The sequence below is a fragment of the Mustela erminea genome, chromosome X (assembly GCF_009829155.1).
Source record: "Mustela erminea isolate mMusErm1 chromosome X, mMusErm1.Pri, whole genome shotgun sequence".
Classification (NCBI taxonomy): domain Eukaryota; kingdom Metazoa; phylum Chordata; class Mammalia; order Carnivora; family Mustelidae; genus Mustela; species Mustela erminea.
In genome coordinates this window covers 112,941,876-113,013,964 of record NC_045635.1, presented here as the reverse complement: position 1 = coordinate 113,013,964, position 72,089 = coordinate 112,941,876, and the positions used below count along the sequence as shown (strand labels likewise).

At 42.4% G+C, this 72,089-nt stretch overlaps 1 protein-coding gene across 1 annotated transcript; it reads right to left on the bottom strand.

The window, feature by feature from the left end:
- Positions 1–43,153: 43,153 nt before the first annotated feature.
- CCDC160 (coiled-coil domain containing 160) lies at positions 43,154–51,748 on the bottom strand. The gene is made up of 3 exons (XM_032331316.1): positions 51,498–51,748; positions 50,346–50,403; positions 43,154–44,569 (listed from the first exon to the last, which is right to left on the bottom strand). The coding sequence occupies exon 3, from the start codon at positions 44,543–44,545 to the stop codon at positions 43,574–43,576; it is 972 nt and encodes a 323-aa protein (XP_032187207.1). The 5' UTR covers positions 44,546–44,569; positions 50,346–50,403; positions 51,498–51,748; the 3' UTR covers positions 43,154–43,573.
- Positions 51,749–72,089: the final 20,341 nt, after the last annotated feature.

Genomic DNA, 72,089 nt, shown 5'->3' with positions numbered 1-72,089 from the left:
CACATTTTAATATGTTGTATTTCATTTTCATTTAGTTGGATGTAGTTTTGATGTACCTTGAGATTTCCTCTTTGAATCATTAGGTTATTTAGATGCATGCTGTCTAATTGCCAAGATGTTTGGTGATTTTACTGTAGGTTCTGTTATTGATTTCTAGTATGGTTCCATTATGGTCAGAACAATTTCTGGATGATTTAAATTCATTTAATGTTTTGAGGTTTGTTTTATGACCCAGGATATGATCTATTTTGGTCAAAGTGTCACATGCTCTTGTGAAGAATTATACTCTGCTGTAGTTGGGTGGAATGTTAGAACCAGTTGGCTATGGTTGTTAATGGTTAACCAGTTTCCTATGGCTGCTGTGACAAATTACAACAGACTTAGTGGCTTAAAACAACTCAAATTTATTATCTTATGGTTCTGTAGCCCAGAAGTCAGAAATAGGTCTTACTGGGCTAAAAACAATGTGTCACCAGGGCTACCTTTTTTTTTTTTTTTACCAAGGCTCTAGGGGAGAATCCATTACCTTGCCCATTGCTGCATCTAGAAGGTGCTCACATGCCTTAGCTCATGGCCCTCCTCTTCCATCTTTGAAGCCAGCAGTGGGTTGGAAGTTTTTCATCTCACAGCACTCTTCTGACTCCCTCTTTCACAGTTAAGGACCATCGTAATTACATTTAACTTGTTTAGACAACCTAGAATCACCTCCCTATTTTAAGGTCAACTGATGAACAAACTTAATTCCATTGGTTACTTTAATTCCCATGTAATGGAACATATTCCCAAGGTTCTGAGGATTGAAACATAAACAACTTGGTGGGGGGGAATTATTATTCCACCTACCATTTTGTCATGTAATATAACATATTCAGAGATTCTGGGAATGAAAACATGAATATTTTTAGGAGGTTATTTTTTTAAAGATTTACTTATTTATTTGAGAGAGAGAGTTCTCATGAACAGGGGAGGGCCAGAGGGAGAGAGAATCAGACTCCACACTGAGTGTGGAGCCTGATGAGGGGCTCAATCCCATGACTCTGAGATCACAATCCAAATCAAAACCAGGAGTCAGATGTTCAACTGACTGTGCCACCCAGGCGACCACCACAGTGGTGTTTTTCAGCTCTCCTATATCCTTGTTGATTTTCTATCTGTAAGTTCTCCCAATCGCTAAAACAGGGTTGTTAAAGTCCTCGACTGTATTGTGGACTTGTCTGTTTCTCTTTTTAGTTCTATCAGTTTGTTCATGGTTTCACAGTTTTTGAAGTTCTGTGCTTTGGTGTACACATTTAGCATCACTGTGTCTTCTTGGTAGATTGAACCTTTTCTCATTATGAAATGTCCTTCTTTAACCTTGATAATATTTTCTTTGAAATCTACTTCATCTGATGCTAATAAAGCCAGTCCTGCTTTCTCTTTTCTTTTTTTCTTTTATCTGTTCTTCTCTTCTCTTCTCTTTTCTTTTTTGGAATGAGCATGCACATGCATGTGAGCAGGGGTGGGGACAGAGAGAGGTGGGGAGAGGGAGAGAATCTTAAGCAGGCTCCATGACCAGTGCAGAACCTGACACAGGGCTCTATCTCACGACCCTGAGATCATGACCTGAGCCGAAATCAAGAGTTGGACATTTAGGGGCGCCTGGGTGGCTCAGTGGGTTAAGCTGCTGCCTTCAGCTCTGGTCATGATCTCAGGGTCCTGGGATCGAGTCCTGCATTGGGCTCTCTGCTCAGCAGGGAGCCTGCTTTCCTCTCTCTCTCTCTCTCTGCCTGCCTCTCTGCCTACTTGTGATCTCTGTCAAATAAATAAATAAAATCTTTTAAAAAAATAGTTGGACATTTAACTGATTCAGCCAACTAGGTGGCCCAGTGCTTTGTTTTGATTAATGTTTGCATGCTATATCTTTTCTATCCTTTTACTTTTAATCTCTGTGCTTAATTCTATTTTTGTATCTACTTATATTTGAAGTGAGTTTTTGTAGGAAGCATATAGGTGAACCACGTTCCTTTACCCATTCTGCCAATCTCCATTTTTCAACAGATATACTTACATTTGCCTTTAACAAAATATTGGTATATTAGAGCTTAAGTTTCCCATTTTGTTGTTTATTTTCCTTTTATTCATTCTCTCTTTTTATGGAGGTAAGACTCATATAACTTAAAACCAACAGCTTTAAATTGTGCAATTCCATGGTGTTTCATACATTCACAATGTTATGCAATCCTCACCTTTAGTTCCAAAATATTTCCTCATCACAAAAAGAAACCCATATCCAATAAGCAGTCATTCCCATTCCCTCCTCCCCCTAGACTCTGGCAAGCACTGATTTACTTCCTGTTCCTGTGGATTTGCCTATTCTGGGTATTTCATATGAATGGAATCACACAACATGTGACCTTTTATGTCTGGCTTCTTTCAACAGGCATAATGTTTTCAGGTGTCACCCACACTGCAGGATTCCTTTTTATGACTTAATAATATTCTGCTACTTATTCGTTCATGATTCTATGGATTGGAGATATTTCCATCTTCTAGCAGTTGTGAACAGAGCTGCTATGAACATTTGTGTATAAGTGTGTGTTTGAACACCTGTGGTATCGTGATTTATAAGAAATAGATGTGTTTGATTACTCAGGTGACCAAAATAAATTTCTCATATTTATTTGGTCTTTGTCCACCAATCCGGGCTCATAACTTCCAAAACCTTTGGAATCGCCAGAGCAATGGGAGCCTCTTTTGTTATATTTGGTCTCTTGTTCTCAGTTCCTGAAATTGGTTCAGAGCCGTCAATGTGAAATGGATGTCTTGTTATTCATTATAAGCCCCTTTCTACCACAACTGGGTTTATGTTAATGAGGTGACTTTTAGAAAGCACCCAAGGATGGGGGCTTATTGCCGGGGAACCAACCTTGAATAGAGGTTTGAAACTTTCAGTCCCTCCCCCTGATTTCCAGGAAGAGGTTGAGTCAGTCACCAATGGCCCATGATTTAATACACCATATCTATGTAATAAAGCCTCTAGAAAAACCCAAAAGTTTGGAATTCCAAGAGCTTTCAGGCTGGGGAACCAGAAGTCTTCCATGTGCCACCATGCCTGGTCCTAAACTCCACAAGGATGGAAACTCCTTTGGGACCTTACCCTAAGTATGGCTTCATCTGCCTGTTGATTCATAGCCTTTGTAAGAAACCAGTAATCCAGTGAGTAAATGGGTTTCCTGAGTTCTGTGAGCTGCTCTAGAAAATGAACTGAACCCAACGTGGGAGTTCTGGCAGCTCTGATTTATAGGTCGTTGGTCAGAAGCACAGGCAACAACCTGGACGGGTGACTAGAATCGGACGTGGGGAACTAATTGCTGATTCCTACAGCTGAGCCCCGAACCCACAGAATTTGACGCTGTCTCTGGGTAGATCGTGTCAGAATTGAATTCCATGGTAGGATGGCGAGATGGTGTCTGAGCACAACTTGTAGTGTGTGGGGTAAAAAGTATAAGTAGAAAGCCAGGGGTATCAAGATAGGTTATTGATTGGGGATCTTTCTTTTCTTTAAACATAAGCATGGACCACTACAAATTTATGTCTGAGCACATGTTTCACAGCATCCCATAGATTTTGTCATGTTGCGCTTTCACGTTCATTTTTTCAACTTATCCTTCATTGAGATATAATTGACATATGACACAATACTACTTTGTGTCCCACATTTTATTTTAAATATAAATACATATTTATATTACATAATATAACTATATAATATATGTATATAATATGTGATAAATATATAATATATTTATATATTTTACATGTAATGTATATATTATATATATAAATAGTAAATAAAATGTGTGTTGTACTACATGTGTACAACATAATGATTTGATATTTGTATATATTTCAAAATGATCACCACAATAAGTCTAGTTTCCATCCACCACCCTGCACAGGTACAATTTCTGTCCTTGTGATGAGAATGGCCAAGGTTTACTGTCTTAGCAACTGGCAAATATGAAATACAGTATTGTAACCTATGGTCACTACACTGCACATGACATCCCCATGTCTATTCACTTAGAGCTGGAAGTTTGTGCCTTTTGATCCCCTTCACATTTTTACCTGTCTCCTCCACCCCCACCTCCAGCAGTTGCCAGTTTGTTCTCTGTATTGATGGGTTCAGGGTTTTATTTTTCTAGATTCTACATGTAAGTGAGATCATATGATATTTGTCTTTCCCTGTTGGATTTATTTGACTTAGCATAATGCCCCAAGGTCCATACATGTTGCAAATGCAAGATTTTGTCCATTTTTTTATGGCTGAGTAATATTCCTGTGTGTGTGTGTGTGTGTGTGTGTGTGTGTGTACCATATCTTTAGCCACTCATCCAAAATTGATACTTGGGCGGCTTCCATGTCTCAGCTATTGTAAAGAATGCTGGATTAAACCTGAGGGTACATATATCTTTTTGACTTAGTGTTTTTGTTTCCTTCAGATAATTACCCAGAAGTGGAATTACTGGATCATATGGTAGTTGTCTTATAATTTTTTTAAATATTCATATATTTTAGAGGGAAGGGGAGGCAGGCTTCCCATGAAGCAGGCTTCTGGAACGTTGGTCACGTTTTCTATGTTGATCTGGGCAGTGATACATGGGTACGTTCACCTTGTGAAAATGCACTGAGAGATGCCTGTAAGATCTGTGCCCTTTATGTAGCGTGGAGGTTTTACTTCAAAAGAAAACTCATCGAAAATTGCCTTTGAAAATTCTAATACAGATAAGTGCAATCTAAGGCAGAGTAGGGAGAGAAAGAAAACCAAGTTTTGTTATCTTCGGTGATTTGGATTCGTTTTTTAAAAAGTAGATTTTACCAGAAAAATAACACAGATATTTTTTAAGCTGAACATATGTCCCTGTCTTTATTGTAGAAGTTGAGATTTGACTGTAGTCACAGGAAGGATAATAATAGTAAATAAAATGTTTATTCTGAGGATCAAATTACATCTCTTTCCCCCTAGCTATTTCAGCCTCCATGTAGACTGATTTAATACATGGGCATATACACATATACATCTATATATAGATATATAGATCAAGATCCCCTCTTTCTGACTACAGCACCAAAAGCACCAAAAGCCCATAATTTTTTAACACAAATGAGACAATGTGCTATGGAGAAACGTGGGCTCTGGAGACAGACCTGGTTGTGGCACTTCATGTCCTTCAATGCTAAAATAGGACTAATAATACCTACCTCATAGGGCTGTATGTCATGTGCCTAGCCCCCAGTGCCCGTTCAATAAATGGTAGTCATTATTGTTATTCTTAAAATGTATTTATTTAGAGAGAGTGTGTGAGAGAGAGTGTGAGCTGGGGGGCGGGGCAGAGGGAGAGAGAGAAGCTCAAGCAGACTCCCTGCTGAGCGTGGAGCCCAAAGTGGGGCTCGATCTCACGACTCCAGGATCATGACCTAAGCTGAAAACAGGAATCAGATGCTTAATCGATTGAGCCACCCTGGTGCCCCTGTAGCCGTGATTATTTTTATTACTACTGTTAAGTATAGGGGCTTCACCATCCTTACAGATGGGTGGAAGAAAGAGGTTGTGGGTGTGCCTACCATCATCTAAACCCCTCCCTTCTTGAACAATTCCTGTGTTGATAGTTGTATGTGAGCCAGCATGGACATTCTCTGACCCCAACGCTTAGAACTCACTTTCAGCAGAAACAAGACACACCCCATAAGAGGCTTGATGGGAAGTGGACCTGGAAGTGGACTAGAGCTGAGGAATAAAGTTAAGTTATATCCAAGCCTGGTAGCAGTGGGACCTGGGACCTAATTGTAATGTGGAGTAGACAGTAAAAAGCCATGCAGGGCTCCAAGCTCAGGTGGGAAATGTAGACAGAGAAATGCAGGAAGTCTGCACCAAGAAAGGAATTTGAATCTGCCACTGAGGCCATTTGGTTAGTCCAGGAATTCCCCGGGGAATTGCCAGGAGTGGGCACTGTTGTTTAAATGTCAGTTGTATTCAGGTTGGACCTTTCCAGGTTCAGACCTTTCAGTACTCTCCCAAAGAAGGGAAGAGACACAGACAAGTTGTCTAGCAAACAGTACAAACCCAAACGGTCAGGACAGGGAGTCCAGTGGGCCAAGCACTGCCATCCACAAGCAAGCAATCAAACCACCTCCAAGCTCAACCCACATGCTTCCCTTATTTATTGAGGGCTACAGTGGTCGACTGTTCAACTGCTGATTATTTCCCGCCCCATGATGATGCTGTTACAGTATCAGTTCTGACCCCATGATGACGCTGTTACAGTACCAGTTTATCAGGAGATACACTCTGTATTCCCTCTGTGCATCCACAAGGGGCAACAGAGAGCAGCAGGTGTTAGTCTCATTGAGGGTTCTTTAAGGAGCTACATATACTCCTCTCCACTGTGAAGACTATATTCAGCAACTGGGGTCAAGGGGAGGTCAATCACTTGGAGGAGGAAGTAAAGAGATTGAGCACAGGAAGACTCACCTTCTCTTATAGCCTAAGCCTCACTCTTGCCTGGCTTTTTTTTCTGGAGTCCATGCTCTTGGTGGGGAACAAAGACGATCCATGTTCATAAAAACTCCCATCATGCCCCTGTCCAACTGTTTCCTGGCATCTGACCTCTCATTTAGATGATGGTGGACTTAATTTCTTAGTGGCCGGATCACAATGTAAAGCATTTATGATTCTGTACCCCGCCCCAGGAAAAATAAACAAGAAAAACACATCATTCATTCATTCATTCATTCATTCAGTACACAGTTGTTCACAATCTACCACTCCAGAATCCTTTCAGATGACAAGATGACAGTGTGGGATAATTGTTACTGAACTGGCAGGAAGCCCAGCAGCATTAACAACAAAATGAAGGAAGAACTTTTCACTGGCAAACTAGCTGGCAAAATCATTAGACACAAACCTAAGTATTTATATTCTCCCATTTCAGTATAAAAACAAATGCCATAATCATAACTCTATGGGATTTCAGTTACAAACCAGGGCATGTCATTTAATTGACACAGCATTAATCCTCTTTCATAGGCTAGCAACATGTAGAACTGAGGTTCAGTTTCTCATCAAAGACACAATCGGCTCACTGGAATGTCTAAAGCCCAGCTGGAGAGGAAAAAATTCTAGAACAACCTGTGCATCTAACTTTTGGATAAAACATGAAACAGAAAATATCATTGTACTTTTAGCAGAAATTGTTGGGGAAAGCAAAATGTACTACACACATTTCTGGAGAAATTACTCGAGTAACTATTAAAGGAGTGTTATTAAAACTTGTCCTGCAGGGTCCTGGAACACAGCCATTCCCAATTAGATGTTGGCTTTATCAAGAGTCCACCCCTTCCCTTCACAGGGAAAGTAATTGGCACCTCAGGAGAATCTGTGACAACATTGGCAGTTTCATTTACTGGGTAATGGTACTTTTTTTTTTCCTCTTCTTATTCTTCCCTAGTTTCCCCTAAGATATAATTCACATGCCTTTTTATAGTGTACAATTCACTGCTTTTTAGTATTTTCACAAAGTCGCACAACCATGATCTACTTCCTGTCTCTATGAATTTGCCCATCCTGGACGTTTCAAATACATGAAATTATCAATGGGTAGCCTTTTGTGTCTGGCTTCTTTTTTGAATTGAGGTGTTGTTAACATGTAATGTCTTATTATTTTCAGGTATGCAACATATCAATTCGATAATTCTATACATCACTCAGCAGTCACCACAGTGGGCGTAGTCCCAATCTGTCACCAATGTGTCTGGCTTCTTTGACTTAAGCATGTTTTCTGAGGTCATTTATGTTGTGGGACACATAAGTACTTCACTCCCTTTATGGCAGATTAATACTCCATTGTATGGCTAGACCATATTTTGTTGATCAGTTTATTGACGAACACTCGGATTGTTTGCACATTTTGGCTGTATATGTGATGTTGCAATGAACATTCACATACAAGTTTCTGTGGGAATGCATATTTTCCTTTCTTTTTAAAAAAATTTTATTTATTTATTTGACAGATGGAGATCACAAGTAGGCTGAGAAGCAGGCAGAGAGAGAGGAGGAAGCAGGCTCCCTGCCGAGCAGAGAGCCCAATTTGAGGCTTGATCCCAGGACCCTGGGATCATGACCTGAGCTGAAGGCAGAGGTTTTAACCCACTGAACCACCCAGGAACACCCATATTTTCATTTCTTTTAGGTGTATCTCTAGACATGGAATCACTGGCTCATGTGGTGAATCTATGTTTAACTTTTTGAGGAACTGCCAAACTGTTTTCCAAATCAGCTGTACCATTTTGCATAGCCACCAGCAATGTATAAGGGTTCCAATCTCTCCATATCCTCACCAACATTTGTTGTTGGCCATCTTTTTTATGATAGCCACCTTGGTGGATGCAATGTGGTATCTCATTGTGGTTTGATTTACATTTCCCTAATGACTAATGACACTGAGTATATTTACATGCACTTTTTTGGCCATTCATACATTTTTGGATAAATGTGTATCCAGGTCTGTTGCCCATTTTTAATTAGGTTGTCTTTTTGTTGCTAAGCTGGAAGACTTTTTTATGTACTCTGGATACTACAACCTTAGCAGTTTCATGATTTGCAAAATTTTTCTCTTGTTATGTGAATTATGTTTTTCAATTTCTCTTTGTAAGTAATCTCTACACCCAACAGTGGGGCTCGAATTTACACCCCGAGATCAAGAGTTACAGGCTCCACATACTGAGCCAGCTAGGCGCCCCTTCAATTTCCTAATAGGGTTCTTTGGTGCACAGAAGTTTTCAATTTTGATGAGGTTCCATTTATCTACTTTTTCTTTTGTCCCATGTGCTTTTGGTGTCATATCTTAGAACCCATTGCAAATTCAAGGTCATGAAGACTTCTCCTATGTTTTCTCCTAAACGTTTTATAGTTATAACTCTTACATTCAGCTCTTTGATCCATTTTGAGTTAAATTTTTTATGAGTTAAATTTTTTATATGGTGTGAAGTAGGGGTGCAACTTAATTTTTGGTTTTTTTTGCTTGTGAATATCCAGTTTTCCAAGCCTCATTTGTTGAAAAAAGTATTCTCCATTGAATGGTCTTCATACCCTTCTCAAAAACCAATTGACCATAGATCAATTATTTTCCATGATCTATACATTTATCCTTGTGCTAGTATAACATTGTTTTGATTAATATAACTTTGTAGTAAGTTCTGAAGCTGAGAACTGTAAGGCCTCTAACTTTGTTCTTTTTCAAGATTTTTTGGTTACTCCTGGTCCCTTGCACTTCCATACTAATTTTAGGATGAACTTGTCCATTTCTGTAGAGAAGGCAGCTGGAATTTTGAAAAGGAGTCCATATTTTCTATTAGTCAATTTGGGGAGTACTTTCATCTTAATACTATTAAGTTTGCCAGTCCTGGGAATATAGGATGTCTTTCCACTTATTTAGGTCTTTAATTTCATTCAACAATATCTTGTAGTTTTCAGTATACATACTCATTGGTCAAATTTATTCCTCAGTATTTTAATAGTGTTTTAATCTTTTTGATGCTGTCATAAATTGAATTATTTTCTTGGTTTCACTTTTGTATTTTTCTTTGTTGGTTTAAAGAAACATCACTGATTTTTGTTGTAGATCTCATTTCCTCCAGCCTTGCTACACTGGTTTATTGCCTCTAATAGGTTATTTTGTGAATTCCTTAGAATTTTCTAAATACAAACACCAGTCACATGCAACTAGAGATAGTTTTACTTCTTCCTTTCCAATCTGGGTGCTTTTTCTTTCTTTTTCTGGCTTAATTCTCCATGATCAAAACTCCAGTACAATGTTGAATAGAAACAGCAATAGAAGACGTCCATGTTTGGTTTCTGATCTTAGGGGGAAAGCTCTCAGTCTTTTACCATTAATTATGATGCCAGCAGTGGATTTTTCAAAGATGTCCTTTATCAGATTGAAGACATCCTATTTTATTTCTACAGCTGGGTATTTTGGGTTTTTTTTTTTTAATCATGAAAGAGTGTTGGGTTTTGTCAACTTTTTCTGCATCTATGAAATTATTATATTGTTGTCTTTTATTCTATTAATATGCTATATTACACTCATTGATTTTTGTATATTGAACAAATCTTGTATTTCTGAGATAAATCCTATTTGGTCATGGAGTATATGCCTTTTTATATGTTGTAGGATTTGGCTTAATAGTATTTTGTTGAGATTTTTGTGTCTATATTTATAATGGACATTGGTGTGTAGTCTTATTTTCTTGTGATGTCTTTGTCTGGTTTTATGATCAGTGTATTACTTGCCTCTTAGAATGAGTTGGGAAGTGTTCTGTCCTTTATTATTTTTTGGAAGAGTTTAAATGATTGCTGATAGTTTTTTAAACTTTGCTAGTTAAGCCACCTGGTCCTGGACATTTCTTTGTTGGAATTTTTTTTTTCTTGATGAATGGCTCAATCTCTACTTGCAGATCTATTTCCATTTCCTATTTGTTATTCACTTATTTTCATTATTTTGTCTTTCTAGGAATTTGTCCATTTCATCAGCGTGAGCTAATTTGTTCACATACGATTGTTCATAGCATTCTCTTATAACCCTATGTATTTCTGTCAAGTCAATGGTAATATCCTGTTTCACTCTTTTTTTTAAAGATTTCTTCTTTTTTTTTTCAGTAATTTCTACATCCACTCTGGGGCTTGAACACATTACTCCAAGATCAAGAATCACATGTTCTTCCGACTAGGCCAGCCTGGCACCCCCACCTTCATTCTTGATTTTAGTAATTTGAGTCCTCTTTCTTTATTTCTCAAGGTTTCAACAGTATCTTTATTTCTCAAGATATTCAATCATATCTTGTAGTTTTCAGGGTACATACTCTTGGTCAAATTTATTCCTAAGTATTTTAATAGTGTTTTAATCTTTTTGATGCTGTCATAAATTGAATTATTTTCTTAGTTTCACTTTTGTATTGTTCTTTGTTGGTTTCTCAATTTTGTTGATCTTTTCAAAGAGCTAACTTTTAGTTTTTGTTGATTTGGTTTATCATTTTTCTATTACCTATTTCTTTAGTTTCCCCTAATCCTTATTTTCTACTTCCTTCTTGGAAGGGTTTGTCTCGTTTGGGTTTAATTTGCTAGTCTTTTTTCTAGTTTCTTAAAATGGAAGACTGTGTTATTGATTTAGAGATATTTCTTCTTTTTTAATATTAGTATTTATAAGTATAAAGTCTACTAAGCATTCCTAGACATGCATCCCATACATTTTATATGCTGTATTTTAGTTGTTATTTATCTTAAAGGATTTTTTAATTTCCATTGTGATTTTTTATTTGAATCATTGATAATCTAGTAGTGCATTGTTTAATTTCTGTATATTTATAAATTTCCTTCTGTTATTGATTTCTGTTTCCATTCCATTTTGAGTAGAAAACATACTTTGTATGATATAAATTCTTTCTTTTTTCTTTTTTTTAAGATTTTATTTAGGGACACCTGGGTGGCTCAGTCAGTTAAGCATCTGCCTTCAGCTCAGGTCATGATCCCAGTGTCCTGGGATCAAGTTCCCCATTGGGCTCTCTGCTCAGCCTCCCTGCCTCTCTCTCTCTCCACTGCTCATGCTCTCTCTCCTGCTATCTCTTTCTTGGTCAAATAAGTAAATAAAATATTTTTTAAATAAAACATAAGATTTTATTTATTTATTTGAGAGAGAGAGAGAGAGTACAGGTGCAAGTTGGGGGAGGAGCAGAGGGAAAGAATCTCAAGCAGACTCGCCCCGAGCATGGACCTTGGTGTGATGTGGGGATCAATCTCATAACACTGAGCTCATGACCTGAGCCGAAATCAAGAGCCTGACATTGAACTGACTGAGCCACCCATGATATAAATCACCACCATGATATAAAGTCACCCCTGATATAAATCCTTTCAAACTTACAGAGACTTGTTTTATGGTTTAACACATGATCTGTTCTGGACAATGTTCCACGCGCACTTGAGAAGAATGAGTCTCCCGTCGTTGTTGGGTGGGGTGTTCTGTTATGTCTGTTTGGTTTGTATCATTGTTCAAGGCCTCTTTCCTTGCTGACATTTTGTTTACTTTTTCTATCCATTATTAAAGTAGGGTATTGAAGTCTCCAACCATTATTGTTGAATCATTCATTTCTCCCTTTCATTCTGTCAGTTTTGCTTAAGGTATTTTAAGGCTCTGTGTTAGATGACTATATGCTTATGACTGTGATATCTTCTTTAAGATAGACTCTTTTAACATTATAAAATATCCTTTTTCTATAGTAATAATTTTTGACTTAAACTCTATTTTGTCTGATATTAATATAGGCACTCCAGGTCTGTACTGGTTACTACTGCAATGCATATCATTTCAGTTTTGACCTATTTGTGTCTTTGAAACTAAGAGTGGCTCTTGCAGACAGCATCAAGTTGTAACATTTTTTTCTTACCTAGTCTGTGAATCTCTGTCTTTGACATGTTTAATACATTTAGATTTAGTGTAGTTACTGATAAAGTAGGATTTACATCTGCAAATTTTCTTCATATGCTTGGTTTTCATCTTTTATGCCTATTTTTATTCCTCTGTCCTTCCATTACTACCTTCTTTTGAGTTAAGGAGATATTTTCTAGTGTATTATTTTAATTGTCTTGTCATTTCCCTTTCCAAAGGCTTTTTATTTTTAAGTCATCTCTACACCCAGCATGGGGCTTGAACATACAACCCTGAGATTGAGAGTCACATGCTCCCTCTACTGAGCCAGCCAGGAGTCTCTTCTGTCATTTCTTTTTTTTTTTTAAGATTTTATTTATTTATTTATTTGACACAGAGAGAGAGAGAGAGATCACAAGTAGGCAGAGAGGGAGCCAGAGATAGGGAGAAGCAGGATCCCTGCTGAGCAGAGAACCCGATGCGGGGCTTGATCCCAGGACCCTGAGATCATGACCTGAGCCAAAAGCAGAGGCTTTAGCCCACTGAGCCACCCAGGCACCCCTGTCATTTCTTATATTAAATATATTTTGGAATGATTTTTTCATTGGTTGCCCCTGGGATTACAATTAGCATCTTAATTTATAACAATCTAGTTTGGATTAACAATAGCTTAATTTCAGAACTATAGAAAAATTATTCTTAAGTAACTTGTTCCTACCCCCAACTTTGTGCTATTATTGCCATGTAAATTACATCATTATACATTAGAAACACATGAGCAGGATTTCATAATTACTATTTGATGCAGTTGTTTTTAAATCAGATAGGATGAGAGAAGAGTTACAAACAAAAATACATTTTACTATCTTTTAAAAATGTATCTATCTAGTTACCTTTACAGATGTTCTTTATTTCTATTTCTTTATTCAGTGCTTAAAAGGAATGAGCTATTGAGCCATGAAAAGACACGGAGGAAACTTTAATGCATATAATTTGGTGAAAGAAAGGGGGCAGTCTGAAAAGGCTATATGCTGTATGATTCCAACTATAGGACTTTTTGGAAAAGTCAAAACTATGTTAATGGTAAATGATCAGTGCTTACTAGAGTTTGGGGCAATGAGGGGCAAGGAGAAGACGGATAAGTAAGTGGAGCACAGTGGAGTTTTAGGGCAGGGAAAATAATCTGTATGATACCGTAAAAGTGGATACATATCCTTATATATTTGTCTAAACCCATAGGATGTACAACACCAAGAGTGAATGAACCCTGATGTCCACTATGAATTTTAGATGATTACGATGTGTCAGTGCAGGTTCATCAATTGTGACAAATGTACCACTCTTGTGGGGGACATTAATAATGAGAGAGGATACACATATGTGGGGGTCAGTAGGGGGCACACATGGGAAACTGTACTTATTGTTCAATATTGCTGTGAACTAATACTGCTCTAAAATATAAATTCTATTTTTTAAGATTTATTTATTTTAGAGAGCAAGGGAGCAAGGGGGGAGGGGCAGAAGGAGAGAGAGAATCCTGAAGCAGATTCCCCGCTGAGCACAGAGCCTGATGCGGGGCTACATCCCATGACCTAAACCAAAATCAAGAGTCAGCAACCTCACCAACTGAGACACCCAATCACCCCTAAATTCTATTTTAAAAAAAAGATATCAGGATAATATAAGGGGCATTCAGGGAATATGCTAAGGAACATATTTATGCCTTACATTAAAAATACAATTAATTCTGTTTTTAATGTATTAACCTTTGGGTTTTTTTTTTTTAAGGATTTTATTTTTCAGAGCATGAAGGACATTAGGAGAAGGAAGAGGAAAACGAAGGGGGTGGGGAATCGGAGGGGGAGACAAACCATGAGAGACTGTGGACTCTGAGAAACTGGGAGTTTGGGGGGGATGGGTGAGCCCCGTGATGAGTATTAAGGAGGGCACATATTGCATGGAGCAGTGGGTGTTATACGCAAACAGTGAATCATGGAACACTACATCAAAAACTAATGATGCACTGGATGGTGACTAACATAACATAATTTTAAAAAAAGATTCTATTTTTCAGCAACGTCTACACCCAATGTGGGGCTCAAACCCAAAACCCCAAAATCAAAAGTCACACAGTCCACCAACTGAGTCAGCCAGCAGCCCCTTAACTTTTGTGTCCTTACCCTAAAGGCCTTGAAACGATAAAGACGTAAAAGTTCCTAAACCATAAAGACTGTAAAACTATAAAAATCTTGATAAACTACATTTTATCTTTTATGTTACATGTGAGCTCTAGTGTAAACACCATAAACTTCCAGTATAAACTTTACCAAGCAAAAAAAAAAAAAAAAAAAAAAGGAATGGATAAGGTCTCAAACAGACAAATCAAGAAATAATAATATGTATATAATATTATCTGGAAATATCACAGTAAATATGGTCAAGATTAGTTTAAATATTTTGAAAGTTGTTCTCTGGAAAAAGAAAGCAGTCCTCATAATCACATATTTCATTTAAAAACTCAACAAACAAAAGAAGATTTTTCTTAAATGAAGTTAATAAACCTTTATGTATATTCACTGTCACCCTGCACTTTTCACTTTCATGGCTCAGGTCATGATTCTAGGGTCCTGGGATCAAGCCCCACGGCCTGCTTCTCCTTCTCACTCTGCCTGCTGCTCCCCCTGCTCGTGCTCTCTCTCTCTCTCTGTGACAAATGAATAAATAAAATCCTTAAAAATGTATACTTTTAATGTGCACATAAATGTTTTCTTTTAATTTTTTAATTTTTAAATCATGTCTATACCCAACATGGGGCTCAAACTCACAACCCTAAGATCCAGAGTCCCATGATCCACCAACTAAGTTAGCCAGGTGATCCTCAAAAAATATATTTTTAAAATATTTTGTATTTAAGTAATCTCTACACCCTAATGTGGGGCTCGAACTCACAACCCTGAGATCAAAGGTTGGATGCTCTACCAACTGAGCCAGTCAGACGTACCCTTCAAAAAATACCTTTGAGTCTTTTGCTAAAAGCGTATTTACTTGCTTTTACCTATTCTTTGCGAAGTGTATGCAACTTTTCAAATATATATTACCAACTTTGTTTTTAAGATTTTATTTATTTATTTGACAGAGAGACACACAGTGAAAGAGGAAAGACCAGCAGGGGGACTGGGAGGGAGAAGCAGGACTCCTGGTGAGCAGGGAGCCCAACGCTGGGCTCGATCCCAGGACCCTGGGACCATGAACTGAACCAAAAGTAGATGCTTAACAACTGAGCCACACAGGCGCCCCATTATCAGCTTTTTGAAAGGTGTTTATTTGCAAGTGCAAGGACCTGCCTTTCCTACTGATCCTAAAACTACTCCTAAAAAGGTTTATGGAAGAGAGCTTAGCCTGTGCTCTGGTATAAGAGATACATGGTTAACTTCTGGGTGGGAGTTCCTTCCTCCCCTTACCTCTTCCTGAAAGAAGTTGTTATTAGTAAATGGTCAAGTTCATATCCTCCAAATTTTCAGGTTTATGGTCTTATTTTTAAGGCATTCTGTATCTATTAAAAGACTAAAAACAATCCAAGTGTCCCACAGTAAGAGCCTAGTTAAATAAATTTTGGTGCATCTACCTAATGGAGTATTATGTAGCTGTGAAAAATAAGGAAGCTCTTCATGTACTAATATGAAAAGATATTTTGTTCCATGTTAAGAAGTCATGTACAGAGAAGTATTTGGAGTGTGAAATTTCTTGTAACAAAGGAGGGGAGAATATATATTTGCACAGACACTGGAAGAACACACGAGAAATAGATACAAATGGGGTAGAAGGGGAGAGGGAGTGAGACAGTGTATAGCTTTTTTTGGACTTGTAATATTTGGACCATGTGGATGCATTATCCTATCAAATCAAATAGGAAAAAGGACAAGAAATTGGTTGCTTTTGGAGGAATAGAAATAGAGGAGGGGCACCTGGCTGGTTCAGTCAGTAGAGCATGCAACTCTCAATCTCTGGGTTGTGAGTTCAAGCCCCACCCTTGGTATAGAGATTACATTTTTAAAATCCTTAAAAAAGGAAATAGAGGAGATGTATCAGGACACCTTTGTTTTATAAGCATTTTTGGTATGGGTTGAGTTTTTTAAATAATGTGTGTGCTATTTAGCATTAAAGTGGGTAAACAACAGAAGAATTAGAGCGATGGTTAAAAATGGTTATTCTATGTAGCATGTCTGAAAATGCAATTCATTAAAAGCCTGTAGTATTTCATATATATACATAATTTTTTTAAAAGATTTTATTTATTTATTTGACAGAGAGAGATCACAAGTAGGCAGAGAGGCAGGCAGAGAGAGAGAGAGGAGGAAGCAGGTTTCCTGCTGAGCAGAGAGCCCGATGCGGGACTTGATCCCAGGACCCTGAGATCATGACCTGAGCCGAAGGCAGCAGCTTAACCCACTGAGCCACCCAGGCGCCCTATACATAATTTTTAAAAAGATTTTGTTTATTTATCTGACAGAGAGAGAGTGAGAACAAGAGAAGGAATACAAGTAGGAGGAGTGAGAGAGGGAGAAGCAGGCTTCCGGCCAAGCAGGGAGCCCCATGCTGCGATCCATCCCAGGACCTTAGGATCATGACCTGAGCCACAGGCAGACGCTTAGCCAACTGAGCCACCCAGGCACCCCATATTTCATATATATATATTTAAATATTTATTTATTTTAGAGAGAGGACAGGGAGGGTGAATAGGAGCAGAGGGAGAATGAGTCCTTAAGCAGACTCTACACTGAATGCAGAGCCTGCCATGGGGCTCAACATAGGGTTTGATTCCACAACCCTGAGATAAGGACCTTACCCAAAACCAAGAGTCGGACACTTAATTAATTGAGGTAGCCCTTTACTATTACATATTTTTACCCTTATGCTTATGCTATTTTGATGAAAATAAAATAGAACACCCGTTGCCAACTCCGGCACAAAGAAAGCAGAAAATGGAAGCTATATTGTTAAAGAGAAAGTTTCTACCAGACACAAAGATAGATTAGGTTTACTTTGTAAGTTTTCCTACTCAAAGCTGTTTCTTTTGTTGTGAGTTAAGATCATGTGTTTTTGGGATGCCTGGATGGTTCAGGCGTTAAGCTTCTGCCTTCGGCTCAGGTCATGATCCCAGGGTCCTGGGATCAAGCCCCGCACTGGGGGTCTCTGCTCAGCGTGAAGCCTGCTTCTCTCTCTCCCACTGCCCCGCTTGTGTTCCCTCTCTCACTTGTCTCTCTCTGTCAAATAAATAAATAAAATCTTTTTTAAAAAAATGATCATGTATTCTCCTAGAACCATCAAGACTCAACCACTGCAACAGGAAAGCAACATCTGGTTGTGATACAGATACAATGAATCTTAAAGAAATATATGTATCAGAAACTGTTTCCTGGGTCACCTGGGTGGCTCAGTCAGTGAAGTGTCTGCCTTTGGCTCAGGTCATGATCTCAGGGTCCTGGGACTGAGCCCCACACTGGGCTCCCTGTTCAGCAAGGAGTTTGCTTCTCACTCTCCCTCTTGCCCCTGCCTCACCCCTGCCATTATCCCTCCGTGCTTGTGTTCTATCTCAAATAAATAAATAAAATCTTAAAAAAAAAAAAAAGAAGGGGCGCCTGGGGGACTCAGTTAAGTGTCTGCCTTCGGCTCAGGTCATGATCCCAAGGTCCTAGGATGGAGCCCGACATCAGGCTCCTTGCTCAGCGGGGAGGCTGCTTCTCCCCTGCCTACTGCTCCCCTTACTTGTGCTTGATATCTCTCTCTCTCTCTCTCTCTGTCAAATAAATAAATAAAATATTTTTTAAAAATTAAAAAAAAGAAAGAAACCATTCCATTTCACTTCATGTAGATTAGCATTATTTTTTGTAACTGCTCTATGTAGATGTAGTAAGTGGGTAGCATGGAGATACTATAATTAGGTTGTTTCCCTTTTGAGGGTCATTTTTGTTGTTTCCAGTATTTTGTTGTCATAAACAATGCTGCTGTAAACATCCATATGCATCATAAATCATTGAGCCTATGTGCAAGAATAGATTCCTAGAAATGGAATTCGTAGGCCAAAGGGCATATGCTATTTCCTACGTTTTCCACAATGAATATGTATTATTTTTAAAATCAGAGAAAATATAAACTTTAAAAAATTAACTGTAGGGTGAAGGTCTTGTTTTTCTCGTATCTTGTGTTATGTATGAAAGAAAGTTTTAATCTTGGGATGCAGTTGGTTGAGCGCCTGACTCTTGGTTTTGGCTCAGATCATGATCTTGGGGTCGTGGGATTGAGCCCTGCATTGGGCTCCATGCTCAACAGGGGGTCTGCTTAAGCTTCTCTCACTCTCCTTGTGCCCCTCCTCTCTCTCTCTCTCTCTGCCTCAAATAAATAAATAAATCTTTAAAAAGAACATTTTAATCTTTCAGATTCCATGAAAGTCAAAGGAAGAGGGCCTTGCCTAAAATAGATCATGGTGACTTGTCATGACTCGTTCATTGTAGAGTATAAAGAGTCACTGCTGCCTCAGACACACAGATATATGTCTGGGAGAATGATGCCTTAGTAGGAAGCATTTCACTTAGGTTTTTTTTTTTTAAGATTTTATTTATTTATTTGAAAGAGAGAGAGCACATGAGCAGGGGGAAGGGGCAGAGGGAGAAGAAGAAGCAGGAGCCCCACTGAACAGGGAACCCCACATGGGACTCAATCCCAGGACCCTGGGATCATGACCTGAGCCAGAGGCAGACATTTAACCAACTAAACCACCAAGGCACCCCTTTACTTCATTTTAGTATAATTTTAAGGCATTCTCCAAACCAATAGCTCTAAGATGAAATAAAATAAAACATGAGTAACAGTCTGCTATATTTACAAAACTTTGCTTTTATTTTTTATCATTGAGTGGGATTTGGTAAAAAGTCTATTTTACTGGCTTGGTTCTAATTATTGAAAAAGCCAGAGGCCTCCTGTGTGAATCCTAAGGACCACTCCCCTTGCTTGTGCTCTCTCTCTCTCCCCCTACCTCTGTCAAATAAATAAATAAAATCATAAAAAAATTTTCTATCATGCTAACCTATCCCAGAATTGTTCTTTTATACATTTCCTTCCATGTTCCTGTGCCCTTTTCTCAAGAGTGGTATCACTGTGGAAGAACAAGGGAGTATAGAATTGTGGTGAGTAGGTGGGTTGGCGCTCAAGTTGGGGTAAAGGTAGGAAGAGAATGGAAGAGGCCAGTTGTTGACTAATTCAGCCAGTTCCTTTTTTTTTTTTTTCATTATGACTTATTTTTGTTTTGTTTTTAAGTAGTTTCCATGCCCATTGTAGAGCCTAGTGTGGGGCTTGAACTCATGACCCTGAGATCAAGACCTGAACTGAGATCAAGAGTCAGATGCTTCGCTGACTGAGTCACCCAGATGCCCCTAATAATTAATCTCACACCCAGCTTAGGGCCCTAACTCACAACCCCTGAGATTGAGAGTCCCGCTGTCCACCAACTGAGCCAGCCAGGTGTCCCCTCAGCCAGTTTCTTTTATATTCCGATTTAGAACACCATCTTTGAGCCAGGAACGCGAGCACATCTGTGTGAGGCAGACTCGAGAAAGTGGGTGACTCACACGGCAGCACAGGAAGTTAGAGACTGGTGATCCACGCTACGGCAGAAAGAAAGTCTAAATAAAAATGTTAAAGTTCAGCTGATTCCTTTGACCATCTTTCTAAAATGACAGCAGAAATAAAACTAATAAGATACAAGTAGTGTGCTTGATTTTTCAAATTGATTAGGGTAAGAATGTTTACCTAATTGAATACAAAGAGGACAGTGTATAAATTAAATAGTAATGGCCAGTTCCTAATTATACAGCATTTACATGTATTTCTCTGTTTAATCATTATTTTCAGCTGCCTAATTCTACTTTAATCATTAAATTGGTTTTTATTTCCTGAGCAGATACCAGATGATCGTGGGATATATGAATAGCAGGGATACAAGGGTGAGATCAAGCTGGATAGTGAGTAACCCATGAAGGAAAAAATTTACATGCTGATAATTAAGAATTGATTTTCTATTAAATGCATCCAGAGTTCCTTGACAGGTAGAACACAGAGTTGCCATGTGACCCAGCAATTCTGCTCCCAGAGAAATGACCAAATGGGAACTCATCCTCCCAGGAACTCGTACGTGAGTGTTCATAGCAACATTATTCTTAATAGCCTGCAAAAAGTGGAAATTACCCAAATGTCCGTCAACAGGTGATTGGATGAACACAAAGCAGTGCATCTATATAATGGAAATTTTATTCAGCCATAAAAAGGAATGAAGGACTGGTCCATGCTGCAACATGGATGAACCCCAAAAATGATCGGTGAAAGAAAAGAGACATAAAAGACCACATCCTGTATGTTTCTATTTTCTACAATCTCTAGAATGGGCAAATCCACACAGACAGAAAGCAGATTGGTGGTTTCTAGGGGTTGGGAGGAGGGGAAATGGGGAACCACAGCTTGATGGGTACAAGCTTTCCTTTTGGGGTGATGACAATGTTCTAAAATGAGATAGCAGTGTCAGTTGCTCAAGCTCATGAATATAATAAAAACCATAGAACTGGGGCACCTGGGTGGCTCAGTGGGTTAAGCCTCTGCCTTCGGCTCAGGTCATGATCCCAGGATCCTGGGATCAAGCCCCACATCGGGCTCTCTGCTCAGTGAGGAGCCTGCTTCCCCCTCTTTCTCTGCCTGCCTCTCTGCCTACTTGTGATCTCTCTTTCTGTCAAATAAATAAATAAAATCTTTATAAAAGAAAAAAACCATTGAACTGTACACTTTAAATGGGTGATTTTTGTATGAATTATATCTCAATAAAACTATTACCAAAAAAAAAAAAAAACAATTAGAACAGATCAGGGAAGAGTCACAGGTCATCCATTGTATCTGTGGGAGACCCAACAGCTAGGACCTTCCAGATACCCACTAGGGAACACTAACCAAGAGGCTGGGGAAATGGGGTGGTCCTACATGGAAGAAGAGCCAAATAGGAGGTAGGTAGGAAGCAAGACCTTACTTGGGATGCCCACAGGATAAAGAAGGAGCTTGTCAATAGTGAGTTCTGATACAGGAGATCAATAGATGCCAACTGCTGGGGGAGGCAGACTGGCTGGCTCAGTCAGTAGAGCAGGTGACTGTTGATATCAAAGTCATGAGCTCAAGCCCCACGTTGGGCCTAGAGCTTACTAAAATATAATAAATGCCAACTACAAAATTATGCAAAAGGAGGAAAAAAGATACATGAACATTTGATTCTATGTTAAAACCTGTATATTTGCTCACCAATCTATTGACTTAAGGCTGAGCCTTTTTTTTTCCCCCAAGTGTGAATATGCTTATGGGTTTTTCTCCTTGTCCATTCTTGTTTAAACAGCACATTTAAGCTTTGTCTGAGTTCCACTTTCTGTTTATTTTAAATGAGTAAAGGACTTAAAGACATGGGCAAAGAAACCCGAGAGCAGAATATTCCTAGATTTTCATATTTTTTCCCAATCTTTACAGATGTCTCAACCACAACTAAATTAACAATGATGTTTGAGCAACTTGAATCTTTTAATAATTTCTATAAGCATTACACTTAGCTTTTATAAAACACATTTTCCCAGAGCCATATCTCTTCGATTTATGTAACATTAAGTTATGTAATATAATTACTGTAACTGGTGTCACCAGGATTGGCTATTGCTATGGTCACATGTTGACCTCCTAACTTCCAAGGTTATTGTATTTGGAGGTGGGTCTTTGAAAGGTGATTAGGTCATAAAGACAGAGCCCTCATGAATAGGGTTAGTGCCATATAAAAGGGGCCCCAGAGAGCCTCCTTGCCTTTTCACCATGTGAGGACACAGTGAGAAGTTGCCAGTCTGTAATTTAGAGGAGGGCCTTCACCAGAATGCAACCATGCTGGCGTGTTCATGTTGGACTTCCAGCCTCCAGAAATGTGAGAAATAAACTTCCTGGTTAAGTCACTCAGTCTGTGGTATTTTGTTAATGGCAGGGACAAGACTCAACTGACTTGTGGAAGGCATAAGACAGGGACAAACTCAGTGGACTTATGGGAGGCATAACACCCAGGTGCGGGAGATGGCTCTATGTGGGGCTGGTCCCAGAGAAGTATTCCCTTACCCCTGTGCGGTCACCTTGGGCATTGGTGAGCCCATCCACAGAAAGACTGGAAAGCATCTGTTAGTTCAGCTGACGCGATTAGTGGAGTGTGACCAAGAGCCCCGTTGTACCTAGTTCATCCTTGGCCTCATCCAGTCTTAGGAGAGCCCAGCTCCTGAGGGACTGGACATAGCAGTGAAGGCTGCATTGAACCTTGATCCTATCTACCATCCTCAAACATTTTGGGTGTGATACGTTGGCTTTTAGATGCTCCAAATGATCCCGTCTCTTGGCATTCACACCTTGTGTCATTGTCTCTCCTCAAGTGTGGGAGAGACCTGTGACTTGCTTCCAACCAGTAGCATGTGGCAGGGGTTATGGGATGTCACATCCATGACTATATTACATAAGATTCTGCTTCTGTCTTGCTAGCAGAGTCTCTATCGCCTTTAAAGCTTGTGTGCTTTGATGAAGCAGGCGGCCATGTTAGGGAGGTCTTTGTGTGAAAGAGATGAGGCAAGCTTCTGGCCAACAGCCAGCAAGGAATGGAGGTGCTCAGTCAAGTCCAACTCAGACTGCCAGGAACTGAATCCTGACAGCAGCTGTGAGATCCTGGAAGTGGGTCCTTCCTCAGTTGGGTCTCAGGTGACACCCCAACAGTGAGCCACACTTTGACTACAGCCTTATGAGAAATCCTGAAGCAGAGGACCCAGCTAAGCCATGTGAAATTAAGTAATGTGTGCATTGTTCTTAAGCAGCTTTTAAAAAAATGTAGGACTTGGGGCGCTGGCTGGATGGGTCAGTGGAGGGTGAGACTCTTGATCTTGGGGTTGTGAGTTTGAGCCCCACATTGGAGGTAGAGAGTAATGAAGAAATAAAATTGTTTAAAACAAAAATGTAGGACTACCTACCAATCCTGCCTGGTTGAGACTGTATGATTTTCTATTTTCCTCAAGAAGACTAACGTTATGTACGCCAGTAAGCAACACGTGGCATGTTCTTTCAAAACAGTGTCTATAAACTGAAGTACTTATAGATAAAATGATAGGTTGCTTTAAAATCATCCAGTAAGAGCTAGATAAGGAAGAAGGGAGGGAATATTCATGAAACAAGTTGGGCCCTGTGCCGGCAATTATCGAAGCTGAGGGATTTGTACATGGGCTGGTCCTTATATTGTTCTGTCCACTTATGTATTTTTGAGATGCTCCATAATAAAAGCAAAACAATTTCTATAATGTCACAGTGTTCTGCAAAGTTAAGAGCAGTTAAAATAAACAGTCAGTGTTTTAGAAGCCATTGAATTCTGCACAGAAATGCTGCATAAAGTGGTGGAAATACTGCAATTCAAAGGAGGCGGGGTGCGGATATTTTTGTACTTGATTGGAGATAAAAGAGTTTTTTCAAATGCTGTTTATACATGAAAATTATGACATTGTTAGCTATTCAGTTTTGGAGAGGGAAAGGTCCGAGATGGCAGCCTTTTTTTTTTTTTAAAGATTTTATTTTATTTTTTTAAAAGATTTTATTTATTTGACACAGACAAAGAGATCACAAGCAGGCAGAGAGCCAGGCAGAGAGAGGGGGAAGAAGGCTCCCTGCCAAGCAGAGAGCCCAATGCGGGGCTTGATCCCAGGACCCTGAGATCATGACCTGAGCCGAAGGCAGAGGCTTTAACCCACTGAGCCACCGAGGCGTCCCTAAGATTTTATTTTTAAGGCATCGCTGAACACCCAGCATGGGGCTTGAACCCACGACCCCAAGACCAAGAGTCACATGCTCCACAGACTGAGCCAGCCCGGTGTGTTCCCAAGACTGCAGTTTTTCAAATGTGTTTTGGTTATGTAAGCTCTAGCCATCAGTGACCATATCCATTGGCAATGACTCTGCATAAAAATTTAAGTAGAAAAAACCATATATACGGTATCTCTTCATCAAAAGAGAGAGACGCCTAAAAAAGGCTGAAAATCATACTATAAAAAAGAAAAACAGCTTCTATACCAAGTTCTAGCAAACTTGGGGAAAGCTTAGAGTGGAAAGAAGTAGTTCTGTTTCCACAGAGCCGGCACAGTTAATAAGAGTGGGGCCAAAGAGGCCTCCCATTCAGCGAAACAAACACAAAAACACAAAAAAACCCACCCCTTTTTATTACCTTTTAGGAAGATCTCATTCAGTCACTCAATCAATCAACAAATATTTTTGACTATCAGTACTGTGATCATCAAGGGGCTTATTGTTTGATAGGAAAGAAAGGGGAAATGAAAGTCCAGCCTTTGGAGAGAAAAGGCAGACTTTTGCGCAAGGCCTTAAAGAGAGTACTTCCTTAACGGTGGCTCGAGATGACCTTTAAAGCAGAGAATGGGGGGGGGGGGGCAGAGACAAATATTAATGGGAATGAAGACGTGTGCGCACTCTTACAAAGCTTCTTATGTATATGGTCACATTTGATCCTCGCAGGATGGCGAGAAGCATTGTCTATCTAAACAAGAGTTTTCTTGAATGAAGCACAGAGTAAAACCACCAGGTAAAATCCTGCCAACAATCTGTCCCTGTTAGAAGGAGGCAAGTGGTTGTTGTCTCTAACCATGCCAGATCCGGCTGATGGGAATTTTCAGGACATATTCAAACTAGAGGATTTCCTAACCTGTTGGTCTACCCGTGATGTGCCTGTATAGTAAAAATAAAATATTTTGCATTTATTATTATTATTATTATTTTAAAGATTTCCTTATGTGAGAGAGAGAGAGAGACTGTGCACACACACAAGCACACACATGCGCATGAGTGGGGGGAGAGGCAGAAGGAGAGAAAGAGAATCTCAAGCTGACTTCCCGCTGAGCACAGAGCCTGAAGCGGGGCTCCATCTCACGACCCTGAGATCATAACCTGAGCCAAAATCAAGAGCCGGAGGCTTAGCCCACTGAGCCACCCAGGTGCCCCCTGGATTTATTAGTCTTATTCTAATTTTCCGCAAACATTATTTTCTCCTCTAAAAATGGGCACAATCCTCCTCATTCATTCATTCGGGGAACAACTATTTCTTTATTGAGTGCCAAGCTCTGTATCAGGCACTTTTGGATAGCCACACTTAAGCCCAACTTGGATCTTTACAGGATCTTTACAGGATCTCTGATGGAGAAAAAAATGCATAGACCTTAGCCAATGCATCACATGCAGAGGACTTAGTCTAGCGTCACATAGCAAGTCAGTGAGTCGGGACTCAGACCCTCATCTTCCAACTGTGGGAGACCCCGAGATAGTCCACCTTAATCCCTCCTCCAGGAAGGACGTGCAGCCCAGCTGAGGGGAGTTCCGTTGGCAAACTGCCTCCAGCTGTCAGCCCTTCTTGAAGCTGCAGAGTCATCTCACCACCAGGTCCCACCTTTCCAGGGAAAGCCCGCATCTCTCTGGTGACCGAGAGGGGCAGAGCAGAGCCGTTTTGGCTTGCTACAAGCGCATGTTGATAAGCGCTGTTGGCTCCGGAGTTCCTTGCTGGGTTGGAGGAGGCTTGGTTGAAGCTGCTTGGCCTTTTTAAGTCTCCCTCTGCACTGAATTGCTCCTTCCCCCTTCCTTGCATGAACTGTATCCCTCGTAAATACCTTGTGTCCCAAATTCCAATTACGTGTATGCTTTAGGGAACACAGTCTGTGACAGTAGGGACTGGGACCAAGCTGAAAAGGAGCCAATCAAACGAGCTTTGGGGACTGGATCACTCGCCTCTCAGTGGCAATGAGACCCCCCTCACTTGTGCGAGGGAGGGAGGGCACAGCCTGCCTCTGGCACCAGGTGGCAGCCCAGTTATTAAAACTTTCACCTGAGGTGTATTGGGAATGCACTACTGGGTGTGGTATATAAAGCATTTGAAATACATGGAGGAGAAAATGATAGACCAAGATCCCTGATGAACATAAAAGCAAAAATCCGCAACAAAATACTAGCAAACTGAATTCAACAGCACATTAAGAGGCTCATTCACCATGATCAAGTGGGCATTATCCCTGGCAAGCAAGGATTGTTCAACACACACAAATAGTAAGTGAGATACGCCACGTTAATAGAATAAGGGATAAAAATGATCATCTCATTTGATGCTGAAAAAGGATCTGACCAGATTGAACAACTTTTCAGGATAAAAACTGAACAGACTGGTTATAAAAAGAAAGGTAGCCCAGCTAACATCATACTCAATGGTAAAAAGCTGGAAGGTTTTCCATTAAAATCAGGAACAAGACAAGGATGCCCACTCTTACCACTTCCATTTAACATCATACTAGATGTCCTAGCCAGAGCAATTAGGTGAGGAGTAGAGATAAAAAGCATTCCAAGCAGAAGGGAAGAAGTTAAATGGTCTCTTTTTGTAGACAACATGATCATATATATGGAAAACCCTATGGACTCCACGAAAAAGCTGTCAGAATTAAGAAACAAAGTCAATAGAGTTGCAGGATACAAAATCAACAATCAGTTTCATTTTTTTTAAGATTTTATTTATTTATTTGATAGAGATCACAAGTAGGCAGAGAGGCAGGCAGAGAGAGAGAGGAAGGGAAGCAGGTTCCCTGCTGAGCAGAGAGCCCAATATGGGGCTCGATCCCAGGACCCTGGGATCATGACCTGAGCTGAAGGCAGAGGCTTTAACCCACTGAGCCACCCAGGCACCCCAATCAGTTTCATTTCTATACATAACAATGAACTATCTAAAAAAGAGAGATTAACAAAACAATCCTATTGACCATAGTATCAAAAAGAATAAAATACTTAGGAATAAATTTAACCAAGCATGTGGAACATCTATACACTGAAACCTGTGAAATTGATGAAAGAAATTGGAAAAGACACGAATAAATGAGAAAATATTCCATGTTGATATTCATTAGAAGAATTAATATTGTTACAATGTTCATACTACTTAACACAATCTACAGATTCAATATAATCCCTCTAAAAATCCCAATGGCAGAACAAGACCAGAAGCATCATAGTTCCTGACTTCAAGCTGTATTACAAAGCCATAGCAATCAAAACTGAAGGATTCTGTCATAAAAACAGACACAGAGATCAATAAAACAGAATATAGAGCCCATACACATATGAACAGAATAGAAAGCCCATATATATAAACTCATACATAAATGGGCAACTCATCTTGGACAAGGGCATGAGAATACACATTGGAGAAAGGAGGATCTCCTTAGTAAATGGTGTTGGGAAAACTGGATAACCATAGGCAAAAGAATGAAATTGAACTCTTTTATCTTTCACCACACACAAAAGCTTACTTGCATTGGATTAAAGAAAATTTCCAGAAGAAAACATAGGGGAAAAGCTCCTTGACATTGGTCTTGGCGATACTTTTTGGAGAGGATGCTAAAAGCACAGGAGCAAAAGCAGAAGTAATCAAGTGGGACTACCTCAGACTCAAAAGCTTCCACACAGCAAAGGAAACCATCAACAAAATAAAAAAAGCAGCCTACAGAAAGGGAGAAAATATTTGCAAGCCATCTATCTGATAGAGTTAATACCTGAAATATATAAGGAACTCATATGACTCCACAGCAAATGATCAAATAAAACCCCCCAAATAGTCCAATTAAAACACAGGCAAAGGACCTGAAGAGACATTTGCCCGAAGCATATACAAAACGGTCAACAGGTACATGAAAAGGCAATCAACATAGCTCATGAGGGAAATGCAAATTAGAACTGCAATGAGGTACCACCTCACACCTGTTAGGATAGCATGGAGGACACTAGGAGAAGGAAGGGAAAAATGAAGGGGGGAATCAGAGGGGGAGACGAACCGTTAGAGACTATAAACTCCAGGAAACAAACTGAGGGTTTCAGAGGGGAAGGGGTAGAGGGGTGGGGTTAGCCTGGTGATGGGTATTACGGAGGGCATGGATCGCATGGAGCACTGGGTGTTAGATGCAAACAATGAATCACGAAACACTACATCAAAAACTAATGGTGTGGGGCACCTGGGTGGTTACCCTTAGTGGGTTAAAGGCTCTGCCTTCGGCTCAGGTCATGATCTCAGAGTCCTGGGATTGAGTCCCACATTGGGCTCTCTGCTCAGCAGGGAGCCTGCTTCTCCCTCTCTCCCTGCCTGCTTCTCTGCCTTCTTGTGATCTCTGTCTGTCAAATAAATAAATAAATAAATAAATCTTAAAAAAAAAAAACTAATAATGCACTGTATGGTGACTAACTTAACATAATAAAATAGATGAATAAATAAAAAATAAAAAGATATATGTGTGTCAACTGTTCTCAAATTAAAAAATTGAAAACATAAACAAACAAAATCACTAATCGGTTGACTAAGTCAACCAAAAGGGAAATCGTTCCAGGTGGGCCTGAGCTAATCAGGTGAAGAAAAGCTGACACTGTGGGTGACATATATGTTCACCATGTTGATTGTGAATTGTGGTGATGGTGTTATAGGCATACTTATCTGTTAAAATATATCAAATTACACACTTTAAATATGTACAATGTGTTGTATGATAATTACACCCCATTAAAGCTGTTTTAAAAACACTAAAATGATACCCCATCACACTCAGAATAAAATCCAACCTCCTTTACTTGGCCCCATAAAGCACTGCACAATAAAAAAGAGAAGAAGAGATCACGAGTGTTGGTGAAAATGTGAAGAAAAGGGAACACTTGTATACTGTTGGTGGGAATATAAATTGGTGCATCCACCGTAGAAAACAGTATGGAGATTCCTCAGAAAATTAAAATCTATATGACCTAGCAATCTCACTTCTGCATAGAAATTCAATGGAAATGAAATCAGTGTTTCTTGGAGCTATTTATATACCCATGTTCACTGCAGCATTATTCACAATGGCCAAGATATGGAAACAACCTAAATGTCCATTGACAGATGAATGGATAAAGAAAATGTAGTACGTGTGTGTATATGCATATGCATATGCAAATACATATATATGTGTATGGTGTGTGTGTGTGTGTGTATATATATATATATATATATATATATATATATATATATATGATGTTATTTAGCTATAAAAAGGAAGGAAATTCTGTCATTTGTAACAACATGGATGAACCCAGAGGACATTATGCTGCGTGAAATAGGCCAGGCACAGAAAGACAAATACTGTACGGTCTGGTTTATACATGAAATATAAAAAGTCAAACTCATAGAAACAGGGAGTAGAATCATGGTTACCAGGGGCCAGGAGAGGTGGGGGAAATGGGGAGATGTTGGACAAAGTGTACAAACTTTCAGTTAAAAGATGAAGTTCTGGGGATGCATTTTATAGCACAGTGATGACAATAGTTAATATAATGTTTTGTATACTTGAAATGTGCGAATAGTGTAGATCTTAATTGTTCTCACCACACACACAGAAGATAACTGTGTATGGTGATGGATGTGTTAATTAACTTAATTGTGGTAATTATTTCACAATGTGTACATACATTAAACCATCCTGTCATATATCCTACAAAATGAAAACTAAAAAACAAAATAATGCCTCTATCTTATTCAAATAGAATAATAATTATAATCCTGTGTGTGTAATATTAACTGCATGGCTAACAAGATCAGATAACCACAGATTTAATGAACTGCTGAAGGTAACAGGTAATTGAAAGCCAGGAAGGAAACCCAAGGAGTCCTCTTTGGTTACACACTGAAGAGCTCTCATCTCCTGCATGGCGAGGGCAGAGACCCAAATCCAGGTCTTCATGGTTAGAGTGGCCGAACCTCAACTAAGATAAAACAGCCAACCAAGACTAGCCCCTTAGCGGCAGAAATCTGACATACCGATGTATGGATGGGGTCCTCTGAGTACTTACCAAGATTTTGACATCTGGAATGCACTGGTAAGAGAGCTGTCAGTTTCACTGCCAAGTTCAGTGTTGGCCCCCTCTGCCATCCAGGACTGAGTAGAAAACACTGTTACAAACTTAGCCCACTGATACATCGTATCTGATTAAGACCCAAACCCACAGAGCCCAGGTGGTGGGGCTGCTTCTACAGAAGCCGGGAGGTTGCAATTGTAATAAAATAAGGTCCACGTGGCAGCCAGGGGCCCGCCTGAGAATTCCTGGTGGTTAAGAGAACGCGGCATCCCCAGGGGCAGAATTTATCATCACCTGAAAGGGGTACTACTACTCAACTTGTAAGAGCAGAAAAAGTCTGGAAGGCTGAGGACAGTCATTTTAACAAATGTTCATGATCCTCTGTCCAGTTTCCAGACCGAGCCAGCTTTCCAACCCAGAACTCACTAACAGAATAGGTAGCTGGGTCCCTAGGAGAAAGGACCCAGCAATACCACAGCAAGCACACACCGTGGGGGCAACCTGCAGCCAGTTATTTGGGTAACTAAGCCCTAGAGAAAGGGTCTCGGCAGACATCGTGAGAACTCTGGGACTTAAAGGAGTCCGAGCTGACATAGATTCCTGGAGACCCAAAACATCTTCATGGCCCCGTGTGAGAGCGGGAACACACGAGGACCAGGTAATAAATGGAGACTTCGTGTGTGTAACTGGGTTGTTGACACTGCCACCACTTTGCATCTTTGGCCAGTGAGATAAGAGCTGTCAACAGCAGGGAAGGCCGAGCCGAAATCCCCTATAGGAAACCACCGCCACCCCTAGCGCCATCCCCTGGGCCAAGAGAGCAAGTCATCACGTGGGGGCAGCAGGATTGGTACCGCCCTTAAGGATCTAAAGGACGCAGGGTGGTGATTCTCACCAGATCTCCATTAGTGCGGAAACCAGATGGGAGGGGGCTATAGATCTACCGCAAACTCAGCGGAATAGTAGCTCCGATCACCGCCATCACCGCCGCTGTGCTCGATATGCTGTCTTTGGGGGAAGAGTCACATAACCCCCAATACATGGTTATGGCCACTGAGTTGGCATATATCTTGTTCTCTCTCTCTCTCTCTCTCTCTCTCTCTCTCTCGTTTTTTTAAGAGTTTATTTATTTATTTGGCAGAGAGAGAGAGAGAGACAGCGAGAGTGGGAGCACAAGCAGGGGGAGGGGGAAGAGGGAGAAAGAGACTCTCCTGCTGAGCAGGGGGCCCAACCAGGGGTTCAATCCCAGGACCCCAGGATCATGATGCTTAACAACCAAGCCACTGAGGCACCCCCCCCTTTTTAAGCAGTCTCCATGCCCACCACAGAGCCCAACGCAGGGCTCCAACTCACAACCCTGAGATCAAGCCAGATACACCCGTGATCGAGCCCCCCAGGCGCCCTCTACCCCCTACCAAATATTTTATTTTCTGTCCCAATCAGAAAAGAGAACCAGAAAGAGTTGGCATTTAAAGGGGAGAGCAAATACTATACCTTCCCAGTTTTATCCCAGGGCCATATTAGCTCTCCTGCCCTCTGTCATAATTTAGTCTGAAGAGATTAGAATCCTCTGGACATCCAGCAGAACATCCTATTAGCCTATTACATTGACAGCATTTTGTTGATCAGACCGGAAGAGTGAGAGGTGGCTCATGTGTCCCCTCCCGGTAAGACACATGCACTCCTGAGGATGGGAGATGAAGCCCACAGAGGTTCAGAGGTTTATCAAATCGATACAATCTTTAGAGGTCCGGTGGTCGTGGCTCTGCTAGGGCATTCCCTCCACAAGCCCTCAAGACAGCTTGAGCCTTGCAACTCTTGCCATGGACAGTGAATCGAGACACCCAGTGGGCCTCTCTGGGTTCTAGACACAGTGTGTCCCACACCTGAGAAGTCTACTTTGTCCCTTATACCAGGTGACAAGGAAGGCTCCCAGCTGTAACAGGGGCCCAGAGCAGTAAAGGGCTCTGCAAGCTGTCCTGCCTCTGGGACCATACAATCTGGCATGTCTATGGTATTGTAGGTAGGTATTAGTGGCGGGGAAAGATGCAGGCCCTTGGAGTTCTGGAACAGGACATTATCTTCTGCAGAAGGGAATCACATGCCTTTAAAAAAAAAAAAAAAAAAAAAAGAACAGCTTCTGAGCCCCGGTGGCTCAGTTGGGGAAGCGCCGGACTCTTGATTTCGGCTCAGGCCATGATCTCAGGGTTGTGAGATCGAGCCCCATGGAACCTGCTGAAGATTCTCTCTCTCCCTTTGCCTCTGCCCCTCCTCTCCACAGAAAAAAATAAACAACTTCCGATATGCTGTTGGGCCCTGAGGAAGAGAAAACACCTGACCATGGGACACAAGGTCCGGTGGGCCTGGCAACAAACCATTGAGAGGTGAAAGGGAAGCGATCAGGGAGAGGACTGAAGGCACAGGGAGACCGCAAGGTCAGGTAGCTCGGGTGGCCATGGCACGCCCCTCTGTTGGACTGTGCACGCCCTTCAACTCATGCCTCCAGCCCTGTGGACCCCATCAGATCAACTGAATGGGGAGCAAAAAGCTTGGTTTATGGCTGAGTTGGGTCAGGGTAAGTCAAGAGCAGACAGCGGCTGAATTTAACCTCCTTTGGAGAGTGGGAGACATGAACGATGGTGCCTTTGGATCAGGTCATGATCCTGGGGTCCTGGCATCGAGCCTCGCATCGGGCTCTCTGCTCGGTGGGGAGCCTGCTTCCTCCTCTCTCTCTGCCTACTTGTGATCTCTGTCTGTCAAATAAATAAATAAAATCTTAAAAAAAAAAAAAGGAAAAAGACTGAAAGAGTGGGAACAAGGATTGCTGAGGCAGAGGCCGGTGTGTGGACCGGTGAGAGTGGGCGCCAAGCATGATGATTTGGAATCACGTGTTAACACCCACCACGGGGCATGCAGCTCAGAGAAGACCCTGGACAGCCAAGTAGGAAAAACGACCTGGGCAGTTGACATCAGTCTTTGTTACTGGCTACCCCAGTGATGGTGTGAAGGGCACATGGACAGAGTGCACACAGTGGCGGAGACGGAGGCTACCCACGGCCTAGAAGCATGGACTGCCAGTTACCAAGGCCAATCTAGCTCTTGCCTCTGCAGAATGTTCAACCTGCCAAATGCAGGGCCCATCATGGGGCCCCTGACCTGGCACCATTCCTGGAGGAAACCTACTGGCCATGACTTCATGCTCCTTCTATCCAGGATGCCATGCCCCTTCTATCCATCTCACAGGAATAGATACAGATTTCCAGGATGGGGTTAGCTTTCCAGGCCCCAACCGGCACTTAGGAATTAGGGAATATTCAATCCCCTCGCGTGGGGTCCCCTATAACACTGTGTCAGGCCCAAATGACCAGCTTTCCAGTAAGGGGGTACCAGAGTGGGTCCCGGATCATGGGACTCATTGCTGTACTGCATACCACACTCTTCAGAAGCCCCTTGTCTGATAAAGCGGTGAGATAGCCAGCTGAGGGAAGTCATCCTTGGTGAGAACAGGGCGCCATTGGCCAGGACATGGTACACACAGCAAATCAAAGAACTGAGTACAGCACCGAGTTCTCAATGACAAGACTGGGGAGTCTGGGAATCAATGTTGGGAAACAGGAGTGGTTCCAATTACTGCATGGTTCCATGACTCTGCAAGGGACGGGGGCGGGGAGGGAGGAGGGTTTAGGGTGTGTGTGTGTCATGTGACAACTTGCCAAGACTGAATGGCATTTCCCCCATCCCTTTGCCTGTGAGATGGGTGGTGGGTTTGGTGGGCCACGCTAAAGCAGGTGCCTACCATCTCATTCCTGTGTCGGCAGTTGTGAGTGCAGGGGCACCACGAGGAGTGGTGGCCCACCTCCAGTGTCACTTACCCACCAGCCCATCTCCCTGGAGAGTGGCAACAGCCAGGCTGCAGCTGCTGCTACACCCGTTCTAAGACTTCTGGACCAGGGCCCCGTGTGTGTGTGTGTGTGTGTGTGTGTGTGTGTGTGCGCGCGCACATGCATGCGCACACGTGTGTGCCATGATGAACAAATTGCACCAGCTTCTCCCGCAGGATAGCCATGGTATGGAAGCTGGAGACAATGAGGGACTGATAACAGACTCGACTTCAAACTCTTGCTGGCTTCCGGTTCATGCTTCCCGGTTCTAGTTTGTCCTTGTTCTTTGCCACGTGACACCATCCCCTCCTGACTGCACTGCAGACTTCAAGCACCAGCATTAAATGGGAGGGCTTTAGAGGCTGTTTACCTGGCTCCCACAAGTGAGTAAAGTGAAATCTCTAGATGTCTATTGATATGGAGATACATAGCTAGATGGACAGATAAGAGATAGATGTGTATTATATAGATGAGAGCTAAAATCTCTCTTTTTTTAAGATTTTATTTGACTCACAGAGAGAGATCACAAGTAGGCAGAGAGGCAGGCAGAGAGTTAGGGGAAGCAGGCTCCCTGCTGAGAAGAGAGCCCGATGTGGGGCTCGATCCCAGGACCCTGGGATCATGACCTGAGCCGAAGGCAGAGGCTTAACCCACTGAGCCACCCAGGTGCCCTGCTCTCTCTTTTTTTAAAGATTTGTTTGTTTTAGAGGGAGAAAGACAGCACAAAGGGGAAGGGCAGAGAGAGGGAGAGAGGATCCCTATCAGACCCCGTACAGAGTGTGGAGCCTGACGTGGGGCTTGATCTCATGACCCTGAGGTCACCATCTGAGCTGAAACCAAGAGTAAGACACTTAACTGACTGAGGCACCCGGGTGCCCCTAAAAATATAATCTCTTAATGGTTCTTTTCTGGGTGAATCCTGACTAACGCAGGGACTTTGTGCTGACCATCTTGCACCTCCAGAGGACTACACGATCTGGTCTCCAAAGGGGGCACACCTCCTCTAGGGGCACAGCGAGAATCCCACTGAACTATAAGCTTCAGCAGTTACTCGGGGGCACTTTGGGCTCCTTGTGTCCAGGGACCAGCCGGCCAGACGAGAGCTCCCTGATTGGGCAGGGGTAATTGATGATTATCAGGAGGAGGTAGGGCTGTGGTTTTACCACGGAGATCTGGAGAAATGCGTGTGGAAACATGTTGCCTCTTGGGCCTATCAATATTCCCTTGCCAATGGTGACCAGAGGTGGGCAGGCACAGCAGCGCCAGGCTGAGAAGGGCGTTAATGACCAAGGGTTCCGTCTCCCCAGAGTGGGGGGGGGGTCTGCTGAGGCCAGCAGAGGGCGGTAGCTAGGGGTGAGAGCTGGCTGGGATGCATGGTGAAGGCAGGAGGTGTGGTGTTCCCACAGCAGCCCAAGACCAGCTGCTGAGGAGGGAGTTGTGAGTTGTGTTCCTCGGGAAGAGAGGCCCATAGGAACCCAGGAGGACAGGTGCAAGGGAACGACTGTGGCGGGCCACAACATGCACCACCCAGGTCTCCCTCAAGGAGGGCCTTGCGGCCCAGCAGAGAGGAGCGAGGTCTGTGGACGGTCTCCAGCTGGGGGTTCCTTCAGGGTCTGCCATATCTGCAGAGAGTCCCTCTGTCCCAAGCTACACCCTTCCGGACACGGCTCCCTTCTGGTGACCGAGCAAGGCTGGGCTATGAAGGCCCAGCCATGTCCGCCCTACACAGAGCTCCCTGCCTGGGGTTGTCAAGGTTAGGTCGGATTGGTGCGGTGACCGGACTTCTCCCTCTGCTCAACCCTGCTTCTGCTCCTTTTCCTTCACAGGTGTTGACCCCTGATAACCTTCCAGCACCCCAGACTCCATCTCACTGACATCTACCAGTGAACCCAACCAGGCAAACTCCACATTTTTCTGTTGTTTGTAGGACGCCGCTCTCCCCTGGTCCATGCAGAGGAACTTGGCTCTCAGTACTTTCTTTTTAAGCTGCCCTAATATATACCCAAAGGAAAAGATTTCAGATAAATCATGTTTTATGGGGGCAAAGTCCTTATACTACATGCAAATATGTTTTTTGTACTCATTAAAACCACATAAAAGTATATTATGCATTTTAGAAAGGTTGATTACCTCAAAACCAGAAACGGCCTCCAGGCTCTCAGCTGACATAACCCACATTTACGAACGCCAGAAGCAGCTCTCCAGATCTTCTCCTCCTCCGTGATATGAAGGGGAGATACTCTTTTGTAAGATCTTGAGTAAATTTTAAATCTAAAGAAAATGTTTTATCTTGTTATTGAAGATATTTTACTAAAGGGATCCTGAACTTGTTTTTTCAACTATTGTTTCAGTTATGAGTGAACAGAATATGATTTATTTATGGTAACTTTGAGAAACTTTCCAGGGCATCAAGGAAATAAACATATAAATCATCAAACATATTTAACAAGCAAGGGGGCCCGCAGCACTTTTTTTTTTTTTTCTTAAAAAGTAGTCAGATTTCAGGGCTCCTGGGTGGCTCGGTCAATTAAGCATCCAACTCCAGATTTTGGCTCCTGTCTTGATCTCAAGGGCATGAGATCGAGCCCAAGATTCTCTTTTTCCCTCTCCCTCTGCCCCCCAGCTTGCTTCCACTCTTTCTCTCTAAAAAAAAGAAAAAAAAAAGAGTCAACTTTCAGTGAAAACTTTAGGGGCCAAAGATTCCAAGGGAAAAAGAAGTATTGACTGAAAAACAATGAATAATTTTGAATTATAAGAAAAAAAATCTGGGGGCGCCTGGGTGGCTCAGTGGGTTAAAGCCTCCGCCTTCGGCTCAGGTCATGGTCCCAGGGTCCTGGGATCGAGCCCCGCATCGGGCTCTCTGCTTGGCGGGGAGCCTGCTTCCTCCTCTCTCTCTGCCTGCTTGTGATCTCTCTCTGTCAAATAAATAAATAAAATCTTTAAAAAAAAAAAAAAAAAATAAAAAAAAAAAAAAAAAAAAAATGACCCCAAAGTGACAGGGAATATTGACCAAGGAGTCCTGCTCATTTATTAATTTGGTTCCATTGGTGCTGGAGCTTGCTTTAGAAAGCTATCAATTGGTCTTCACATTTCAATTGTTTTTATTTACATTACTATTACAGTTAATTTCATCGCTACAAGAAGAGGATGCTAGGGCTTCTGGCTGACTCAGTCAGTGGAACATGTGACTCTTGATCTTGGGGGTGTGAGTTTGAGCCCCACGTTGGGTGTAGAGATTACTTAAAAATAAAAAATTTTTAAATATTTATTTATTTTAGAGGGTGAGTGGTGGGGGAGGGACAGAGAGAGAGAATCCTGAAGCAGACTCCCTGCTGAGCACAGAGCCCGATGTGGGGCTCCATTCCAGGACCCTAACATCATGACCTGAGCCAAAACCAAGAGGTGGCTACTTAACTGACTGAGACACCCAGGTGCTCCCAAAATAAAATCTTTAAAGGAGCACCCGGCTGGCTCAGCCAGTGGAACGTGAACTCCCGATCTCAGGGTCATGGGTTTGAGCTCCACATGGGGGGTATAGATTATGTAAAAGAATTAATGAAATATAATCTTAAAAAAAAAAAGAAGTAAAATCTTTAAGAAGAGGATGCTGTGTCCTTTAGGGAAACCTAATAACCCGTCATCAGAAGACATGGACACTTTATGGTCTTTTCCAATCATGGCAGACATCTTGACTGTTCATCTCCGCTATTTATGAAATGGCTGACTCAGATTGAGTTCAGATTGCCATAATAAGCCTGTTTGTCTTTGAGAAAGTTAAATAACCTCTACGGTGATTGAGTCTTTGGTTCATGTTTTAACATGAAAGATGGCCCGATATGATGGAAGCATCATATGTGGAGTTGGACAGTCTGGGCTTGGATTCTGGACCTACCACTTACTGTCAGTGATATTGAATAGATCGTTTAATATCTCTGAGCCTCAGTTTCCTCATCTGATGATCAAGGATTGAGCAGATCGCATAAGACGACACACGTGGAAGTATATGACACGTAACAGAGTTTTGTAGCTCGGCTTTAACCCACAGCCCCGCTGCAGCCTAGGGTACTAGTGAATCTCTCAGGTGTGTCTCTCATTGTGGTCTGAGAATATACACGGCAACAACTGTTGTGGAGTCAGTAGGCATGGGCTGAAAGGAAAAAAAAAAAAAGATGCTTCAAGGATACCTCAGAGACCCAGGTATAAACCTGTTCTCCTGGGAGAATGCCAATCTGAGCCCACTGAAATGTAACAATCATCAGAAGACAGGGTGGGATTAATGGTGAGAGGAGAAGAGACAGAGCCAGACACTGCTCTGGCCACCACACCACGGAGACGCCACCTCGATGCTCCGTATGGAAAGGAGGGCGCACCTACAATACAAGGGGGACTGCAGCGTCAGTGTCTTATGGGTACAAAGAGGAAGACAATGACTTATTCTTATCTGAGCAGCTGTTGTAGTGGGGCCCCAGCTGCGTGGCTCCCTGTGCCAACGGGAAATGGAAAATACTATAATAGGCTCTCTTGTCTTCATTCCCTTTTCCTAGATGAGCTTTTTCCCACTGGAGCACTAGAGCAGGGTTTTCTCCCCCCTTCTGGTATTCTTACAGCAGCCTGATTGAAGGGGGGATTGGGTAGGCTCTGACCCAAGAAAATTCCCTTTACAGGGTCTGTCCTGAGGCCAGAAAGTCCATCACGACAGATTCAACACTTTGGCTTTAAGACTTCATATATAAATAAAATAGAAATAGCATCTCTGCAACTTATCGCACCTTCTCAGACACATCACACATCATCGATGCACGTACGGTGGCGAGTTTACCATATTCTCTCCAGAGAACACAACTGGAGGGACAATAAGTGTGAAAAGTTTGGCTAGAGTAATAGCTAGGAGGAGACACATAGACCTGGTCAATTTCCCCTTGTCACTTACACAATGGCAAAGATGATACCAACAAGGGTGATGCCCACTCACTGTATGTGATCTCCAGTTATCCTCTCAACAATACTATTTATAAACCCCATCCTACAAAATGAGGAAACTGAGTTACAGGGGAATATGCAACTTGCCCAAGGTCACATGGCTAGTAAGCGGATGAGCAAAGTCTGTGCACTTAACCTCTGCGCCCTACTGGGTCCTCGGAGAAAGGAGCAGTGTGGGGTTTCTCTTTCATGCATCTCTGAAACCTGACCACTCATGGTGCACTTAGCTGGGTGTCATGACCAAAACCTCTTAGGTCTTTTGTTTCCAAAACAAAAATGATGGCGGCCAAGGGACAGTGGCACCAGCAAAATTTTTTCCTGCTGTTTGTTAATCTGGAACCTAGCCTTTCTATCATGAGACCTGTGCTCTCCAGTCTATCTGCAAATGAACAAAACAGGTGGAATCACAGTCTCCGGAGTAGAACCTCAGAAGGGACTTAAACACTCAACATGCTTCGTCCCTGTGTTCTTGTTCATCACTGATAGGAGTCCTCTTGGGCGCCAAATAGATCTTCCACATACACATTTCAGAAGTGCCCCGGCTCCGGCCCCTATGCTTTGCCTGCAAAAATCCTTCTTATCCTTCAAGGCCCAGCTCAAATGTTACCTCCTTTATGAAGTCCTTCCCGGCCCCACAGGCAGAATTCGTTGATCCTCCTCTGTGCTCCCAATGGAACTTTCTGCCAGCACCGCTAGGATAGGGCTTACCACACTGTTTTACTTAGTTGCATCAGTAAGGTCCTTGAGGTCAGAGACCTGTCTTAGTCATAAATCCTTTTATCCTGCTCTCCCCAGCCTAGCACATGCCATATTTCATCAATTCTAAAACCTTATTGATTGTAAGATACACCATCATTTTATGAACCACTAAGAAAGATTCTTAAAAACTGACAATTATATTACAATATGCCATTGATTTGAAGACATGTCCCAAATTCAGGGATGTCAAAATGTTGAAAAAGGGGGGGAAAAGTAGGTTTCAGAAGTGATGAATGATGGTAGTAAGTGCTTAGCAAATGTTTCTAGAACTGGACTGTGAACCCAAGGTGGAACAGATAATCCTAGGGCCCTGTGACAGCCCATGCTTCTTAGTAAGGAAGGAATTGGGAGTTGGTAGGGAATGATTTGCAACTGCATTGCTGATTTCAAATATTTAATCCAACAGATTAAAGGGATGAGTGGCCTGATTGCTAGTCCCACAAAAAAAAAAAAAAACCACTTCCACAGTTCCCATTTGATATATAAGAAGGTTCAGTGACAATATATTCTTTAAAAAAAAAGAAAATATTTATTTATTTGAGAGAGAATGACAGAGGGAGACAGAGAGAGAAGGATCCCAAGCAGATTTCGTGCCAAGTGCAGAGCCCCATGCAGGGCTCGATCCCATGCCCCTGAGGATCACAATCTGAGCCAAAACCAAGAGTCAGACACTTAACTGACTGTGCCACCCAGGCATCAGTGACAATATATTCTAATCAGAGTTGGGGGCCACCTAATATAACAAATGTGATTACGGCAACGATAGGACAGAGTATTTGTGTCTGCCTTGAGTCTGCCTCTTTAGGCCATGTCAACCCAGTGCTGTTCACATCTGCCCATGAAGAACAGTAACTGTCCAGTTTTCTCCCAGCTTGTCATAGCCCTGCTTTAAAAAATAAAAGCAATGGGGGTAGGGGTGCCTGGCTGGCATGTGACTCTTGGTCTCAGGGTTGTAAGTTTGAGCCCCATGTTGTGTGTAGAGATGACTTAAAATCTTTAAAAAAAAATAAGAACTAAAAAAAAAAAAAAAAAAGCATCAAAAGATGTGACCTCTTCCCAGCTCCAAACTGTTGGTTCTGTGAATGTTGCTTCCATTTCTCCTTGGCACTCTGGACCTGGTGATTGTATATCTCTCCCTGGTCAGTATCTGGACCTATGATTTTCATAGGGTTTTTCCGTAGGGCAGGCCTTACTGGGGCTCAGCCAGGCCTTACTGTCTCACCAAGAATCTGTGTTCTAGCAGTGCCTGGGTCGCAAAGGTGGTTAGGCACCCCACCCTTGGTGTCGGCTCAGGCTGTGATCTCAGGGTCATGAGATTGAGGCCCGTGTGGGGCCCTAACTTAGCACAGAATCTGCTTAAGTTTCTCTCCCTCTCCCTCTGCCCCTCCCTGCCTCTAAAATAAATAAATCTTTGAAGAAAAAAGAATCTGTGTTCTAGCTCCATCCAAAAAACACATCCCCTCTCAGAGATGGGCTAAGCCATGCACTTATCTTTTCTAGACACACTCCTTCCCTGCCCCCTAAGCACACATAACACACATACACACTCATGCAATATAAACCAGCTTGTCACTGAAGACTTTACATGTGTAGTTGGTTGATGGAAATTCTCCTGGAGCAAAGACTTTTTAAAAAATTGTCGTCTACTCAGAAAATTGAGCCTAGTGGCTTAACACAATTTGTGCAATATTTTAAACATGTAAGCAGCTCTGTACACTAGCAGTCAGGGATGGAGAGTCTTTTTGGGGCAAGGACAAAGGGCTAACTTTGAAGGGGACGATGAGGAAGAGAGCCAAACAGGCACATTGTTCCTAGTTTGCTTTTGTGCCTAGACGCTTGGTGGGAAGCCAGGGACCACCAGAAACCTGAAGGCCGTCTTCCCTTTTCCGCAGGCTGCCAGCACCCAGGTTAGTCTATCAGGGCCCAGCCAGAAGGCACCAAGGATTACTATCTTCCAGTTTAGTCTGATCTCCCCAGGCCAGAAACACCCTGCTCAGCCTGTATGTCAGCATAATCGGCCTCCCTTCAATGCCTTCCCTGACCTTAGGGAATAAAGGAAACAAGAGAAAGGAGAACAAATGACCTCATTTGTTTCCTCTCCTGATTTATTATTGACATGGGATTTGGGGGTGTTCAAACTACAAAAAAAAAAAAAAGAGCCTGTGTATATTTCCTTTGAAGGGGGAGGAGTCTGCAAAGAAGTTCCCTCAAGTATTGGAACCAAATGCATCCAATACCATAGGAATTCTACTTCACAGGTACAGTTAGACCAGCAAATCAAACCACTGAGAACATCAAAATGGAACAGAATTTGGATGATAGATGCACTCCCTCGTTTTACAGATGAGGAATTTTAGGCCTGGAAGGTTAATTAGCTAGTTAATGGCAAAACAGGTCCTAGAACTCAAGTGTCTGGACTCCCGGTTTGGGGATTTCCCATTAGGGAAGACACCTAAGGCCTTACAATTGTAGCTTTAGTACATTTGACTCATTGGACTTAAAAATACCATGCAAACAGAACTATTACGAGAGGTCTTGATGGTTGAGACAGACAAATGCACAGACTTAATGGGCCAAACATCTCCACCAAAGGACCGAAGCCGGACATTTGTATTCTCTGCAAGTACAAAATTGTCATTGCCCGGGCCCCTGACAGGACCGGATTCCCAGACAAGCCAAGCCAGCTGGCCAACGGCTTACCTAGGTGACATCTTATACCTTTCACGCCAGTCGGGGCCAGCTGGTGACATAAACCAGGCAGGAAGCTGTTTTCCCTGGTGGAATTTGGGAAGAACTGTGTCAACAACGCCCCTTGCTGGCCAACATGAGAAAATGCAGAAGCTATTGCGGACAAAATCAGGGCTCTGGCAAAGGTCACAGCCGTGTCCCTTAAGTCGTCTCACAGTCTATGGGAACCGTGGCCAAGGGAGAAAGCATAGGGAAAACAGCAGGGGGCGGGGAAGCTGCATTTTTTCCAGAGATGTTTATATGTGGCTAATTAAGGTTGAATCTCAAAGAAAGCAGATACATTTTTAGGGTCCCATTGAGTCTGAACAGGCAGCTATAAGACCCAGAGACGCATGCTATGCTTATACACACAAACAAGATTTTTATTGTTAACATCAACCAACACAGATGGAGGAATATTCACGTGCCAAGGACATATTGCTCACAAGATCACAAAATGGCTGTTGATTTGTATTCGTAAATGATTTGGTGAGTCACTACATGTCTTTGAGTGAAGTAGATATATATAAAAAAGAGATTTCTAAAGCTTCATTTCCATTTGGACTCTCGTAATACCGTCATGAGAAAGAGAAAAACAGAAGCTATGAAAGTAAGGCTTACACACTTTCACGGAGAGCCCGATTCCACCCAAATGAACAACTACCTCCCACCGCCCACATTTTAAGTAGCACACAAAGAAAGCACAAGAAACACTGATTTGGCTCCATGATTTGCCTCATGAAAGGCTTTTTTTTTTTATTTTTTTGAGTTTTAAAAAAAATCCTCCGTCAAGCTGTCCAGGGTACTTGATGACGTCACAGAAGCGAAGTGTTTCCTAAGCAACTCTAGGGCCCTGTTGTTTCTGGCCTGCAGGGTCTTCTCAGCTCTCAGCTCATTCTTGATGGCGTCCAGCTCCCCGCGGATCTTTTCCATCTCTAGCTCATAGTACAGCTTCATCTCTTCCTTCAGGAGTGCGTTTCCGATCTCGGTCTGTCGCTTGAGTTTCCGAACGGCCTCTTTCAAATCTCGGTTCTCTAGGCTCAACCTGTGGATGAGTTCTTTGGCTTGCTGGAGCTCTTCGGTTAGGTTCTGGACGTTTGTCGCTTTTTCGGAGAGGTCATTTCTTAAAGCTTGAAGCTCCCAGTCTTTCTTTGAAGTTTCTCCCCCTGTTTCCTGGAACTTGAGGGGTTTTGCGGGGACTTCTTTCTTGGAGTTCAAAAGTTCTTTTTCGGCATTTTCAAATTCCTCTTCTATTTTCCTGCATTTCATGTTAAGTTCTTCCAGTTCTTCATTCAAAAGATTCAGGCGAAGTTTGGGAGACATTCCTTCGGTAAATTTCTTCCTTATGTCTGGTCGTGGTAGGATTGGTAATTCCTTTGTACTCCAGGTAGAACGGTCTTCTGTGCTATTAAAGCTTTCTTCGGTGACCACATCCAAATTAGATGAGTCACAGGAGACAGAATTGGTGTCTGCTTCATTCTTTGAAAGGTTTATCTTTCTTTCTCTCAAATTTGGTTCTTGTTCTTTTTCGTTTAGTTGAGAAATACATTCTTTCCTCTTAAATTTATTTTCTTCTTGAAACTTTCTACTAGACAAATTAAAAATTCCTTCTATTCTATTGGCCTTATCTAAAGTCATTTGTTCAGAAGATGATTCAGGCTGAGAAGCCTCATCTAGAATATCCTGTGCACTAAAAAAAGGAGCAAACATATTCTCCTTCCAGTGTTTTCTTCTAGCGTCCATTTCTCCAGGTACGTCGTCCAATTCCTGAAAGACAAAATTTAAAATCAAGGCACACTCTTTACACTGGCGGCTGGTGTCATGGGGAGAGCTACTTGGGGTGGTTCACGGGTGAAAGAACCTGCAGCTGAGGTAGGTCGCCCTCTAACTCACAGAGAGAGCTTCTGGTCCCTCTTTTACGAAATGAACACCAGTTAAGTTTCACGACACTTCCGGCGCTCAGATTCTCCATTGCTACGCGGTGTAACCAATCAGTGGACACTTTGGGGCTATTTACTGTAGAGAAGGTATTTGTATGGGAAAGCAACCGTACACACAAAAATGAACTGCTTCTCCAGAATCAAAGTGATTGTGAATTAACAGCTTCATCATATTAATAGTAGGCGAATACCTGTGCTTCCAAGGCACTTGATTTTTTTTTTTCTAGTTCTTTCGCATTGGACTATTTAGTCATCCTTTAAAGTGACTAAAACATCAGGGCTTAATGCAATGTGAGCTGCTTTTGGTAAAGTATACCATGCAGACTTCCTTCTGAGTAACTCTGCCAAATGCCCTTCTGTCTTGACCTGCAAATTCCTGCTATTCCAGTCTTAGGCTTTGCTTTTAGACAAGACTGCCAAGTGTACAGAATTCTATCCATTTTGACAGCAATTTCGTGATGAGAGCCGAATGCCAATGAATGAAAATATTAATGCCGTCGAATGTGTTCTTCTTGAAATACTGACTCCAAGCGTAGTTTTCAGGTGGAAACATACCATAGCAAATCACAACCGACTTTCCAAGTTTCTAAAAATTAGAGGATATTTATTTGTTCCAAAAGGAATCTTCCCTATTCAAAGAGAATCCATGACACCCGGCTTTCCTAGCATACGGAAATATCTGATCGAGTATAACTATTCCCTGGAGCATGGAGAAAGGAGGACCCAAGCACACACTGAAAGGCCGCTGACACTTGAAACCACCAAACTAGCAACTGCAGCGCTTGCCAAAGGGGAAGAAAAAGGAGGGGGTTGCTTTATTCAGCTTATACATTCATTTGCTGCAATGTATTTGTAGCATCGCCGCTGAGAAAAATCAAAGTAGGCCTGCATCTATTTTTCCCATGCACATAAATACGATTTTATCTTGGCAACAGAGAATGGCAATTGCTGTGTTTCTTTTTTAAAGTAATATTTTCTTTACCACTATTAAAGATTATAATGTTATAATATCATTTAGTGTATAACATATTTATATAACATTTCATATAATATAAAGATTCTAGCAGTAGCGGAAGCTCTTTTTAGAATTTGGGAAAATAGGGAAAAACACACACAAAAAAAGCAAAAGGAATCACCCTCATAATCCTATGGCTCTGAGATAACCACTTTTTGGCATATTATCCCTCCAGAATGTTTCTCAACAACAAGTAGTTTAGACGTTAGATTTCCCTTGCTATGGTTAGAGAGTAAACTTCTTATCTGTGTGTCCTGAACATGCCTAACCCCACCCAAGAAAGAGGGAAGGTCCTCGTTATCCCCAAGGGTACATTCCCCACTGGCAACTACTTGGTTCTGGGGAAAGGGAAAGACACAGATATCCAGTGAAGGTGTTAGAATGATTGGTTCAAAAGCCATAAACCAAGCTTTAAGTTTAGGTAACCAGACCACATTCATAAGCAGAGATTTGAAATTCATGGTATTGTTTGCCATTGAAGCATCATCTCCTTTCTCTTGAAATAGTCCTGCCTTTTACTATTCTACTAAATTACCACCCAGAAGCATCTATGCTCTATCTTTCCTTAAAGGGGAAGATCATCCTAATCCTGGTTTCTCTAGTCTCTTAGAAATATGAATGCAAATGGTTGGGAGTTATCATGGTGGTGGGAAGAGAAAGGAACAGAGGAAAGAGAGAAGACAGTGAAACTAATTGCCAGTCATCTTTTTTAGCATACGCTGTTTGACCAGACAATTCTGTGAAAGATACAAATGCTTCTAATCAGGCAGCCATGGGAGACAGATTACTATTCCTCGTACTTGACTCTGGATTAAAGGCACTAGTGAGATTGATCGGGAAGGGGGGTCTGCAGGGGGCAAGTAAGGGGAGGCCACCGTATCCCTGGAGACAGTGATAACGAGAAATCTGAGATCGAGACCTGGGTACAGAGAAAGGTTAAAACAGAAGAAAACTTTTTTCATTAATAATTTTGCACCTTGAGAAAGTGACTTCTATCTCCAACCTTCCCACATAAATCTCTGGCAAAAACATGTATGTATTTTTTTCTCTTCAATTTCACTACCTTTCTTCCTTGAGCCTCTGTATCATTTCCTGATACAGTCAGTGCTTTTCAAAGGACTGGGGAGAGTCCGTTTATTTTATAACTGAGGCTTAGAGAAGTCAGGTGACTTGACCAAGTCCACACAGCCTGTAGTGGTAAAACTGAGACCCTGATTCCCAGGTCAGTGTTTTGCTCTAAAAATTCTCTTTATTCTTCGGCTGGTTTCACTCCACAAACTGAAAGAAAACAACCCACTACTTTCAGAGCTTAGGTACTTTTTTTAAATGGTCACAAAAGGAGAGAGGAAAAATGAAGGGGGGAGGGTAAGGAGAATTGCATGTCACATATCAAAGGACAGAAAGAGAAAGGTCTGAAAAGCCTTCTGGAATTTCCCTCTCATGGCTTACACAGGACAGGGTCAAGGGGTCTCAGAGCTGCCTTTCTTTCTTTCTTTCTTTCTTTCTTTCTTTCTTTCTTTCTTTCTCTTTCCTCCTTTCTCTCTTTCTCTTCTTCCTCTTTCATTGGCAAGTTATTTTTCAAGGGCTTGTTCCCAAATCTAGTCACAGAGTATGGCAATGCCCAGACTGGGGGGTAAAAGCTGCCAGTCTCATTTTCTCTTCCCAAACTGCACTGTTTGTTTTTTATGCAGAGCAAGTATGACATTAGTATTCTCTGGCAAGGACAAGGAATATGCTTTGAAACAATGACACTCCTCTACCCTGCCAGGGCAGCCATTTTGCTCTCAATAAACTTGATTGGGTAATTTGTTGCAGCACAGGGCAAATCCAACCAGAAGCCCTTACTGAAAGTATAAGCATGTGTTTTTAGTGGACCAGTTGTGAGCATTTATTACTGTAACTACCTACCCAACACTATATTGGCCACTGAAGGACTAAAGGGTAAGGGAAGAAGGTCCAAGAGAGAAGAAAAATTTCAAGAAACAAACAAGCCAGAACACAGGAAAACAATCTGAAGTCATATGGCAAAAAATAACATTAATGGTCCTCTAAGACAGCAATCCCCCAGAAATCCTTGGGACTGCACTGTTAAGACAAGGGTGTCCGTAATATGGTTCCATCTACTCCCTTGTGCCTGACATAAATTAATAATAGACTCCTGATTGTTCTAGTTAGTGTCTCTCTGAAAACATCACCATTTATCCTCTGGTGACTTTCTTTTTTGGTGACAAAGTAGTAGGGCATTTGGGTGGAGAGTAAGGGATCGCCTGACTCAAGGAAGTGGTTATAAATATTCATTTAAGAATTTGGGAACCACTGATAAAAGAAATTGCAAATACATGTATAATGTAATGTGATGTCACATAAAAGAATTGTTGAGAGCTAAGCAAAGAATGACCATTTATTATGGATCTTCAGACAAACCATTCCATAAAAATCTCCGGCGAATACACAGCTACCCTCAAATAGCTCCAGAAAATAATGCACAGCTATTTGCTGTGAAAGGAGAAACCCACAAAACCATCTCATTTCCATTTTCAAGGTAGGGGGCCCTGGGGAATAGACTCGTATTAACGTGGGTAAGTGGTTAACTATGTGAAATCTAATTATTTGTTTTCAAAAATATTCCTTTTTTAAAATCACATGCTTTAGGGAAATTTGCTAAGCTAAAAATCAAAGACTTTTTTTTCCGTTGCTTTATCTCATTTACATTGGAATTTGATTTCAAACTTTCAGGACCAACTCTTTTGCATAAATCTACATCTGTCTGCAAAATGCGATCATTCTTCCAGGCGGGGGTAGGCAGGGACTGGGAAAGAGTTCTGGAAAACCTCCAGAGGCTTCCCCCACCCCCTCGCCCCACCAGAGTGCTTCATCGCAAACTTCATAAATTGAGAATGGCGGTTGCAAAAGGTCCTCTCCAACCTGGGATGGTCAAACCGCTGTCAGGGCCCTCAGCACCCCCAAGCCAGCCTAGACTAGAGGCGTGGCTTATAGTCACAGCTCAGGGGCAGCAAGGGGAAGACAAAGGGCCCTTCTTAGTGCAGGGAACTTTTCCCCATTATTCTTGGATGGTTTCAGTTCTTCCAACCCTCAGAAAAACTGCTTGGCCAAAATAAGGAAGAAGGGGGAAAAAAAAAAAAGTCTGCTACAAAGAAAGTCACTGGTCTGGCTTCTTTGCTCAATTGTCTGATCTGTTCTCACTTAAAAGCAGTAGTTCTCGGCCTTTTTTTTCTGCCTTCACTGTTCCCAGGCACAAAGCACTACCATCATTACCATCTCTCCTTATTGGAGAAAATTCTGGCCCCTCTAGGGGAACTTCTACTTTGTCCACCCTCTTGAGAATCACTGGCTCACAGAAAAATGTTAAATACCAAAATGAGGAGCCAAATGAAGTGCCCGAAGTCAGGGTGGGGGAAGATGTTGTTAGCATGCAGAATTGTGGGGATCAAGGAAAAGGAAGTTCTCGTGAAAGGAACAGAGTGTGAAGATGATAGTGAAAGAATCTTGGGGGGTGGCAGATATCTTGACTCCCACACTTTAGGACAATGAGAAAATGACCTTTTGTGAGCCTCAGTTTCTCCAGGTATAAAATAGGGACAATGTATACCCATTTCACAGGTGGTTAAGAGAAACGAATAAAACCCTAACCGGAAGCAACTGTAAAGTCCCTTGTAAACAACAGGTTTTGTTCTTTTTTAGATTTTCCTTCCCCTCCCTTGGAACAGAAACCAGCCAGTCAAACAACCCAACACTTCTCCAAAGAGAAGTGCTCCAAAGTTGCCAGCGGGAAGTTATCACACCCCAGAAAGAGTCAGCTGGGGAGGGGGGGATGTAGGTGCTATTAAAACAAGCAGTGAGGACCCTAAACTCAAATCTTATACTAATTTGGGGAAAGTCCACCCCAAATCCTGAAGGTGGCAGATGCCCCCACATTTCCGAAACCAAAGTGATTCTAAGGTAGTCTTTTCCACAACTGAAGATATTTGCATTTTATCTCCAGTTGCTTTGCCCAGAACTTTCCAAATGTCCCAGTGTTTTTCAGAGCCGCCAAGAACTCCTTAGAAATATCACAGTTGGGAGTACCAGTTTGAAGATTAGCAAGGATGACTCTGCACTCTTGATTTTTTTTCCCCCAGGCTGCTCCCACAGCATTTCATCATACTTCTACTTCACCGATACATTGTGATCTCCTGGCATCTTACTCATCTTTGTTTCTCTATACACAGTAGCCACCAACAAATATCTCTTGAATGTATGAGTCTTGATATTCTTTCTAAAAATTCTATAATGCTGTGATTCTAACCAAGTTTTTGTACAGCCTTATAACTTCTCCACTGGTGTATGCAATAGTATTACGGGGGACACGGTAGAAAAAGGACTTTTATTTTTTCCCCTCAAAGTTTGTTGGCTTAGTTAAAGCCCCCAGGACCCTTTCTCTTTTGTATTTTCATGAGGATTTTTTGAGAGTGTACCGACAGTGCAGATTAACGATCTAGTTACGAGGCTGAAGACTTGATGTTGGGTGAGGCTCTGGGCTTCTGAACACCAACAGTAACAAGCTATCAGCCCGCACAACTGTACTTACACTCTCCGACGTCCAAGGTCTTCTATCAGATGCCGCTGTTCTCCTGCTCCAGTTTGCACTGAAAATAAAATCCCCACAGCATAATTAGAAAATATAATTAACCAGAATGCCCAAATTCGTGTTTATATCCGAGATGCAGCTTAAAATGACAAGTGATATACTTAGAATGCCGTGTGGCCTATCTAAAATGTGATGCCAGACACTTTGAAGCAAGTTTTCTTTTTAACTTGCCAACCCACTTGCCCAACTGTTACGCCACCACGCCTTCCGTCCCCAAGCAATGCAAATATCAAACAGGACAAGAATCAGGGTGGTAGGTATTGCATAGGGTGTCTTCCAGCCTCCCAGCCTTTAGCACCTACTGCACAAATGAGCCACGGCTGGTGGCCGAGGGAGCGTGCTTGTTATTAATGAGTGTGCCAAAAGCCACGTTAGCAGAAGGCTGGAGCCTAGGCCTTGCCTTCCTCCCCCAGAGTCCGGTTAATTTGTGAAATCGGTAAAAAAGGAAAGTGATCTCGATTTTTTGCTTCAGTCTCTCAGGGTCCTAACATTTGAGCCAAGTGCTCACTTCACGGGACAGATTGTCTCCCCTATTGTTTGGCAGCTACTGAGAGTGAAGCAACTTACCGTTGAAAACTGGGCCCTGGAAACGGTTTTGACCCTCCAATTCTTTGTTATTAGTGTGAAACTATTCCTCGTACCAGAAAAGATACGGAGTCACCTTAATTCCAAAGGCTGAGTACTTTATTAGTATGGAAGTCACATTCTTGCTCTAAAGCCGTATCTGTGCATGCATAGTTTGGGGGTTTTCTCCGTAAATGGTTAACAAACTACTGCCATCGCTGCTTCCCTTGGGGAGAAGGGGGCTCGGGTCTGGGCGGTCCCTCCCACCTCCCCTGTCCCTACTCCCTGGCGGGTGGAGTTGGGGGAGGTGGAAGGGACAGCGGGCGAGGCCTGACCCCACTCCTTCCGCACCCCACTCCCCCACCCTGTTCCCCTGGCTCTCCAGGCGCTCAGAGGAGAGCAGAGAGCCGCAGTCGGGCGGGGGGGAGGGGGGTGTTTCCGAGGTTGGGGCGGGGACCGGGTGTCTCGGCCCGGGGTCCCTCAGCGGGGAGCCCGGGGGAGCCCCGGCGCTCCCGCGCGCAGACGTACCTGGAGACGTGGGTGCGGTCCGACGGGCCCTGGCCCCTCTTCCCCGAAGCCAGCCACCACCGGCGGGCGGCAGCCCTGGGCTCGGCACTGGCCACCGCGACCCGGCCCGGCCGGCGCGGGATAGAGCCTCTGCAGTGCAGCGCCAGCGCGGGCCGCGCCGTTGCCTAGCAACCGGCCGGCCGGATTTAAAGGGACCGGGGCGCCGGGGCCCCGCGCCGCGCGCCGGCCGCTGCCTGCCGCCAGTCGGAGCCCGCCCGGGCTCTGAGCATGCCCGGTGGGGCGGGCACAGCGGGCGGCGGCGGCCCGCCGGCGACGGGAGCTCAATCGGCCGAGGGCTGAGTCCGGCTGGGAAGGGGCGAGAAAGTGCGAGGCCGCCCCACCCACCGCGGGCTTATTACGGAGGGTCTGGGTGACTCACAAAGCCACCTGGACAGGGCGACTGTGCGGGGAGGAGGGCGTGGCGCAGGGCTCATCCCCAGGCCTGCCGTTTCGCAGCCTGACTTTGGAGAGGGTTAGGTCTGGAAAGTGGCCTGGGTGCGCTTCGGGGTCCCTGACAATGTGGCAGTGCACCCTGCCGCCCACCCCCCACGCTCACCCCTGCGCCTCTGCACCTTGGTCTGGCCGGAATTTCTGCCTCTGGCCAGGGTTCTAAGGCCCCGTGTCGAGGGAGAGCATTGTCCCCCGTTGTGCCCCAAGGGGGAGGCTGGGCTTGCGTCTCTCTGGTAGCTCAGGAACTTCCCCAAAGCACTGCTCACCCATCTGAGCGTGAAAATCTATTGGGGCGCCCTCAGTCCTACACCACTGCTCTCTTCTAGCTTCAAAGTTTGCTCCCGACTTCCGGCATTTGGCTGCGGGGGAACAAGCCTGTGTTCTTCATTATGTTAGAGACTCGAGTCCCTGCATTTGGTTGAATAAACAAATGTTCTTTTCACACTGGCATTAGCCCGGTTGCCCGCTGCTGATTCTACCATCACTAAGTTGGTCACACACACTGATAACACACTGTGGCTCTGGTCCCATGTGGACCCAGCTGGGCCTGACCAAACGATCGACCCCGCAAAGGCTGTGGGGCCTGGGACAGAGCGGGACCGGGAGGTTCAAGATCGTGATAACTGACTTTTAGGGGCGCCGGGGTGGTTCAGTCAGTTAAGGGTCTGCCTTCAGCTCAGGTCGGGATCCCAGATCGAGCCCCACGTAGGGCTCCCTGCGTTGTGGGGAGGTTGCTTCTCCCTCTGCCTTCTCTCAGTCTGTCCTTCATGAATAAATAAATAAATAATAATAATAATAAAAACTGTGACTTTTAGAAAGGCTCCTCCCTATTTTCTAGAAATGAAACATTGGCTCTGAAATCTCAAGTGAAAGGTTTAAACACAGTTGGAAAAGGGACAGTCAAATTTCTCCAGACCCAGCAACGGACTGATTTAGAAACTGTGCCGGGGGGCGCCTGGGTGGCTCAGCCGCAGGGCAGCTGCGTTCAGCTCAGGTCACGATCCCAGTGTCCTGGAATCCAGCCCCACATCGGGCTCCTTGCTCAGTGGGAAGCCTGCTTCTCCCTCTCCCACTCCCCCTGCTTGTGTTCCCTCTCTCACTGTGTTTATCTCTGTTGGATAAATAAAATCTTTATAAAAGAAAGAAAGAAACAATGCCAGGATACATTTCGAAACTTCAAAACTTCTTGAGAACTGGATCTAACAGGTGTTTGGGAGCTGGTGAAGTTGTATTCAGAAGCCCCGAGGCCTAGTTCTCAGTCTCAAAAAAATTTTTTCCTCCTTAGAGAACCAGTGTCAACAAGGGTTTGAGGCAGGAAGAGGCCTAATGTCATGGGTGTTTTGTTACGGACACTGTAAGAAGTAGTTTGTGGGATTCTGACAAAACCTCTTTTCTCCATACTAAGTCTCTACATTGCCTTGCATTTATCATTTCTGTTTTAATTATTTTAAAAGGGTTCTACTTATTTTTGCTTGACATAGGATCCCTTATTAATGCACTAAAAGAATCTTAATAGCTCTGTGCCTCAGTTTCCTTGTTTGTACAATGGGAATAATAATTGTGCCTAGCTCCTAGGAGCGTTGTGAGGATTAAGTGAATTCATACTTTCAAAACCTTCAGAGCGATGCCTGACACATAGTAACCCCTATATAAATGTTTGCTATTAGGGTTAGTACTAGTCATCCTCTTTTATAAATTTATTACCCTCCTAAAAATATAAATATAAGCACACAGATGGTGCTAGCTTAGAGTGTGCTCTAGGAAGGGGATTCTGAAATCTCGAGACTCAAAATTCCAAATCGTTATTTCAGATGGACTCCCAGAATCCCCTTAGGCAGCCCCACTCCACTCTCATATCCCTGAAAAAATGCACAAAGGGTTACTTTGGTCTTGCTGTATTTCTATTTTTAAATATGGTGGGTCACTTTTTTTATGTACTCAAAGTATCAAATGGCAGAAAATCAACAACAGAGAGGACAGAGAGTTCTGTACTCAAGGCTACTGCAGACTTGGAGATCGGTTCTCAAATATGGAAGTCAGAAAACAGTTTACTATCCTCTGGAAACTAATCAATACCAAGGCAACAAGGCGCCTGGTAATAATAGAATCATACAGTCATAGGATGGAGCTCAATTTTCTTGTTTTACCAAGTAGCATGTTGAGACCCAGAGAAATAATGTGATTTACCCTTTGATCACGCAGCAAAATAAGCTTCTTTTCACTTCCCTGATGAATGATCCTTGTTTGAATAGCCTCAAACCTGGGATATTTGAGGCAATGAAAAAATATGCACTTATGGGTGTATATTGTATGTTGATAAGTATTTAAATTATTCAGGCAGAGAAGACTGGCCGACATTGCTTACACCCCATGACCTATACATTGGCAGATTCTGTTGGCTCTATCTTCATAATGTACCCGGAATCTGAGGTTTCTCACCATCTCCACCATTACCACCTGATCCTGGACCCTGCCATCTCCTGTCTAGACTGTTCCAGCAGCCTCCTGGCTGCTTCTACCTTTGTTGACTGTATTAGCCTCCTATGGCTCCTACATCAAAGTGTCACAACCTAGATGGCTTAAAACAGCAGACCCGTTCTCTCACCGTGCTGGAGGCCGAAGACTGAAATCAAGGTGTGTGCAGGGATGATTCCATCCGGACACTCTGGGAGACAATCTCTCTCCCCTAACTTCTAGCTGTTGCTACCCATCTGTGGCCTTCTTTGGCTTGTAGACACATCACACCAGTCTCTGCCTCTGTCTGCACATGGCGTTCTCCCTGGGTATCTGTGTGTTTTCATATAACTGTCTTCTCTTTTTGTGTGTCTGTGTGTCCAAATTCCCCTCCTCTTATAACAACATCCTTGGGGGTGCCTGGGTGGCTCAGTGGGTTAAAGTCTCTGCCTTTGGCTCAGGTCATGATCCCAGGGTCCTGGGATCGAGCCCCATATCAGACTCTCTGCTCGGCAGGGAGCCTGCTTCCCTCTCTCTTTGCCTGCCCTCACTGCTTACTTGTGATCTCCGTCAAATAAACAAACAAAATATTTTTTTTAAAAAGAAATTAAAAGAAAATAAGAACATCCATTATTGAATTAGGGCCCACTTTAATCCAATATGACCTCACCCTAACTTCATTAAATCCACAGAAACCCTAGTTCTAATAAGGGCACATTCACAGGTACTGAAGGGTAAGAATTTGAGCTTCTCTTTCTGGGAGGGACACAATTCAACTTACCATACAGCCACCATTGACTCTCTACACACATCCAGAGAGACGATTATAAACCATTAAGTTAGAGCATGTTACCACTTTGCTCAGGATTCTACAAAGGTTCTTAATTTTTTTTAGTGAGAGAGAGAGAAAGAGAGAATGAATGAGGGGAGGGGCAGAGGGAGTGGGAGAGAGAATCTTAAGCAGGCTCTATGATCAGCGAGGAGCCCGATGCAGGACTCCATCTCACAACCCCAGAATCATGACCTGAGCCAAAATCAAGATGGACACTTAACCAACTGAGCCCCCCATGTGCCCCAAAGGATCTCAGTATGACTTGCAGTAAAAATTAAAATCCCTATTTAACTAGCCCTACTAGATTTGCATTGAGAATCCTCCTAATTTCTCTCTTCCTTTCCTTAAATTTCTCCCAATGCCTGTTTATTCAAGTAATGATTGCTGTGCACTTCAATGTGTTTAAAATTGGGCTGTGTGCTGGATGTATTCGGATAGCCAAATGTGATCAGTGCAGAGAAGGAAGTACTTACAAAATGAGGATGGGCTCAGGGCGCGTGGGTGGCTCAGTCAGTTAAGTGTCTGCCTTTGGCTCAGGTCACAATCCCAGGGTCCCTAGGACTGAGCTCTGAATTGTGCTCCCTGCTCAGTGGGGAGCCTGCTTCTCTCTCTCTCCTTCTCCCTCCCCTTGTCCTCCTCCCCCACACCCTGCTCGCTCTCTCTCTCTCTCTCATGCTTTCTCTCAAATGAATAAAATCTATTTAAAAAATTAGGATGGACCCAAATGAAGCAGTGGCCAATCAGATAGGAAACGGGTTTGAGACAAGGAATTCTTTTTTTTTTTTAAGATGTTATTTATTTATTTGGCACATACAGAGAGAGAGAGAGAGAGAGACAGCGAGAGAGGGAACACAAGTAAGGTGGGTGGGAGAGGGAGAAGCAGGCTCCCTGCTGAGTAAGGAGCCTGATGTGGGGCTCGATCCCAGGACCCTGGGATCATGACCTGAGCTGAAGGCAGATGCTTAACCCACTGAGCCACCCTGGTGCCCCTGAGTCAAGGAATTCTTAAGCCCCTCAGAAGTTGAGCCAACTGAACTGGTCTGGAAAGATGACTAGTGCTCCTCCAGGCAGACAAAAGAAATAAAAGCAGAGGGAATAGCATGTACAAAGGCACAGAAGTGTGAAAGCACACAACAGTTTGGAAAATCCAAAATAATTCAGATTTCCTGGAGCTTAAAGTGGGGGCGCTGGGTGGGGGCAGCCAGAAGGAGAATAAGAGCTCACAGCAAAATGTCATACTTGTCAGTGAAAATGATTTTGGTTTAACAAATTGAAATATGTGAAGATCCAAATAGATGCATTCATGTGGTGGCTCTACCTGACAAAACCATTTAGTCTGAGTCACAAAATATTTATTGATTTATCTGCAACATGTCAGGTAGTGTGCTAAGTACTGGCCGCTCAACAATTAGTAAGATCAACCAGCCCCAAGCACAAGAAACATGAAGAAAACTACACCGAGACACATGATAAACACATCGCTTGAAACCAGTCATAGAGAAAATCTTAAAAGGAGCCAGAAGGAAAAAAAAAAAAAGATAGGAGATTTCTCATCAGAAAAAGGGCAAGCCAGCAGACAGTGGAACATCTTTACAGTAGTGAAATGAAAAAAAAGCCAACCTAGACTTCTTCACCCAGTAAATAGATCTTTCCAAAACAAAGGCAAAATAAAGATTTTTTTTTTCAGATATACAGAAGCTGAAATAATTCAGCGCCAAGAGACCTGAACTCCAAGAAATGTTAAAGGAAGTCCTTCAAGCCTCATATAGGATGGAAATCTGGATTTATATGGGGGCGGCTGGCTTGCTCAGTCAGAAGAGCATACGACTCTTGGTCTTGAGGTTGTAAGTTCCAGTCCCACACTGGGTGTAAAGAGTCCTTGAAAATAAAATCTTTAAAAAAATCTGGATCTATACAAAGACATGCAGAGCCCTCAAAACAATAAATAGGGGATAGGTAGGAAGACAGTTCTCTTATTCAAAAATGATACAAAAAGGGCCCCAGGGTGGCTCAGTGGGTTAAAGCCTCTGCCTTCAGCTCAGGTCATGATCCCAGGCTCTTGGGGGCTCCCAGGGTCTTGGGATTGAGTCCCATATGGTGGGGGGAGGGGGTCTCTGCTCAGCGGGGAGTCTGCTTCCTCCTCTCTCTTTCTGCCTGCCTCTCTGCCTACTTGTGATCTCTGTCTGTCAAATAAATAAATAAAATGTTCAAAAATGATCAATATTTTATGGGTTTGTAGCATAAGCAGAGGAAAAGTATATGACAAAGACAGCCCAAATGTTGGGAGGCACTTAAAGGAAGCACAGTATTACAAGGTTCTTGTACTATATGGGAGGGATACATAGCACTTGAAGGTTTCAATATGCACAGATATCAGTTACCATAGTTTAGTTAAATAACGCCAGTCTCTCAACAACACAGTTCCATTGTCATTACCATCCTGTATTAACTGTGAGTAATCGCGGGAGTTACAGCCTTTGCTGCTGTCTTTTCAGTCCACAAAAAAACGAGGTAATTGATGGATATGGGTCACAATCACCAACCAATCACATCACTTCTTTCAAAGCTTGTTGGCCACTGGCCAGTTCATGCACAGACAGCAAAGGGGGCACTTCTGTGGACTCCATGAATCCCAGTGATAAAAGCCAAGTGACATTTTATAAGAAAAAGAGAGAATTGACTAACAATTCTGCATGTGGACGTTAAGTTGTCCCAGTACCATCAACTAGATGTTACATTATACGACTTGATTTAAAACTGACCAAATAACAAAACCAGCCTACAAAAAAATTTTGTAACTTTTTCATGTATTTTACTTTTTTGCCTTTCTGTGCTGTTTTCCAAGTAATTTATTTTTTTTTTAAGATTTTACTTATTTACTTGACAGAGAGAAAGAGACAGCGACAAAGGGAACACAAGCAGGGGGAGTGGGAGAGGGAGAAGCAGGCTCCCCACTGAGCAGGGAGCCCCATGCAGAGCTGGATCCCAGGACGCTGGGATCACAACCTGAGCTGAAGGCAGATGCTTAACTAACTGAGCCACCCAGGTGCTTCTACATAATTTCTTTTTTAAAATGAGATTATTGACATATAACATTATATTAGTTTCAGGTGTACAATACACATTTGTGTGTATTGTAATGTGATCACCATAATAAGTCTAGTTGACATCTGCCTTTACCACACAGTGACAATTTTTTTTTCTTGTGATCAGAACTTTCAGTTCTCTTATAAACAATTTTTTCCTGAAATGTCCTCCAGTTCACGAATTGTCTAATTAATTGGATTTAATCTGCTCTTAATCTCTCCAATTGAGTTCTTAATTTCAATCATGATTTTTTTTTTACTCCTAGAAATTTGATGAAATAATTTTTCAAGTATCTCTAGAATTCTTTAGAAATCCTTGTTCCTCACTCACATTTTTATTTATGTAAACATAGTAAGCATAGTTCTTTATATTCTGTGTTTAATAAATCCAGTATCTAGGGATACCTGGCTGGCTCAGTCAGTAGAGTGTGTGACTCTTGATCTCAGGGCTGTGGGTTCAAGACCATTGGGCATGGAGCCTACTTAAATACATACATACAATGCATATATACATAAAGAAATACATACATAAATAATAATTCCAGCATTTAAATTATTTAAGGATATGGCTCTGCTGTCGGCTACTTTTGCCGGTTCTTACTTGCAGTAATTCAATTCTTTGTTCGGCTATTAACTTTTGTAAACTGCACGCTTTCCTTATAAAATGATGTGAATGTATTCTTGAGATCTAGGACAGAGGTGAATTTCCTCAGCACAGGATCTGTGCTTGCTTTTGCTGAGTGTCTGGAAACATTCACAGGCCAGGATCACTTTAAATTTATGGCTAGACGTTTCTGGAGTCACCCAGGCAGTGGGAATTAGGGCAACATGATGACAGCTTCTGGGCCAATATTTTCCTCTGTCCTGCTTGGCACCACCAAGGCAATATTCCTTTGTAGTTCCCCGGGGGAGTGGGTGGGAGAGCAAATTCCATTCTCCTTCACAAGGGTTTATTCCATTTGGACACACATTTAATGGGAAGAGGACTTCTATTAGACTTTCCACCTTTAATTGGTTTCTTGGGGGGGGTTGCCTGGGTGGCTCAGTGGGTTAGAGCCTCTGCCTTTGGCTCAGGTCATGATCCCAGGGTCCTGGGATGGAGCCCCACCTCGGGCTCCTTCCTCACTGGGTAGTCTGCTTCTCCCTCTCCTCACCCCCAGCTCATGCTTGCTCTCTCTCTCTCTCAAACAGATAAACAGATTTTATTTATTTACTTGCGACAGACGGAGCGGGGAGGGGCAGAGCAAGAGGGAGAAATAATCTGAAGCCGACTCCGCACTGAGTGCAGAGCCCCGCGTGGTCCCACAACCATGAGGTCATGATCTGAGCCAAAACCAAGAGTTGGACACTTAACCAACTGAGCTACCCAGGCGCCCCTGTTTTCTTATGTATTAATGAGCACCTTTTGTTGTCTTCAGCAGTGATGACATGCTAGAAACAGAAACCCACTTCCTCTTCTTTGGTCCACTTCAACATAGCTTCTGGGTCCACTACAACTCCTTTTACAGAGGTCAGAAAAGATCACGAAGCTGCCGTATCAATTTGGCATACTTTTCATTCCTATCTAATTCAACCTCTCCACAGTTTCTGACACGCCTGATTATTCCTTCCCTCTTGGAACCAGCTTCTGGCTTTCACAAGGCCTCACTTTCCAATATGATTCCTAAATGACTATTCCTCAGGACTCAGATCGGCTTCTTCCCATTTCTACATTTCCTCAGCCACCATTCTGCCTTAAGCTCCTAACATATTACTTCTGTAGACGCCTCAATGGATGTCCGCTGCTCCTTTCCCCCTCCAACCGATCCATTCTCTCCACAGCAACCAGAGTGATCTTTTAAAAATGAAAATTGAGGGGCGCCCAGGTGGCTCAGTGGGTTAAGGCTCTGCCTTTGGCTCAGGTCATGATCTCAGGGTCCTGGGATCGAGCCCCACATCAGGCTCTCTGCTCCGCGGGGAGCCTGCTTCCCTCTCTCTCTGCCTGCCTCTCTGCCTACTTGTGATCTCTGTCTGTCAAATCAATCAATCTATCTATCTTTAAACACAAAACAAAACAGCACACTTCCTTCCCTATAGCAGTGAGACAAGCAGAGAACTCCTCAGGCTTTGAGTCACTGATAAGCTCTCACAGCCTGGGAACAGGGTCTCCAAAAAGGTTGTACCTAGAAAGAGTAATAGGCCAAAAGCAGTGATGAGAATTCCAGGAAGAACGAAATGAGGCGCCAAGAAGGAAAACACACTTCTTGCTGATGATTTCAACTGCCCTGAACAAGCAAGCAGTCCCCACTGTTCAATTGCTCCTTGGCCGTCACTTCTTTCTACAGTTGTGACTGTTTCCGACCCACGATCTGTTTCTTATTTGGCATGTTATAATTGTATAACTTTCCTCTTGTTAATCTATCCCCTCGAAACAAGTACTTAATTTGGGGACCTTTTCTGATACACTGAATTGTCAGTAACATAAAGAAATGGCAGAAAAAGATGACTTCATGGCCCTACCTCTACCATTAAAATTTATATTAAAAGAATTCAGATAGGGGCGCCTGGGTGGCTCAGTGGGTTAAAGCTTCTGCCTTCAGCTCAGGTCATGATCCCAGGGTCCTGGGATCAAGCCCCACATCGGGCTCTCTGCTCAACGGGGAGCCTGCTTCCCTCCCCCACCCACACCTGCCTCTTTGCCCACTTGTGATCTCTGGTCTGTCAAATAAATAAATAAAATCTTAAAAAAAAAAAGAATTCCGATAGTCAGTACATATCCCTTAATAACTGGGATAAAGGCAGAACCTCCCATGAAAAAAAAAGATAAAAACTTGGAACAAGGTTAAAAACAGCATTTCCTGGGGTGCCTGGGTGGCTCTGTGGGTTAAAGCCTCTGCCTTCGGCTCAGGTCATGATCCCAGGGTCCTGGGATCGAGCCCCGCATCGGGCTCTCTGCTCAGCAAGGAGCCTGCTTCCTTCTCTCTCTGCCTGCCTCTCTGCCTACCTGTGATCTCTGTCTGTCAAATAAATAAATAAAATCTGAAAAAAAAAGCCAGCATTCCCTAGCACCCTAGCATCCCTAACACAGAGTAATGACCCAACCAGGTTGGACAATCTGTCATTAATGCAGAATATACACCATAGATTTAAGGTGAGCAGGATAGGCGGAAACCACAAAAATATCTCATCTCTAAAGCCACTGGTTCAAGTAGCTGAGATGATTATAACCAGGGTACGGGATAAACATATGGTGGCCCCTGGTTGGCTCAGTGGGTAAAACATGCAACTCTTAATCTCAGGGTCATGAGTTTGAACCTCAAGTTGAGCATAGAGCTTACTTAAAAAAGAAAATATATATATATGAACTCTGTCTGTAAAAACTTTCAGCTTATGAGAAGTTTTTATTCCTTCTTATGAGAAAAGGCCTCTTTATTTTGAGGAGTTTATAAAATATCACCTTAAAAATGGAACAGTTTGGGGCACCTGGATGGCTCAGTGGGTTAAAACCTCTGCCTTCGGCTCAGGTCATGATCTCAGGGTCCTGGGATAGAGTTCTGCATTGGGCTCTCTGCTCAGTGGAGAGCCTGCTTCCCCCTCTCTCTCTGCCTGCCTCTCTGCCTACTTGTGATCTCTGTCAAATAAATAAATAAAATCTTTAAAAAAGTAAAAAATAAAAAAATACAAAAGGAGCAGTTTTAGTCAACAAATGCTAATATATATTTTGTTCATAATTGACGTATTCATTGTCCCTTCAAATTACTTCTCAGACTCAGGCTATGAGTATCAGAGAGAATATTTGAGGGAATTTGTCAAATTTAACATAATTAATTTACATTCCAAATTTCATAGAATACAGCCTCAAATTTGGAAAGTGTTGTCATCTTAACAATGTTAAGTCTTCCAATTCTTAAACATGGGCAATCTTTTGATTTGTTTGGGTCTTTAATTTCTTTCAAAATATCTTGTAGTGAGGCACCTGGGTGGCTCAGTGGGTTGAACCTCTGTCTTCAGCTCAGGTCATGATCCCGGGGTCCTGGGATCGAGCCCCGCATCGGGATCTCTGCTCAGCGGGGAGCCTGCCTCCTCCCTCTGTCTCTCTCTCTGCCTACTTGTGATCTCTGTCTGTCAAATGAATAAATAAAATCTTTAAAAAAATTTTTTTTTAAGGGCGCCTGCGTGGCTCAGTGGGTTAAGCCGCTGCCTTCGGCTCAGGTCATGATCTCAGGATCCTGGGATCGAGTCCCGCATCGGGAATCTCTGCTCAGCAGGGAGCCTGCTTCCCTCTCTCTCTCTCTGCCTGCCTCTCTGTCTACTGTGAACTCTCTCTGTCAAATAAATAAATAAAATCTTTAAAAAAAAATTTTTTTTAAATCCCCCAAAGAAATCTTTAGGCCCGGATGGCTTCACTACCAGATGTTTAAAGATCTAACTCCAGTTTTGCTGAATCAAAACCAGAAAACCGAAGGGGAGGGAAAGTTTCCCAATCCATTTTCCGCAGTTCGTGTTACCTCTGACACTACTCCAGCAGAGAGGGAACGGAGTATGACATTTCTGCCAGTTGGGGTAAGTCCAAGTTCACCATGTGGTCTCCATGGACGCCTCATTGGGAGAGGGAGAGAGAGGGGGGAAGCTTGTGATGGGTCTGCCGACGGGAGTCGTGGGTCCTGATCCAACCTTTTCTGGCACCGTGTTGATGAGGCTGTTGCACTACCTTGTTCCTCTCTTCTCCGCATGCAATTCTAAGCCATCCACTCAGCCTTTGCTGCTATGGCTGGGGTGGGACCACAGCTTTTTCTAGAATGTTTGGCGGTTAATAAAACATGTTTTCTTTCTTGCCAGTCTGCCCCTTTCCTGGTCTTTTGGCTTAAAGCGTGGCGGTTTTTCCTGGGTTTTTTTGTCTGTTCCTGTTAGCATTTCTGGGTTGCCAACTTGGTCATCTCCGTGTCGGAGGTATGTGAGGCAAGAAGAGAACTCAGGGAACTCGATGCCATGTTGTTCCTCGGGTCCCAAGGTCCCTTGCCAGGATGGTGTGCCTGCTGTTATGCAACTTTGAGAGTCTTCTCATGTCTGTTTTATATGTAATGAACAGGATTTTCAGTTGTACTTAGAGGGAGAAAGAGGGGAAAATATGTCTATTCTATATTCCTGGAGGAGGAAGTCTTCTCGATAAATTTTTTTAAAAGATTTTTTTTATCGGGGTGTCTGGGTGGCTCCGTCCTGAGGTGTCTGTCTTCGGCTCGGGTCATGATCCCAGGATCCTGGGATTGAGCTCCACACTGGCATCCCTGCCCAACAAGAAGCCTGCTTCTCCCCCTCCCACTCCCACTGCTTATGTTCCCTCTCTTGATGTCTCTCTCTATCTCTCACTCTCTCTCTGTTAAACAAATAAAATCTTAAAAAAAAATTTTAATTTATTTTTCAGAGAGAGGGAGAGCATGAGCAGGAGGAGTGGCAAAGGGAGAGGGAGAAGCAGGCTCCCTGCTGAGCAAGGAGCCCAATGTGGGACTCGATCCCAGGACCCTGGGACCATGATCCCAGCCAAAGTCAGACACTTAATGACTGAGCCACCCAGGTGCCCCCGATAAATTTTTTAAAAAGATTTATTTTTAATTTAGAGAGAGAGTGGGGGCTGGCGCAATAGGCAGAGGGCTAAGGAAAGGGAGATTCTCAAGCAGAGACTCTGCTGAGCACCAGGACCCACGTGGGGCTCGATTTCACGACCTTGAGACCATGACCTGAGCCGAAATCAAGAGTCAGATGCCCAACCGACTGAGACACCCAGGTGCCCTGTTAGGTTTTTTTCTTTTTTAAGAGTTTATTTATTTATTTGACACACAGAGATCACAAGTAGGCCGAGAGAGAGAAGGGGAAGCAGGCTCCCTGCTGAGCAGAGAGCCCGACTCGGGGCTCTATCCCAGGACCCTGAGATCATGACCTGAGCTGAAGGCAGAGACTTTAACCCACTGAGCCACCCAGGCGCCTGTGTTAAGTTTTTTTTTTTAACAAAGAATCAAAGCATTTTAATTCTCAAAGTTTCTTATATTTTAATTTATAGTGTACTAAATAAATATTCATTTTACTCTTTTTATTTCTCTATACATTTATAAACAACACTAAAAAGAGTTTGGATATTTTGATAAGAAATTTTAAGAGCACAGAACAATTGTTACTTTCTCATTAGTTATTAAGATCTCTTTGCACGATTCATCTTGCACGGTCATTTTTACAATGTAGCTGTAAAAAAGAGAACTTCCTGTACTATAAACCCTAAAAAACAAGCAGTAAAATAACACTACAAAGAGTTATAATTACTGACTCAACAAAAGAGATGAGAAGTAATAATTAAAAATACTTGGTTAATCCAATGGAAGGCAGAAAAGGGAACAAAGAAGAGATGGGACAACTTGATAATAGTGAAAAGGTAGACTTAAACGCAAACAAATCAATAACTACATTTAATAGAGATGGTTAGTATCCCCCAGATTAAAAGGGAGCAATTGTCAGGGATGCCTGGCTGGCTCAGTTGTGGAGCATGTGATTCCTGATCTTGGGGTTGTGAGTTCAAGCCCCACATTGGGGGTAGAGATTGCTTGGGAATAAAATCTTTAATAAAAAAAGGCAACATGGATAATGAGACAGGATTTGTTAATGCCACTTTTAAGAAACTTTTTCTTTTTTTTGTATCAATATAAAATTTTATTTTTTATTGTGTTATGTTAGAAACTTTAAATACAGAGACGAATGGGGGGGCGCCTGGGTGGCTCAGTGGGTTAAAGCCTCTGCTTTCAGCTCGGGTCATGGTCTCAGGGTCCTGGGATCAAGCCCAGCGGCGGACTTTCTGCTCAGTGGGGAGCCTGCTTCTTACCCCCAACCCTCTCTCTGCCTGCCTCTCTCCCTACTTGTGATCTCTCTTTCTCTTCATCTCATAAATAAATAAAATCTTTAAAAAAATAAAGATGAATAAGTTGAAACTAAATGACTAGGTAAGGATATTGTGCTAACACTAATCAAAAGAAAGCTAAAGTAGTTCTATTACTATCAGGCAAAGTAGATTTTAGAATAAAAACTGTTATTGGGGATAAAGAGTATCATTTCATAATGTGTAAGGGGTCAATTCTTCAAGATAACTTGGAGCCTAAATATTTATATGCTTAATAACAGAGCTTCAAATTACATGAAGCAAAAACTGATAGTACTGCAAAGAGAAATAGACAAGCCCACAATTATAGTTGGAGACTTCAACACGCCCCTCTCAAGAAATAAGACAAGTAGACAGAAAATCATTAAGGATATAGAAGACCTGAGCAACATTATCAGCAATTCGACCTAATTGATAGTTACAGAAAACTCCACCACCAGCAGCCGAACGGATATTCTTTTTAAGTACACACATTAACTAAGATAGAACATATTCTGAGCCATAAAATAAGTCTTAATGCAGTTAAAAGGATTCAAAGTGGGGCGCCTGGGTGGCTCAGATGGTTAAGCGTCTGCCTTCGGCTCAGGTCATGATCCTGAGGTCCTGGGATTGAGCCCCGCATAGGACTCCCTGCTCAGCAGGGAGTCTGCTTCTCCCTCTCCCTCTGCATCTCCCCCTGCTTGTGCTCTCTGTCTTTTTCTCTCTCTCTGTATCTCTCTCAAATGAATAAATACAATCTTAAAAAAAATAAAAGGATTCCAAGTATGTTCTCTGATTACAACAGAACTAAATTAGAAATCAACAGCAGAAAGACATCTGGGAAATTCTCAAACATTTAGAAACTAAGTAATACACTTTTAAATGAAACACAGATTCAAAACAGATTCAAAAGGATTTTTAAAGGTACTTTGGGGCGCCTGGGTGGCTCAGTGGGTTAAGCCACTGCCTTCGGCTCAGGTCATGATCTCAGAGTCCTGGGATCGAGTCCCGCATCGGGCTCTCTGCTCAGCAGAGAGCCTGCTTCCCTCTCTCTCTCTCTCTCTCTGGCTGCCTCTCCGTCTACTTGTAATTTCTCTCTGTCAAATTAATAAATAAAATCTTAAAAAAAAAAAAAATAAAAAATAAAAAATAAAAGTACTTTGAACTGGGGGCATCTGACCGGCTCCGTGCATAAAGCATCAAACTCTTTATCTTGGAGTAGTAGGTTTGAGTCCCACATTGGGTGTAGAGATTACTAAAAAGATAAATAAAGTTTAAAGAAAGTCCCTTGAGCTGGATCAAAATGAAAATACATCAAAATTTATTATAGGTAGCTAATGAAGTGTTTAGAGGAAAATAAATTTATTTATTTATTTATTTATTTATTTGTGTTTGTTTGACAGAGATCGCAAGTAGTAGGCAGAGAAGCAGGCAGAGAGAGAGAGGAGGAAGCAGGCTCCCTGCTGAGCAGAGACCTGGGCTCGATCTCAGGACCTTGGGATCAGGACCCACTGAGCCACCCAGTCGCCCTAGTGGAAAATTTAGGGCACTAAATATCTCCGTTAGAAAAGAAGCAATATCTAAGTACTTGAATCAATTACTTCAACTTAAAAATCTAGAGAAAGAAGATTAAATAAAATACTTAGTAAGCCACCCCCCAGAAAGAATAATAAAGATTCAAAGTAGGAATTGGTAAAATATAAAGACGTAAAAGAAAATCAGGGGCACCTGTATGGCTCAATTGGTAGAGCACATGACTCTTGATCTTGGGGTCATGAGCTCAGGCCCTATCTCGGGTAGAGAGATTACTTAAATAAATAAACACAAAAATAAGTACATAAAAATAGAGAAAATCAGTGAAATCAAAATTAGCTCTTTGAAAAGACAAATAATATTGATAAAGCTCTAGCCAGATTAATCATAAAAAAGAAGAAAAACAGAGAGATGACACAAATTACTAAGATGAAATGAGAGAAATGACGTCACTGCAAAGTCTACAGATATTAAACAGGCAGGACGTTATGAACAACTTTATGTTCTATAAATTCAATGACTTAGGGGGTGCCTGGCTGGCTCAGTTGGTGGAGCTTGCAACTCTTGATCTCAGGGTTGTGAGTTTGAGCCCTATGTTGGGCGTGGAGATGTCTTAGATTAGAAAAAGTCATGGGACGCCCGAGCCAAAGGCAAATGCTTAACTGACTGAGCCACCCAGGCCTCCCAGGCAGGTGAAAGGAATTTTTAGTCAGTTAAACATCTGACTCTTGATTTTGGCTGAGGTCATGATCTCTGCTCAGCACAGTCTGCTTGAGATTTTCTCTCTCCCTCGGCCCTTCCCTCCACTTGCTATCTTACTGTAAAACAAATAAATAAAATCTTAAAAAAATGTTCAATGACTTAGATAAAATGGTCAAATTCCCTAAAAGAAATCACCTACTAAAACTCACTCAAGAAAGAATGTATAACTTGAATAGCTCTCTATCAAAGAAATTAAACTTATTTAAAAAAATACTTCCCACCAAGAAAATTCCAAGCAGATGATACTACTGGAAAATACTACCTGCCATATAAAAAAAGAAATATTGGGGGGGCACCTGGGTGGCTCAGTGGGTTAAGCCTCTGCCTTCGGGTCAGGTCATGATCCCAGGGTCCTGGGACCAAGCCCCGCATTGGGCTCTCTGCTCAGTGGGGAGCTTGCTTCTCTCTCTCTCTCTCTGCCTGCCTCTCTGTCTACTTGTGATCTCTCTCTGTCAAATAAATAAATTAAAAAAAAAAAGAAAAAAGAAAAAAGAAATATCGGGGCGCCTGGGTGGCTCAGTCGGTTAAACGTCTGCCTGCGGCTCAAGTCATGATCCCTGGGTCCTGGGGTTGAGCTTCTCCCTCTCCCTCTGCTTACTGCTCCCCCTGCTTGTACTCTCTCACTCTTTCTCTGGGAAATAAATAATTTTTTTTTTTTAAAAAGGACTAGTAACCCAATTAAGAAAAAAGGCAAAAGATTTGGATAGAAACTTCACCAAAGAAGATATACAGATGGCGGATAAGCACATGGAAAAGATGCTGAATTGATTAGTCATTAATGAAATGAAAATGAAATCCACAGTGAGATACCACTATGCACCTATTGGGATTACTAAGATTAAAAAGGCTGGAGGCGCCTGGGTGGCTCAGTCGGTTAAGCGTCTGCCTTCAGCTCAGCTCGTGATCTTAGGGTCCTGGGGTCAAGCCCTGCATTGGGCGCTCTGCTTAACAGGGAGTCTGCTTGTCCCTCTCCTTCTGTTTCTCCCAACTCCCCTCTCATGCATTTGCACTCTCTCTCCAATAAATAAACAAAATCTTTATTTTTTTTTATTATTTTTATTGTTTAAGGATTTTTTTGTTTATTTGACAGAGAGAGACACAGTGAGAGAGGAAACACAAGCAGGAGGAGTGGGAGATGGAGAAGCAGGCTTCCCGCTGAGCAAGCAGCCCAAAGCAGGGATCGATCCAAGGACCTGGGGTCATGACCTGAGCTGAAGGCAGATGCTTAATGACTGAGCCACCCAGGCGCCCCAAATAAAATCTTTAAAAACATTTAAAAGGCTGATTGTACCAAATGTTGGCTAAAATGTGGGAGAACCAGAACTCTTGTACACTGCTGGTGGGAATGTCCAAATGGTGCGAGTACTTCAGAAAATTCTTTTTTACTTTATGAATTTGTTTCACTTTTTATTGAAGTATGATCGACATACCTTATTATATTAGTTTCAGGCATATAACATAATGATTTGATATTTGTGTATATTGTGAAATGACCACCACTGTTTAGTTAACACCAATAACCATACATAGATATGGATTTTTTTTCCTTCTGATGAGAAATTTTGGCAATTTCATAAAACCTTAGTATATAACCATTGTGTGATCTGGTCATTCTATTCCTAGGTATTTACCCAAGAGAGATCTCCAAGAGATAAAGCATATGTGGACTATTACATGGCCATCAAAAAGAATGAAAGCTTGCCATTTTTAATGACATACATGGAACTAGAGGGTATTCTGCTAAGCAAAATAAGTCAATCAGAGAAAGACAATTATCATATAATCTCACTGATGTGTGGAATTTAAGAAACAAGTAAAGGATCATAAGGGAAGAGAGGAAAAAATGAATCAAGATGAAACCAGAGAGGGAGACAAACCATAAGAGACTCTTAAACTTGGGAAATAAACTGAGGGTTGCTGGAGGTGTGGGGGATATAGGGTTGGGGTAACTGGTGAGGAACATTGGGGAGGGTAGGTGTTGTGAGCACTGGGTGTTATATAAGACTAAAGAATCACAAACCTATACTCCTGAAACCAGTAATACATTATATGTTAATTAATTGAATTTAAATTAAGCAAACAAGCAAATGTAGCACAAAAACTTATAGAAATAAACTCAACCTCATTTTAACATTAGAAAATATATTTAGGTAATTCACCACATTATCAGATTAAAGAAAAACAATTATGTTATTACCTCAGCAGATATAGAGAAAGTAGTTGATTAAGTTCAACACCCATTCCTGATTAAAAATCAAATATATAAGACTTTTAGCACATGTGGAATGGAAGACAAATTCATTAATCTGATAAAGGGTAGTTAGCAAAAACTCACAATGTTATCCTAACGTTGAAATACTAGAAGTAGGGGCACCTGAGTGGCTCAGTGGGTTAAGCCTCTGCCTTTGGCTCAGGTCATGATCTTAGAGTCCTGGGATCAAGCCCCGAGTGACTCAGGCTCTCTGCTCAGCAGGGAGCCTGCTTCCTTCCTCTCTCTCTGCCTGCCTCTTTGCCTACTTGTGATCTCTGTCTGTCAAATAAATAAATAAAATCTTAAGAAAAAGAAATATTAGAAGTATTCTGTTTATAAAAGTGAGTAAAACAAGAATGTCTATTAAAAAAGAAAGCATATGTCCAAGAAATTTTACATGGATATTTATAGTAACTTTATTTGTAATAATCAAAAACTGAAAAGAACTCAAATGTAGTAATATTCAATAGAAAGGAATGAGCTTTTGTTACATACAACAGCACAGAAGAAACTCAAAATAATTTTTCTGAATGAAAAAAGGAGAGCAAATGACTAATAAAAATTCTAGAATATGCAAATTCATCTATAGTGACATAAAGCAGGTCAGAGGTTTTTGAGAAATGAGATGGGGAGGGAGGGACTATAAAGGACCCCAGGAAACTTTGGGAGGTGATGGATATGTTCACTATCTTGATCGTGGTGATGATTTCCTGGGTATACACATATGGCAATAATTATCAAATGACATATCTTTATTTTTTTGACATAGCTTTAATATGTGCAGTTTATTTTGTGTCAATTATGCCTCAATAAAGCTGTTTAAAGAGTACTTTTTTAAAAGTTGCAACTCAAAAAAGTTCTGCAGAGTTAAGGCACAGCACGGCCAACAACACTGTATTATGTTTTACAAAGTTGCTAAGAGACTAGAAATTAAATGTTCTCATCACAAAAAGAAATGGTAATTACGTGAGGGGATGCAGGTGTTTGCCCACACTTCAGAGGTAATCATATTGCAATTTATAAATGTATCCAATCAACATGTTACACATCTTCAACATACACAATGCTATGCCAATTATATCTCAATAAAAAAAGAAAATAAAATTTAAAAGGGAGACTAAGGACATTGGACATTCTGGAGGGAATTAAGGGAGATGGTAGGATGAGATAGTATTAGAATCTCTACAGAGGCCACATATGAGTTTGGAAAACAAAACATTTTGTTGCACTGCCCTGATTTTTTTTTGTGGATACATCAAATTACTTAAAAAGATTTTATTTTTTTAAGTCGTCTCTATCCCCAGCATGGGGCTTGAACTCATAACCCTGAGATCAAGAGTCACATGTCCCACCCACTGAGCCAGCTGGGTGCCCTAAGAGGCATAAGTTTTTTGGTTTTTGTTTTAAGGTTTTACTTATTTATTTATTTGACAGAGAGAGAGAGAGAGAGAGAGAGCGAGCGCACAAGTAGGCAAAGAGACAGGCAGAGAGAGAGGAAGGGAAGCAGGATCCCTGCTGAGCAGAGAGCCTGATATGGGGCTTGATCCCAGGACCCTGAGATCATGACCTGAGCCGAAGGCAGAGGCTTAACCCACTGAGCCACCCGGGTGCCCCAAGGCACAGGTTTTTAAAAGCTTACAAAATTAATATATTTCATTTTCAGAGAAAATCTTCTGCATCTCTTTTTCTATTGTCTCAGGTCCCATGCATGGGTTTTGTTTTTTAAGCCAAGCAACAGAGTAAGGTAGAAAGTGAAAAGAAAAGTCTTCCTCTGTTCCTCTGTCTGTCCAACCCTGATCTTGCCCCTAGGCATTGCCATCATTAATGGTTTCTTCCTGGGGCACCTGGGTGGCTCAGTTTGGTTAAGAGGCTGCCTTCAGCTCAGGTTGTGATCCCAGGGTCCTGAGATCGAACCCCACGTAGAGCCCCACGTTGGGCTCCCTGCTTGGTGGGAATCCTGGTTCTCCCCTGCCTGCCATTCCCCCTGCTTGTGCTTGCTCTCTGTCTCTTGCTCACTCTCTCTGTGTCAAATAAATAAATAAAATCTTTTCAAAAAAGTTTCTTGCCAACTCATCCCAAAACGTTCTACAATATGAAAGCAGAGAGGGAAAGAATTGTTTGTTTGTTTGTTTACTGCTGTTTTGTTCAGTGGCCAGTGGGACCACATGAAACTTCAAGCCCTCTACAAATAGATCTCCTGTATTCTTTTTAAGAACTGCCTGTTATTCCGCTGCCTGTTATTCCTACTGTAACAACTACGTTACAGTAAATGCAATACACTTCTGTGTTCCTTGCACTGTGTACCTTA

What these genes read in the sequence shown, in the direction of transcription:
- CCDC160 (XM_032331316.1), bottom strand. Translation starts at nt 44,545, where the DNA reads ATGGACGCTAGAAGAAAACACTGGAAGGAGAATATGTTTGCTCCTTTT.